The sequence below is a fragment of the Cannabis sativa genome, chromosome 5 (genome assembly GCF_029168945.1).
Source record: "Cannabis sativa cultivar Pink pepper isolate KNU-18-1 chromosome 5, ASM2916894v1, whole genome shotgun sequence".
Taxonomy (NCBI): domain Eukaryota; kingdom Viridiplantae; phylum Streptophyta; class Magnoliopsida; order Rosales; family Cannabaceae; genus Cannabis; species Cannabis sativa.
In genome coordinates, this window is record NC_083605.1 from 15,194,357 (window position 1) to 15,266,445 (window position 72,089).

The following is a 72,089-nucleotide window of genomic DNA, read 5'->3' on the forward strand; positions in this document are numbered from 1 at the left end:
TTGCTGGGCATAGCTTTACCTTAATGGTCGAAGGAGCCTGTGGGGGTGGACTTGGTCTCGCTGATATTATCACTGATTTGTGTGAGGCATATGGGGTACCACAATACTCCTATGATACTAAGGTTGAACCACAACGCATGATTGACATGGGAACGGTGTTTAGATTTAAAGCACCACATCAACATGGTCAACCACCAGCTCCACCACAGCAAGAAGGCCAAAATCCTCCTGAACGGAAAGAGGAGCATGTTGAAGAAGTACCACAACGTGTCGCTGGCCCTCTTGACCCAACCATGCAGTACACGCATGACCAACTGAATTTTCCTATTTAGTAGAACAATCACATGCAGAATTATATGGCGCAGAGGAGTGTATTTGACGAAAACCAAGTGCAACAGTTGAATTCGCTAATCACAAGGATGAATGTTGGGATTGAGGAGCCTAATTACTTGTCGAATCCACCCTGTTTTTATCCTTATGACCAGCCACGTCCACCAAACCCCTTCTGATAAGGGTTCAAGTAAGTCTCTCTCTCTTAGAATATTATCTCACATTGGGGACAATGTGCATCTTTAGTTTGGGGGGAGGGATTTAAATTTTTCAGTTTAAGTTTCTGTTTAGTTTAGTTTAGTTTTTGCTTTAAGTTTCTTGTGTTGATAATTAAGCTGAAATATTGATTGAACTGTTGTTGTTTATTTGTGCAATGGATTGAAATTTTAACCGTGTGCTTGATTCATAAATTCTTTGAATTGAATTAGATGCTTTGTAAATTTTTTTTCATATAGATGTGAAGCATTGATCTTTGGATTGTAACGCCCTAAATAATTAGTTACGCTACCCAAGATACTCAAGAAAACCTAATCCCGTAAACGGGATTACTAATAAAATTAGCGCAGAAATTATACTTTAATAACAAACAGAATGAAAATAAACTTGTAATAATTTAAACTTTACAAACTAAAAGTTACAAAAGTTGGGATCCCAAAGATATTTACAAAACACTATTGCAATTTCTTTTCCATCGGCTGACCTAAGCGATGAAACAGAGTTTAAAAATACATCACTGGTAGACCCCAACCCGCTTGGTCTAGTGTGGCCGGAACATGTGCATTCACCGTTCAGCTCCCATACTCATGGGTGATCAGAAATAGCTTTACCATTTCCTTCACAGTAGAGCAACCGTGAGCCAAGCCCAGCAAGACAGTACAAAATAATGTTAAACATATTTATTACATTATATAACCAGTAATTCAATTCACATATTCATGTATGCCACAAACCTTCATGTTACACTCACATGCCTATTTATGTCTACGTAGCGTAGACCTACATGTTGCACTCACATGTCTAATTACAATAAGGCCTTAGAACGGTTCCTCTCAAGTTTGTTCACCGAGTCCAACTTGGTTATGCCTTGAACACATAACCGTAAATCTCAATACACTCATATACTTAGCATGGCATAGCATTTACACAACATATATCACTAGGATAATAACCCTAGGCTATTAAACCGCTCATGTTAAGGTAATAACCCTAATCCCAGTTACTGATTACTCACATATACCATTTCCAATATAAGCGCCACCGTGCATAACTTTACGTTCTAACTACTGTGTTACCTGATGTCCAACAATAGTAGAAATTCCAAATCCCTGGGTGCTCCTGACCAAGTGCCGGTAATCCTAGTCACAATACCGGGATTTTACACAACATGGGTTAACCCCTGATTTCACTTTCATAAAATATTCACATGGCCTTTAAAATTCAGATAATCACATAGAGCTCGAAAAGAGCTCTCCAAAGATATAAAGAACGTCCCAAACGGAGTCCCGAGTCAAAAGTTATGGCAAAAACAAAAACACACAAAAAAAGAATAACAAACTGCTATTATCATGGTCGCGACCAAACCTATGATAGTCGCGACCACTGGGCTTAAAAACCCAGAAAACTCAGTTTTCAGCGACGAAAATTATGCCCAAAATACATCCAAACACAAACCAAAACTTAGAACCATCAAATAGGTTTTCAATCATTAAACAAAGAGTCTAAAACACCATTTCATGCATTAAACATCAACAACAAACTCTCAAAATCAGATTGCTCAAAAATCACAAAATCATGCTTTACACCAACAAGAAATCAAGCTCTAAAACTTGAGCTTCAAACCACTCAACTCCAATAATTATCCAGCAGTTAAATACCAAATATGACATGAATTCTAACCTAGAAAATTCCCCAAAAATCTTAGTCCAAACTTATCAACATAGTACACAACAATATTATGAAATCCACACTCAAATCTATTAACATTAACTCAAATTCTCATAAACATGAAAATTCAAGAACACCACACCCTTGTCATGCTCTTTTCAGAATTAATTTCAGTAATAAACAAAGATTAAAACCATAGAAAGTAACCTCAAAACTCAATCCAAGAGCAAGTTCAAGATTCTACAATAACAAAGTTGCAAAGCAAGTCAAGATTCAAGCTTTTCAACCAAAATCAAACTACAATTTCAAAGAGGGCTAGAGAGAGAGAGAGGGGTCAGGTATGAGGGGAAGAAAAGCGAGAAATCCTTTTTCATTTCCTTAAAATTCAATTTTTATCAAAGTAAATCAATATAGGTCAAAAGACCATTTTGCCCCTACGGCTATAAAGCATGCATATTCACTCACAAGGGCAAAAATGACATTTCACATATAAAAAACCCAATTAATTTTTTCAGATTTCTCAACGATAAATAAAATGCCAACAATTCAACTCAAATTTGAATTTCGGGTTCGGCCCGAAATACCCGGTTGTGACTATACCGCGCCAACCTGTTAGAACACACTTGAAAAAGACAACACAGGCATACTATATAGTAATATAGTCCCATAAGCACATTAATAAATTAATTCCACTATTTTACCCTTCCCGGGTCAAAATTACTAAAATGCACCTGGCTCACCCAACGGGGTCTTAACATATCATAAATCATATAAATTCACATATAATAAATTATATAATAATATAATTTCTCAATAATACATGGATAGTATCACTTTTATTCTACTTAGGTTTGTGAAATGTTTGCTTGACATGGAATAGAACTTGTCTGACTTACTCTCTTGAGGAGAAATCCTTGATGATTGTTGCTTGGAAAATGATTTACCCAATTTTCTTTGGACCGATTGAGCCTTTCAAGCTTACCTGTAAAATTCTGTCCTTAGTATACCCAAAGTTGAGCTTTAGCCTATTTAAAAATTTTAACCACTTAATTGAGCCTAATGTGTTGTTTGTAATTACTTTCATTCCCAAGGTACGTTATTATTGTTGGGTTTTATGCCCTAAATAAAACTCATTTCAATATAATCAGATTTACTTATTAATATAGATCAGAAATAACATTTAATGTTGCATGGTTCACATGATTTATTTCATGATTATATGTACATAATGTATAAATTCATCTGAAACCCTTTCCACATAATTGATCCTGTTTATTGTGTCGTCAACACATTGGAAAGTAAACATGACTATGTGAATAAAGTTTCCTAGATTTATCAGACATAGGGTTTTACTGATATGATAATCTACAACAGAGTTTACTTGCATTTAGAGAAGTGCTATGTTCTTTCCAGAGCATTGGTTAAAGTAAAGCTCAGGTTGGATGCATGGAGTATGCATCGGAAGGGACCGATATTGAACTTTGACTTAGATTTAATTAAACTTACCGTAAAATCTATTCAAGTCAATATCGCCAAGTTGATCCTAGATCAAATGTTCTTAATCCTGTTATGATTAGGCTCAACCTTGAAAGGCTATTCGTGTTCTTTGATTTGTTAGTTAAGCCTACTTTTAGGTCAGGGTGATACGTACATTTTGGGAACACGATAGTGCAATTGAGTGGGAGCGCTAGCATAAACATGGAATCTATAGCTTCTATCTGGCGAATAGTAAGCAAAGGATGATCTCATTCGAGCTTGACCAAACGAACATAAATGGTGGAGTACTCATTTCACATAAGCTGAAATATCATTTATACGGGGTCAAGTGTTTTAAGGATAAAATACATTGTAGGGTGTAACGGTAATCTAATCCCTTTACAGTGTAGATCATTCATATAGAGGATCATTGATCACATTAGGATTATAACAATGGATAACTAATGATGCGTCTATATGGTGGAACATATAGAGCATTCTATATACTGAGAGTACAATTCTAAGTTCTATGCGTGGATTCAACGAAGAATTAATAAGTTAGTGAATTTTAGTAATAAATTCTTGATCTACTTATTGAAAGCTCGGTTATATAGACCCATGGTCCCCGAACTAGTTGAGATAATATTGCTTGTAAGACTCATATAATTGGTTTTGATTAATCAATTATAATTCTCAAATTAGACTATGTCTATTTGTGAAATTTTCACTAAGTAAGGGCGAAATTGTAAAGAAAGATTTTTAGGGGCATATTTGTTAATTATGATACTTTGTATGGTTCAATTAATAAATATGATAAATGACAATATTATTTAATAATTATTTATAGTTATTAAATAGTTATAATTGGCATTTAAATGGTTGAATTAGAAAATTGGCGTTTTTGAGAAAATTAGATGCAGTTGAGATAAAACTGCAAAATTGCAAAAAGTGAGGCCCAAATCCACTAAGCATGGCCGACCACTTTTGTAGGCAATTTAAACTGATATTTTCATTATTTTAATTCCAAATAATTCAAACCTAACCCTAGTGGAATGCTATAAATAGATAGTGAAGGCTTCAGGAAAAATACACTTCTGATTCAGAAAAAACTGAGCCTCTCTCTCTCCCTATCTTTAGCTGCCACTTCCCTCTTCTTTTCTTCTTCAATATTTCGAAATTCTTAGTGTCAGAATAGTGCCCACACACAGCAAGTGATACCTCAATCATAGTGAGGAAGATCGTGAAGAAAGACTTTCAGCAAGAAGGAGTTTCAGCACTAAAGAATCAGAGAAAGAGATCTAGGTTCAGATATTGATAATGCTCTGCTACAGAAAGGAATCAAGGGCTAGATATCTGAACGGAAGGATTCATATTATTCTGCTGCACCCAATGTAAGATTTCCTAAACTTTATACGTGTTTATTTCATCGTTTTAGAAAGTTCATATTTAGGGTGTTAATCAACATACTTGTGAGTAGATCTAAGATCCTGGTAAAATAAATTCCAACAATTATGCCATATGCTTTTAATTAAGTTTGGGGGGAATGAAGTTTTTTGAGTGGATAATATTTTGGAAGTAAGAGATTGAAAAATTATTATGGGATGTGTCTTACCATGTATAGAAAAAAAAAGAAGAAAAAAACAAAGTAATGAATTTGATAATTCTTCTTGAAAAAAAAAAACGAAAAAAGAAAATAGGAAAAAAAACAAAGAAAAGGAACAATGGTTGTAGGCACATAAATAAATAAATAAATAAAGAAGTTGAAATCTCTTACTAGTTTCCTTGGAATACAAAATATGGATAGTTGTGGGTGTTTGTTTGGTATGTTCTGCTTATGGTATAATGTAGCCTAAATGACTTTTCATCTACCCCTTTTTACCAAAGCCGTCTCATTTCAACCGAAAAAGACCTTTTGATTCCGACCAAGGGTTGTTGACATTAGTTGAGAGAGGTATGTCATACAAGCATATTGAACACTGTTTGGCGGAATGTTGGAAAGAGTAGATTGGTTGTGATATGAGTTTCCAAAAAGGTATTTTGTATCTATATGTATTAATTGCTTCTAACTTGTGCATCCAAGTTAATTCTTAGAGTGATTGAATTTAAATTCTGGTTAATCAATTGGTTGAAGTTGCACAGGTGGTAGTGGTAGTTCAATTATTTGGAGGCTCAGTTATCGGTTGCATTATTTTGTTTTTATTTCAGTTTTAGTTTTACTCGAGGGCGAGTAAAGATTCAGTTTGGGGAAATTTGTTAGGCTATTTTTAGCCTATGTTTCGGGTCACAATTAGAGTCGTTTTTCGATGTTTTAGGACAGAATTACACTTATTTTCTATGTTTTTTAGGTTTCACGAAGCTGTGGATGCTCAGGGCTTCAAAAGTGTAACAAAAGACGAGTTGAGTGAAGAAAAATGCAAATGGTTCACTTCTGGCCGCAGCGGATTTATTTACGGCCGCGACCAAGATTTGGCAGAGAGGTTACTTTCGAGCTAAGGTCAGAAGTCGCGACGAGCTACTCCACTGCCGCAACCAAGTCAGCACTCGCCACGGCGAGGAAAGCCATTGCCGCGGCAAGATTCTGTCAAGTTGAGCCCAAATTTGTCTTTTGAATCCTGAAATGAAGAATAAAAGAAGACTGCGAGGAGAAGACAAGGGGAGGCGATTTATAGACCTAGAACACAGCCAAGAGCGGCGCGAGGAGCAAAGTGGCAATCCAGATTCATTCCACCAATAGTTTCTTTCTTCCTTCATTTTTAATTTCCTTATGTCGAATTCGATTTTTTAAATGGTTATTGATTTGAACATGAACTAAACTCCCAATTAGGGAAGATGATGAATGTTGTTTAAATTTTTTCCTAGTTAATGTTAATTGCCATTCCTTTCATTCTGATTGTGAAATTATCCTTATTTGTGTTATTTCCATATTTAAGCTTGATCACCTTTTACATGTTCTACGATCTCAATTCGAAATCTGAAAAGTGAGAATTGAGAATGCTAAAATTTGGATAATCTAGGTTTATGTGAAACGAAAGTATTTGCATGACCTATGTGACAATTTTGATTATTACTTAATGCTGATTTCAAGTGATTCTAATTAAGAGATTAATTAGAGAGCATGCATGTGATTTAAAACTTAGATGATCTTAAAAGAGCTAAGTTAATTTGTATAATCTGTTATTCACAACAGGAAATGGGATAGCAATTAGGCGTTAACAATTGGGTAAACATGTCAACAGGATTCTTTTCCCTATCTTCTCATTTTGATAAACTTCTATGTATCTACTTAAGCTTCTTGAATTTTTATTCTGTTTGTAATCTTGAAAAATATTGGTTTGCCAAATAGAATCATAAATTTACTCTAGTGGTATTCAATCAAATTCCCTGTGGTTCGACCTCACCTCCGTGAGTTTACTACTTGATTACGTGCACTTGCGTATTATTCACAATTTTCGTAACACTTAGTATACTTGTTTATGAATGCCTATTAGATAACACATCAGTATTGGCGGTATTAGTGTACATAAAGTTGCACTGAATATCGACGAATATATGTTTGGCAAAGTACCAATTGATGCTATAACATTGGTACGACTAGAGTACCGAGTATAGACTGATATTATGGTCAATAGTACTGTCGTTCATATGTTCTAGACTCAGTACATGTGGGACGTAGGTGTAAAAACTGCTTAGCTTTAATTTGGAAATTAGCAGATAATTAGAGTTTAATTATGGAAATTATTTATTAATTTGGAATTATTAATTTACGATGATTTATTTGAATTCATAATGCATTCTATATGTCATATATAGAAATTTCATAATTTTGCATGTTTTGTGCTCGGCAATATTAGAACGTGGTGTTTGGCTATAAGAATCACATCTTAGTATTTTAGTATAGCGGGGCGATATAGTTAGACATTGAGAATGTCGGGATTGGTTGGGATTTTAGAATTTCCCAAAATACCCCTTAGTGACCTTTAGTGGTTTTTAGTATGAAAGGGTAAAATGGTCATTTTGCTTACCAAGTTGTGTTTTGTCTTTTTGTTGGATAAGTAATTTGATTTTTTATGATTTGTTGGCTGAGTTATTTTGATAAAATTAAGCTATAATCCCATTTATTCAAGAAAATAAGAAAATTGTCAAAAGTTACATTTTCTCTCTCAAACTCTCTCTCATTTTCAAAACCCATAGAACCAGTTAGGCTTGGGTTTTCTTCAGCAATTCTAGGTGATTTCCAGCTAGTTTCAAGTGAATCCAAGCCAAGGTATAGTTCTTGCAACCTTCTCTTTGTTTTCTTGAAGTGTAAGGAAAGGAATTTATGCATGTTTTTGCGATTTTAGTTGTTGTTCTTGCTAGTGGTGTTTAATTGTGTTCTCTGTAGTTAAATTATGTTTGGTTATGTTGAATTGAGCTTGTTTTAGTGGTTGTTGATTAGTTTAACCAAGTTTTGAGTTTTAGAACTCAAACTTGGAGCTTTAATGACATTTCTTATTTTTGAGGTTGGGTACTGGTTTTGTTTCTTGGAAAATGATCTTTAGGATGTGTAGAACAGGTCTGGAAGGTTTCATGTGGTTTGGGGTTATTTTGGTTGAGATTTGGAATTGTTGGTAATTCCTGCACTGGACCAGAATTCAGGTTCAGGGAGACCTTTAGGAACCGAAATTCCGGTTGGTCCCCAGCAAACCCCACAGAACCAGAATTCCAGTTGGGGAATCGGTCTACCGGTTTGGGCAGTTTTGGGAACCTTTGTTTTTCCCATTTTTGAGATGTTTAGGGTATTTCCATGTTATCCACGATAGCGGAACTTTTATGATTGATGTGATTTAAGAGCCTGTAATTCGCCGAGCAGTTGTTCCACTCAGTTTGGCCGCCACACCTGAATTCGAAATCAAGGTAAGATTAGTACAATGTTATGTATATATTTATGCATGTTTAGCGTGCATGTTAGTTACCGTCAGAATAGGCAAATCTATAGCCCTCAAATTAGCATATCAGGGCATCGGTGAGGTGTACATATAGATGCACCGAGATGCCAACAGATGTATGTTAGGCTGTCAGATAGTATGGATTAACTGCTACCACATCAGTACGATTAGAGTACTGAGTATAGGCTGGATTTGCGGTTAGTCATACTTTGTCAATATCGATCCTGATTCAGTTACGGTTATGGTTAGGTGTATGGGCGCCTGATTATAACCCGGGATATTAGTATGTTTGTATGTTATGCTTTTCTTACTGAGTCTGTCGACTCACAATGCTATTGGTATGTGTAGGTAAGGGCAAGGCTAAAGCTGAGGAGCCGTGAGAGCGAGCAAATGAAGATTGTACATGTCGGGGCGGTTAGGCTTGGAGCGTACGATCCTCCGGACATCAGGGCTTTTACTGTTTAGTCACTAGGCGATAAATATTTTGTAAATGAATAGTAAACTTTTGTAACTGTATTTTGTAAACGGGATCCCAGAATTTTATAAGTGTAATATGTTATGTTTTAATTAAATAAGCAAAGTTTTAATTATTCACGATTTCCATTAACCTCGTTGATTAGCAACGAGCTGCACAGTATGTTAAATATCACGCTAACACGCTTATGATAGTTAGGGTGTTACAGTAGGATAGGGTTATAATTTGGTGTTTGGGCGCCAAGTTATACTCCAGTTTTTGTTTATGTTATGATTATACTTTTCTTACCGAGTCTTTCCACTCACAGTTATTGTTTGCATGTGAAGGTAAAGGCAAGGCTAAATATGACCAACAGTGAGTTCGAGCTATGAGGGTTGTACATATCGGGACTATTAGACCTAGATTATTCGATGTAAAGACCACTTAATTTTAATTTGGAATTAGTAGACAATTAGGGCTTAATTATGAGTTTGGATTATTAATTATGATTTATTAATATATAGAGATATATTTGAATTTTGGATGTATTATTTATGCTATATATGAAATTTTATGTTTTTCATGTTTTGTGCCCGACAATAATGGAACACGGCATTTGGCCAATATAATTATATTTTAGTATTTCAGTAATAGCGGGGCAATGTAGCTAGACAGTGAAAATTTCGGGATTATCCAATGTTTTGGAAATGTCCAAATTACCTTTAAGTGTCATTGTGACTAATGGTGTGTGCAAGGGGTAAAGGGGTCTTTTGGCACTTGGGTTTTGTCCTTTTGTGGGACTAATTTATGAGTTATATTCTGATGTTATTTAGTTATTTTAAGTTAGAAAATACATAAAATATATTCATTTCATCCTAAAGAGAAGAAAAATCAAGAAGGCACTCTCTTTCTTAAAACTCTCTCTCTCTCTCTCTCTCTCTCTCTCTCTCTCTCTCTCTCTCTCTCTCTCTCTCTCTCTCTCTCTCTCTCTCTCTCCCTAGAACCAACTAGGCTTTGTGGTTCAATTTAAGGATTTCTAGCAAAATTTTAGTGTATCAATTTAAGGTAAACCCCTTAGCACCTTCCTTTTTAGATTTTTTATGTTCTAAGTAGGTTTTATTGCATGGATTTTTGTATTAAGCTTCTGTGGTGTTAGAAAGTGTTTGGTTTTGTATGATGAAGTTATTTTATAGTTGTTTATGTTGAATTGAGCTAGATTTAAGGTTTGTGTTGATGTTTGGGCAAGGCATAAGTTTATGATCATGAACTCAAGCTTTTCTCTTTAATGGTGTATTTTTATTATGGTTGTGTTGGTGGGTTTTATTACTTGGATTATGTGCATTATGGTGTAATTTGGTACTCTAAAGGGTTTGGTAGCTTTTGGGGTCGAATTGAGGTTTTTGTGGGGTTTTAGGGTGTTTCCTAAACTAAATCGGTCATCCGATTTAGTGGGACTTGTAGGAACTGGAATTCCTCTTGGTCCCTAGGAACCCCACAGAACTGGTCTTCCGGTTGGGGGACTAGTCTGACGGTTGGAGAAGTTTTGGGAACTCTAGTTTTTCAAGTTTTTGCAATATTTAGGGTATTGCCATGTTATCCATCGATAGGGAAACTTTTAGTTTTAATTTTTAGGTCCCCAAAAAGTTATTTAGCATGTCACTCATCAGGTTTTCAAATATATGTGATTTAAGGGCCTGTAAATCGTCGAGTAGTAGTTCCACTCAGGTTGGCCAACACACTTGAATTTCAAAGGGAGGTAAGATTAGTGTAATGATATGCATGTGTATTTACATGTTTAGCATGCATTTTTATAGTGCATGTTAGATTAGATTGATAGCAGTATCAGTATATGTAGAGTTATACTGGATACCGATATGTGTATGTTTGGCTCCAGCACGAGATCGATGCTATCACATCGGTATGACTAGAGTATGACTAGAGTATCGAGTATAGGCTTATATCATGGTCGATAGTATTGTCGTAGGAACGTTCTAAATTTAGTACCGTGTTGGACTCAGGGATAGGGTTATGGTTAGGTGTATGGGTGCCTAATTATAACCCAGGTTATAGTTCTGTTATTGTTTATGTTTTTCTTACTTAGTCTGTCGACTCACATATATTGTTTGCATGTGTAGGTAAGGGCAAGGATAAAGTTGAGCAGCCATGAGAGCGAGCGGGTAGAGATTGTACATGACAAGACGGTTAGGCCTGGAGAGTACAGTCTTTGGGACAACTGGTTGTATTTTGTATAGTTGTTGGGCGACAACTTTTGTAGTAAAACTTTGTAATAGTTGTAAGTATTGTATACTCGGGATCCCGATTATATATGTTATTTTGGTATTTGTAAGTATTTAGATAAATTTTAATTAATCAAATTTTTCAATAAACTTGTTGATTAGCAACGAGCTGCACAACTAAGTTAAAATCACGATAACACACCTAAACTAGTAGGGCGTTACAATAGATCTTCGGGATAGCAGGTTATATTTTGTTAGTCATTAACGACAGCTTTTGTAGTTAATATTTTGTAGTATTGTTGTAACTTTTAAAGATGAGATCCCAGATTATATAAAGTTATTTATTTAAAGTTTAAAGGTTAATTATGAAATTTTTTAATTAAACATATTTTTCTATAAACCCATTGATTAGCAACAGATTGTATAATTAGTATTTAAATCACGAGAACATGCATAATCTAGTAGGGTGTTACAAAGAAATTGATAGTAGAGAAAATAGGAATTGATTTTCTCTCTCTCTCTCTCTCTCTCTCTCTTGTCTCACACACCCACATCTATTAAGGTGCGTGTGAGATTAAAACCCTAACTCAATTACAGTATCTCATGAGTTGAGTACATACTGTAATACCTAAATTTGTTCATCCAAATTAAGATCCAATAGCACACTCTATTCTTGAGTGTTGAGGCTTGCTTGGAAGATCAATGTGTGGATTCTTCAACAAAGTTCTTGAATTAGATGATCGATAATTATACAAAAGAAGCAAGGATACCCTATTAGGCTTAAAGAGGTATAATCTTTCTTTCATTAGTTTAGATTTAATCTATACATATACATATTATGTTGAGATCCTTGGGCTTATGGTTCATATTAGATAAAAATTATTTTTTTTTATCAAATTCTACTTCCGCTTGTTATAACTTGGATATGGACCATAAAAATCAACACATATGGCGTCGATTATTTTCTAATAACTCGTGCCATAGGGGTTTATATAAGCCTAAGCCAGCTCCCATGACTTCAGTTATTGTGAAATAACCAATAATGAATGTCAATTTCCAACCTAAAATTGATAAATAACCATATGGAAACTCTTTTTATTTTTCAACAAAAATAACATCCTCTAAAGTCCTTTCTTCTAGTAGTGGAAGTAGGACGAGTTTTTTGGAACTATAATTCTTTCTCGTATCTCTACTCGACACTTATTAGCGTCGGGTCTGGACAAGCAGGAGGAGGCATCATCTTGGTGTCTTTGGACGACCTCATCTTTTAATCCTTAGAAGGAAATTGGCCACCAGGAGCGAAAATCTTTCTTTTTGTAATATAAGGTAAGGTTGTAGATGACATAGCTTCATAGACAAAAGGAAGGTCAGAAAATAAATTATCAAAACCACAAGTTAAAAGAGTAAAAATTGTAAGAGTTATAGTAATACTATCTACGCCATCATCCACCTAAGGACTGTCCTCATACAACATCATTGTTGGCTCATCGACAGAAGTCACCTCCATCGACTCATCACTATTTGCTCTTTGTTAGAAGACACATCCATCAAGTTTATGAAATTGTTTGCAAAATCAGTTAACTTGTTTCTATATTCGATTAACCGGTTGTTTAAGACCAGTTCCAAAACCCAAATGTTTAACCGATTATGGCTTTTGTTTATCAGCTAAGGTGGTGTAGAATTGGGGCAACAATTTATAGATTTGATCGACCGGTTGGTTAGTCCTGAGGATAGCCTAATTTTTATATTTTGTTGGTATTTAGGGTATTTTCACTCTATTGATCGATTAGAAAACCCCAGATTACATATTTAAGATTTAAGAAATTTTTTAGATAGACACTTAGCAGTTTATTGTTGATGTGACTTAGAACTTCCAATCATTAAACATAATTCCATTTAGGTTTGCTGCACACATAATTCTGGATACCAAGTAAGAAAAGTATTCAAATGCACATATGAACATATTTAGTTATACATATATGATATTGCCATATAGCGAGCAAATATGTGTGCACAAAGAGTTACAAAGATATTGATATCTAGGATGTTAAGCAATATTGAATAGTGTAAGATAAAGCTACCAACATCAGTACTACTAGAGTACTAAGATTAGATTGGTATTATGGCTAATCATGCTATATGTACGAACATTCAGAGCTCAGTTGACACTTTAGATGCAATTAGTAGACTTGTGGTAACTATGTATGGATGCTCAGGTACAAGTCAAATATTATCAATGTATTATGCATGCTTTTTTTACAGAGTCTGTCGACTCACAGTACTTCACAATGTGTAGGTTGTGGATAACAAAATTAATTAGTGGTGACTCGAGGGTTCCAATGAAGATTGTACATATTTGACGGCCTAGACTTAGAGGGCTAAGAGCTATGGGAGATTAGCTGCCGCAACTTATAATTTTTTGTTAGATTACTCATTTAGATTATTATAGCATATATATATATATGTATTTTTATTTGTAATTAGAACTAGAAACCCAATTCGTAAACCTTTAAACATAGTTTATTTTAATAAATTTTTAATTATTACAAATTCTTCCTTAATTATACTATTATTGTAAAACCCTTTAATTAAAAAAGGTTAGTACAATGATTAAAAAACACGTAACGTGTCTTAAATATATTTTACTGTAATAAATATTTTTAATATGTTTACTATTCCCTGAATAAATAGTCAACTTTACCTAATTTTTTGGATTGAGAAAAAGATTTTTTTTTTATGAATTATTTGTTATATTTTCAATTAAAAGCCTAGTAAAAAAAATTGAATCTCTTACGTTAAGTAAAAATAAGATATGTAAGATATAGATTATTTTTGAAAAAAATTAGGGGTACTTTATTAAAATCTAAAACACTATAAAAGGTGACATATAATTATTGGTGTATTTATTATTTTTATCTTTACATAACACTGGAGAAAAGAAAATAGAATACCGAAAAAACAAAAAGAAAAAAAATTATAAACATTCAAATAGAAGATGAAAACTCACATTTATTATATACTAGGAAAAATAGCCGCGGGTTGCGCGGACTTCCTAATTATTGAATTATATATTTTTTTAAATTTTTATTAGTTTATTTATATAAAAAATAATAATATTGCAGTTTCTTACATTTCAAAAAAAAAAAAAAAAATTAAATACAAACAATCTAATATATATTGAGAGATTTATAAATACATAAACATTCATTTTAAAGTGTAAACAAAACTCTTTTAATTTTATATGAATGACTAATTCTTTTCAAATATATTATTTTGGAAAGAAAAATAAAATAAGTTGCAATCAAATAACTAAAGCAAGGTAGATTTTTTTTAATAATATATTTAATAACATACTAGTAATTAATAAAAATAGTTAATCCTCATTGAAAAGGTACATCTTTTTAGAAAAATAATATTATTTCTAACAACAACAAAAAAAATGTTAAATTTTCTTTAGGTTTCTAAAGTTATTTAATTGTGTTTTAGTTGTTGTCTATAAATTTTATTTTGAGAATTATATAATCACTTGCTTTATTTGTATATTTAAGTGGTATACATTTTGTAGTTAATGCTAAATTATACAACAAAACTAATGCGGAGTAAAGTTATTTTATAAAAAGAAATAATACTATCCAATAAAATTTAAGTAAATTAATTAACAAAACAAAGGTACTATAACTAACCCCACATTATCATAGAATATTGTAATAATAAATATATTCATATATAATTTTAATCTAACTGATTAATAGAATAATTTTAACACTTTTCTTGATTCTTTTTGTATCATTTGTAGACTTGTTGTCATGAAAACTCTCTATTATATTAGTATGATAAATATAATAGTGGTATTGTTAATGTAATTTCATATATATTGATAATTTTTAGATGCATAATGTATTTATAAATAAGTGTGCATATATTAGTCACTAATATAATTTATTATTCTAAAGGATTAGATTAGATGTTAGTTACCCAGCAAAAAAAAATAGAGTCTAAAGACTACAAAAAAAATACAAAGAACATTGCATATCAGAGGCACAAAGCTTGACAATTCAAACTGAACGTTATAGAAAAATTATAGCTATTGTGAGAAATTAAAGCAGTCGTAGCTAACATATATAAACTCAGTGCACATGAGACACTGAAGAGCATAGACAAAAGAAAGGAAGGTAGTTGTTTGATGGTGTGGAAAAGTTCTCTAAAACATTCAAACAATCACATCCACTCAATAAGTCTCTTCAAGTCTACTTTACAATTACTATTAACCAGAAAGTGTTCATGCGGGAAAGCATGAGGAAACTTGAAGCAAAATGGACATGAACTTCACATATATAGAGTCACTTCACTCCATAAAATGCTAAGCCTAAACTAAAATAATATTTGTAAGAGAAACTTAGAATTGATTTCAAAACGACCAAAAATGTATCTATTCATTTCATGTTTACAGTCTAAATGACCTTTTTTATATGTACATATGTGTTCACCATAATAATTATTTATTAATTGTAAAAAAAAATGTGAAAAGGTATGATGTATAATAACGTTTCAAATATAACGTTGAAGGCTTAACATAGACTTTTTTTTTTTTTTTTTCCTGTTTTTATATATACTAGATGTGAGTTAATAAATATTAGTTTTATATAAGTTCTAGTAGTTTTTGTTTAAGAATTCAGTAATTAAGCAACGACAACAACAATGGTAAATAGATCTATTTAAGTTTTTTATATTTGTAAAGATTATAAATTTAAACTTTTAATTTTCTTGATTTGAGATTTTGAATTGTTCGATTTATTTGTTTATGAATTTATTGAAATACTTGAACTTACTTGTCTTGAAATCGTTTTGGAATGTATATATATATATATCATGAATATTTATTTGAACTTACTTGTCTTGAAATCGTTTTTGTTCTGTTTATATTCAAGAATTATATCATGTATATATAATTATAATTATACATATAACTTATATGAAGTTACTTGTTTTGAAATCGTTTTTGGATGTTTTTCTCGGCGACTGTAAAGAATTCTTCGAGCTCTAACTCCGTCGACATTTCACTACTATAAAAACCCCCTTTAGAGGCAGTTTTTAAGCCCTTTCAGCGTCGGTTTTCGCAAAATTCGCTACCGACGCTGATCAGGGCGACGCTAAAGGGTTTATATGAACCGACGCCATATGTACCCCTATGGCGTCGGTTATTATTAAATAACCGACGCCATAGGGGTACATATGGCGTCGGTTTTTATAAAATAACCGACTCCATAGGGGTTTCCTAAAATTTTTTTCAGCTTTAATTAATATATATATTTTTTTTTTACATTTATTAAAAATCTAAATTTATTTTTGTATTATTAATTAAATTAAATTAAAGCATAAATAAAATTAAATTAAAAAGTTAAATAAATACAAATTTACATTGCTCTAAGTGTTTGTATATTAGGTATTTTTTTTATTAATATTTTATATTTTATAATATGTGTTTGTATTCTAGTATTTTAGTATCATTTTTATAATTTTTTAAGTTATGTTTTATATAATAATTAGTATATTGAATAATAAAATAATGTGTAATATTTTAATTTTCATGTAATTTAATATTTTTATACATTTAAATTTTATAACATGGGTTTGTATTTTTCTAGTATATTATTATTATTTTTATAATTTTTTAAGTTATGTTTTGTATAATAATTAGTTTATTGAATAATAAAATAATGTGTAATATTTTAATTTTTATGTAATTTAATATTTTTATACTTTTAAATTTTATAATATGGGTTTGTATTTTTCTAGTATATTATTATTATTTTTATAATTTTTTAAGTTATGTTTTGTATAATAATTAGTATATTGAATAATAAAATAATGTGTAATATTTTAATTTTAATGTAATTTAATATTTTTATATATTTAAATTTTATAATGTGGGTTTGTATTTTTCTAGTATATTATTATTATTTTTATAATTTTTTAAGTTATGTTTTGTATAATAATTAGTTTATTGAATAATAAAATAATGTGTAATATTTTAATTTTTATTACTTTAATACTTTTATACATTTAAATTTTATAATATGGGTTGTATTTTTCTAGTATATTATTATTATTTTTATAATTTTTTAAGTTATGTTTTGTATAATAATTAGTATATTGAATAATAAAATAATGTGTAATATTTTAATTTTAATGTAATTTAGATTTTTATACATTTAAATTTTATAATATGGGTTTGTATTTTTCTAGTATATTATTATTATTTTTATAATTTTAAGGATTATCTATCCTTAAGACTGAACAATATCTATCATATGTATTAATATTATTCGAAAATTACTCTAAGTATTTAAGGATTATCTAAATATATATAAAAAATATTCTTATAAAAGTAAGTTAAGGAAAACATACCTTATACCAAAAATTATGTACTTGACTTCCGATAAAGTCACTTCCGATAAAATCCTAACAACCAAGTTTAAGAGAAACTAAAATCAAATATTATCCTAATTCTACCAAAATTTCGGCAGCATAACGACTATAATTGAACGTTTCCAAAAAATTAAAACCTATTAATAACATTTTCCTAACACCATTAATAAACAAAATTTGAGAACCTTTCAAATATGAACTTTGGCATTGATAATCTTGCTACTAACACGAACATGTTTTGAGTCAAATATAAAGACCTACTAAGTATAATAAATGCATAGACACATCAATTAGATTATACAAGACAAGTGCCTAAAGTAACAAACAAAACAAATGTCACCTAATTTCACGAACATGTTTTGAGTCAAATATAAAGACCTACTAACACGAACATGTTTTGAGTCAAATATGAATGTGTTATGTCACCTAATTTCTTACAACTAGCGAGTAATAACCTAGTTATTTATGTTATGTACTTTTCCTTTAACATTTATGTTTTTTATAATAAAATTTGATCCAAATTCTACCAAAATTTTGGCAGCATAACGGCTGTAATTGAACGTTCCCAAAATTTTTAAAAGTGCCTAAAGTAACAAACAAAACAAATATAACAATACAGAACAAAGAAACTAACATAAACAATACAAAATTTATCCACCCATCCGACCGCAGTACATGTATTCGCAGAACCTACTTCACTACGGATGAATATTTAAGATATTCAAACTCAACTAAGCATGCATTGATAATTAATTATACTAACAAAAGGTTAGCGAATGGATATACCTATTGCAAATCCGATCAACACCAAAATATGTCGACCCTCAAATATTACCACACAACCTATAACATAATGCAATATACAACTAATTTAAAATTTTAATTATTAAATTACTTACTAATTATTAAACAAAGTAGCAAGTTACTAGCTAGTTACTAGCTAATTTCCATAGTTAATTTTTCTAAAAATAACATATAAATATATATATATATACATATATAATCAATTATATATTCACACTACCATTATTTTAAAAACTTTATCTCTAAACTAATTAAATTTCTACTACCTCTCATTCTCATTCACAACAAATATGTATACAATACAAATACACAAAATACACAAATAATATATACACACAAGATATATATAAACACATATTCAATAATAAAACACAAAATATATACATATATATTATATATCAAGTTAATAAATATTTACCTTATAAACGCAATCGGCGATAAAATGCTACAAAAATCCCACCACCTCTAGAACACACACAATATAATATTAATAAAATAAAAAAAATCTAAAAAAATTTACAAAAACGAAATAATACCAATGTACATAAATAAAATATATAGAAAGCATATTTATACCTTAATGGATGTTGAGACTCAACGTTTTCTCCGCTAAAATCGGTGGCCGGAGTTATACCCACCACCTTCTTTATAATAGGTTCGGTTTGGTATAGAGGGGGAAAAAACTAAACTTTTTTACAGTATGGGTTTAGGTATAGAAAATAGAAGATTTTAAGACAAAATTGGGGTAAAATGGTTAAGAAATGAGGGAGAATGAGGTTGTTTTAGTGGTGGTTGGCGAGAGTTTTTTCGTGGGTTTGGGGCTGCTATGGGTGGCTGTTCTTGGTGTTCAGCAAGGTGTGAAATGAGGAAGTGAGGAAGACGAAGCAGAAAGGGTCTGATATATATAACCCTATGGCGTCGGTTATTAGGTATTAACCGACGCCATAGGTGCCACGTGTCGAATAAAGGTGGCACCTATGGCGTCGGTTAATACCTAATAACCGACGCCATAGGGTTATATAAAAAAACCCTGATTTTCCCCAACCCCAACCGACGGCATAGATATATATACATTCTATACCTACGGTTTTTACCAAAAAACCGCCTCTAAATGTCAATGCAGATATTTTCACCCCTTTAGCTTCCCTTTTTATAAATTGGGTTGAAAAAAGGGAAGCTAAAGGCTTACATTGTAGTAGTGTTTTCTGATCTCCCACCACTGATTTACGGCTAGAATATCCACAACAGACTCGTTGAATCTACGTCGTCAGATAATTCTTCTTGAAACTTATTACTGGATGGAGTCATCTCTCTCCTGAGCATTTAAATAAAAACTGAAATTGACTGCGTGTATATATAGATATTTAAAATGTATATTTACACATGTATGTAATTGTGTGTGTGTGAGAAACTGAAAATTTGAGCTCTAATTTTGAAATTTGAATTTTGAGGAATTTAAAAAGTTGAGTGTATGTATTTCATTGATCGTAAACCAAAGCGAGAGAATTGGATTTGATAATTTGGGATATACGGTTTGTTAGAGAGATATGTGGGTAAGATGATTTTTTTTAATTTAAAAAAAGATTGTTTAATTTTTTGGGTTTAATTATTGGATTTATTTGTTAACTGGAGATCAAACCTATTAGCATCGTTAAATTTAACAAAATATTCTTTTATTTTTAAGGTATATTCTGTTAAACCAAGAAATGCCGTTAGATAGGCACCTTTAATATATATATAAAGATATATAGAGGCATAAATTATATATTAATGTATTTGTATTTTTGTATAAAGTTAGCATATGCAACCTAATCAACAACACAAAACTATAACTGAAATAAATTAATGATATAGATTATCTTTTATTAATTAAGAATACCATAAGTCTTGAAATTTTTACATGAAAAATTCATTTTACACAATTTATTACAAAAATACTCCTACACGCCTATATCAACTTTTTTACTTACCATGTTTGTTTTATTACAAAAATACCAGTTAGTCATCATTTCATGCACATACACGTGTGCTATCCCCATCACTCATCAATCAACTCCCACTCTCTTCCCTCTCTTTTTTCATTTTCTTTCAATTTCATTTTCGATTTTTTCGCTCTGTTTCTAACTTGATTTGAATACAAGTAACCTCCCTTCATAAGATTAACCACCCATTATTGATCACGTTTTTCCCTCTTCTTTTTTGTTCATCCACGAAATTTCAACTCCCTCTAAGCCCACGATTTATCAACTGTTATTCCCTCTCTGTTTCATTTTTTTTCAAATTTATTTATAAGATGGCAATCACTCGTTCATCATCATCCCCTTCTCCAATTCTCAAACAAAAATCGAAAATGGGCAAGAAAACTTTGGCCAACAAATCCAAGGGTAAACGCTCGATCCTTGAAGACTATGATTCTGATTTTGATGCTCCACTGCCCAAGCGTGGGAGACCCCATTCTTCGAAGAAAACGAAGCTCAACGTGGAGGAGCACACAGTTCCAGAAATTTATGGGAAAAAAACTCTTGCATCTGCTGAAGATCGAACTCAGGTTGGTTTTTAGTTTCATTATCGTTTCCCCCTTTTCCTACATTTACACTTTCCCCAGATTTTGGCGTTTTTTTGCTCATTCTGCTTTGTGTAATTTTAGGGTTTCATTTTCACATTTCGTTTTATGTTTTTAAATTTTTTAGTTATTTATTGTTGGTTTTGAACATTTCATTTGGTTCTTCTCTGGGTGTTGTTCTTTAATTTGGTTTTGTTTTCTTTATTTTCAGTGTTTTTTTGTGCTTCTAGGTTCTGTGTTTTGTTTTCGTTTTTAGTGTTTTTAATCAGTCGTTTGTAGTTTCTTATAAGTTTTTTTATAGCTTAATAATGGTATGTTAGAGGTGTTTTCGATTTTCATTAGGTTTAGTTGTTTGCTGTTATATTTTAGGTTTCAAAACGATTTTCAAATCTTTGCTCTTTATTTTTGTATAGTTGTATCTGTTTTGTAGTTTGTTCGTTGTTTGTATATAGTTTTATTGTTCTTTTCATACTGTATTTTTCACTATTAAAAATTTATTGTGTTGTTATGTTTGATGTGTTTTTCGATTTCCTTTAGGGTTAGTTGTTTACTGTTTTTTTTTACGTTTCAAAACGATTTCAGGTCTTTGCTGTTTATTTTTGTGTAGTTGTATCTGATTGGTAGTTTGTTTGTAGTTTGTTTATAGTTGTATTACAGTTTTCATACTGTTTTATTCACGATTAATAATTTATTGTGGCCATTTTCGTTATGTTGCAGGTTTGGGACTACAAATTTAGTCCTTCTGATTTTTATAGATCTAAGTGTGTATGCACCAGTGTTTTTTCCGTGATAGATAATATTAAGAACACTTTATCTGTTAATTTGCTTTCTATATTTCGTCAAACTCAGTTTGGGCATTTTCTGGATATGCCTGAGTTTGTTTTTCATCCGCAAGTCGTACATAGTTTATTACTAAGGGAAGTTTTCCAGCCCAATCCTAAAGAGTTTTGGGCTAAGGTTGCTGGTCGTTGCATACGATTTAGTGCCGAGGAATTTTACTTGATTTCTGGATTAGATTGTTTCGGTGATTGCAACAAGTTGTTGTTTTCACAGGAAACAAATCAATTGGTAGAAACATGTTTCCGTGGTGTAAAAACTATTGACCACAAAGCCATCGAGGATGCTTTTTTGGGCAGTCGGTGGGGTTTGGATGAGTCTCTTGGTTTGAAAATGGATGTTTTGTATTTCATTCAGTGTTTTCTTCTTAGCAATACTCCTGATAAAAAAGTGTCTAAGTTTGATCTAGATGTAGTGGATAGCGGTCGGTGTGACGAGTATTGTTGGGGTAGGGAATCATTTGAATTGACAATTGACTCATTCAAAGGTAGGATCCAGCATGGGATTATTATGAAAAATAGGAAGGCAAAGAAGGGAGGCCAATATGATGGCTGGTATAGGGCTTTGGGATGTCCTTGGGTTTTTACGGTTTGGTTTTATGAATGTTGTCCTGCAATGGTGAACTCTTTCTGTAAGAGAGTTTCATCTTCTATTCCAAGGATTCTGAACTGGAGCAACACCATCGTCACCAAAAATCCAACTCTTCGAGACTTGAAGGGCAACATTTTTGATTTACCTTTGGACAAGGTAATTTACAGTTTCTTTACTGTTTCTTTTCAGTTTTATTTATGTTGTTAATTTTTAGTTTTTCCAATTGTTTTAATTTTTTTCATATTATGTTTGATTATGCTGTTCAGTTGAAGATCAAAAACATGCGTCCTACTGATGAAGAGAGGCAGCAGCTTCAACTTGACGGTTTATTTCTCGATGAATCTATTGATGACCGTGGTGTAGCGAAGAAATCCTTTGAGGGTGGGTCATCTTCGAATCAATCATCATTGGCCGAGGACTTCATATCCTTGAGGTGTTTTGTGGATCTTAATTTCAACTCCGTAATGACTGTAATTAAGGATATCCAGGAGAAGGTTAATGTCATTCATCGTCGTCCTTCTGATGAGGTATTTATTCATATTTTATTGTTTAGGTTTTTTTATATTTTTTTTAAGTTTCTTTACTGTTTTATTTAAGTTTCATTTATGTTGGTTGACGCAGGTAAAGTCATCGGATGAATTAGTAACTCAAGATTTTGATGATGCTGATGATGATGATGATGATGATGATGATGATGATGATGATGCTGAGGATGATGAGAAGCAACTGCCTGATCCAGAAAATATTGATTTCGACTCCGACGATGGTGGTGAGTTGGTTAAAGTTGGCGGTGATGCTGATGATGCTGACAAGGTTGTTACTGATGTTCCCCCTGCTGATGTGAATCCATCTGAGGCTGTTGCAGGGAGTGATAAAAATGTTAAGGATGTTGAGAAGCCAAAGGGCGATGAGTTTCAATTGAAGGGGGACGATTTCTTTGATGGGTTAAGCCAGCTTGAAATAGATGATGATCAAGTTGTGTTGGCTGGCTTGGAGGCTGTTGGTAAAATCCATGTAAGTGTATTCTCAATTGTTTGCAAGAAAATAAGGTTTCTTTTTGGTTGCTCAATAGTTTCTAGTTTGTTTTGCAACTGTTTTAATGCATTCTTTCTTTTTTAGGTCCCCGCACCCAATCCAGATGTTGTTGGTCAAAAGTCAGATGCCCTTCATACTGATGAAGAAACTGAGGACACTGTCTCTGATACACCTCTGTTGGATAAGAGGAAGCGTGCTCCGGCCTTGAAATCTCCTTTTGTTGATTTCGGGTCTGCTGATGTGGGGAGCACTCCAATGGAGCTTATGTCCTCAGGTTCTCAATCAGCTGGCGATGATAGGGATTTCAAAATGGTGACTTATGTGAAGGGCCTTTATGCTCTTAATGATGCGTTTGCTGATCCCGTATCTCCCGAGATTGAGGCAAAATTTGACGCTTGGATTGGTGAACGATTGCTTAAACATCCTAGGTGACTGTTTTTATTAAATCTGTTTTTGTACTATGTTTTATTTTTCAGTTTTATTCTGGTTTTAATGCTATTTTTTTGCTGTTTCTTTGTTGTTTTAGGCATTATAATTGTTATGAAGATGGCGCAAAGAAATTTACCCCGGGTTTTAGGCTAGGTGTTGATTATGTTGAGGATAAAACTTGGTTTTATTATTTGGCTACATGCGACATGTTTATGAACGACTCGGTAAAGTTTCCAATTTCTATTGTAGTTATGATAGTTTGTTTTCAGTTGCTTTATAAATGTTTTTAAGTTTTGATACTGTATTACAGTTTTTTAACAATTGTTCAACCTTTTCATTTGTGTTTCTGTGTTGTTTTTTTTTCTCAGCATATGAACACCATATTCTATTACCTTCAGAAAAAAGGTAAATATTCTTCCGCTGTGACGTTGAATTTTGCAACTACTGATTGTCTCTTTGATGATTCCATCCAAGCTTTGTACCACAAATATAACAAGGCCAAGTCAATGAAGACTAAGATGTCACACATTCACGCTGCCCACCCAATAGCGCATTACAGCCGAGGTATGCGCATTCCCTGTTCCAAGCCTTGGTATGAAGCCGATCATGTGTTATTCATCATCAATCTCAGAAGGGAAAGTCATTGGGTGTTTAGTCGTCTTGACTTCAATGAAGGGATTCTGTTTCTGTATAATTCTTTGAGGACTGCGAAAATGAATGCTGCTGCTAGGAATGCCATGAAGGCTTATTCTGTTTTGCTGCCTTTGTTTTTCGATTTACTTTGTTTCTGGAAGAATAGGTCACAAGCTCCTGCCTCAGGTTCTGACCCTACAGCTCCCTTAAGAATCATGGAGATTAGTGGTCTGCCGTCTCAGCAGAAAAAGTGAGTGTTTCTTTTAAGTTTATTTTATGTTGTTTTTTAGTTTCTAAACTGTTTACTTTTCTTCTGTTTTTATAGTGATTGCGGAACATATGTTGCTGCATTTGCCGAATTCTTTATCCACGGAAAGGATGTCCCTGCGGACTTTGACATCGAAGTTTATCGTACCCGGCTTGCTGCACTTTTCTTCTCATATGGCCAAAGGAAAATTGATGAAAGCATTGATAGCGAGGATGAGAAGCAAAGCAAGTCTTCTAAGGCTTCTAAATTGAAAAAATAGGATCTTTTAATTTTGTGACTCTTTTCTGTTATTTGTTGAATCTATTATCAGACAATAGTTAGTGTTATTGGTTGAATGTAGGTATTATATTTGATTTTATACTATGTACCTGGTTTAAAACTTTTAGGATATTTGACATTTACTCCTTATAATATGTTTATTGTATAGGTTTGTATTTCCCAAAGTTGTTTGTTTTTTTAATTGTTCAAGTTTTTATATACGGTCGCACAACTATGGAGAAACTATTAACCAACTGAATACAAACAATGTTTTTATATTTCTAAATTGTGCTATGAATGTATTTTTATTCTTTATATTCCATTACTCCTTTTTCCTTTATTTTAGATATGTTTTATCAATTCTTGCCTGATTGCTTTTAAAACTGTAAAGAAGAAGTCATTCCGGTACTTAATATTTATAAAGTGTCACAACTGTAACAAAACTATTTTGCAACTATTAAAAAACTGTTTCAAATTTCATAAAAATGAGATCCCATGTATTTAGAACATCACAGATCAACCTGTTTGAATTTGCACACAGAATTAAACAATTCAAATATTTCATATGTATCTATTTTATTGTTTGATTGTTGTATGTCTTTCGATTGTGTCCGTGTTGACCACATTTGCTGCACCTGTTATGTTTTTCTGTATCCCATTCAGATAAAAACCTTCGTTTCCTTGGTCTTCCAGATCTTATTTTTTGGTTTGGTGGCAGAACAATGATATCTTTTATGTTTTGTGGTACATCCCATATTGTGTGATTGTGTACCGGATATGTTGAGCCGCTGTATGTTTCAAGCCATGTTCTCGTGGTGTAATAACCTGAACAGTAGTTGTAAACATTCAAGTTCATCTCTTTTATAACAGCAAGTGCATGAGCACACGGTAACTCGTCAAGTTGGAATCTGTTGCAACTGCATGTTTTCTCCTTGAGGTTGATGACCCATGATCTGGTTAGTTCAACGACTTCAAACATGGTCTCGTTTATTGGTTTTACCTGCGGATTAAGTAAATTTATAAAACTGTTAATATGTATAACAACGGAAAACAAACTATTAAGAAACTATAATGCAACTAAAATATTAAACATTTCATTACATTTTTTGTCAATGAGTCCACAAAGTTGTCGACTAATTTCTTCTCTGCTGTAGGTGTTAAAAATGTTGTTGTTTTCTGTGCTTTTTCCCTGTTTGTGTATGTCCATTGTTGCATCAATGCTCTCAATGACTCCATCAGTGTTGTGATTGGTAGCTCTCTAGCTGCCAAGTTTGCTGCATTTAGAGATTCAGCAATGTTTGAAGTCATAGTTGAATACCTGTTGTTTTTGCAGTGGTATCTTGACCATTTGTGGTATCCAACTTGTTGTAAATATGGTCTTACACGGATGTCCAAGCTGTCCAACTCGCACATATGGTATTCAAATTTCCTCTCTGTGTATGCTCTGGCTGCAGCGAAGAATGGTTTATCCAGCTTGCTTGCATTCTTCTTGAAGGTGGCTTTTAGGTTGCTTAACAGGTGGTATACACAATAGCAATGTGTGATTTCTGGAAATACTTGACAAGCTGCCTTACTTATGCTCTCATGTCTATCTGAGATCAAGCACTGTTCCTCTCTAATCCCATATGTTTCTCTTATTTTTGTGAAAAACCATTGCCATGAGTTGTTGTTTTCTGAATCCACAACAGAAAAAGCTAGTGGAAAAATGTGCCCATTTGCATCTTGTGTACAAGTAGAGAGCAATGTACCTCCGTATGTTGATTTAAGGAAAGTTCCGTCAACAACTATTATAGGTTTGCATTTCTTCCATCCTTTTATTGATGCATCCAGTGCGACAAACAAGTACTTGAAGCTGTTGTCATCCTTTCTTTGCATGTGCACTATTCTTCCGGGATTAGTTTTTTGCAACATGTGCGAAAAACTGGGCAGCAGCCTGTATGATTCGTTGGCTTTTCCTCGTAATTCTTCTTGCGCGTGCTCTTTGATTCTCCATGCTTTCGTGTAGTTCATTCTCACCCCATACTTGTGTTTCATTTCTCCTCTGATGTCTTGGGGCGTTTGAGTTGTTTTTATGTTGGTAAACCGTGGCTTGATGTAGTTTCCAATCAATTTCGTTGTAGCTTGTCTCTTGTCGGCAAATCTGATGTTTAGATCACAAGTGTGTATCACCTTTCTGTCGTACTTTTGAATGATGAATGACTTTGTTGGCCCGTTTCTGGATGCTGTTAGTGCCCACTTGCATTTTGGATCCAAACAACAAGTCTTGTATGTTCTTGCACATGATTTTTTAACTCTGAATTGGAAGTTGTTCCTAATTGCATAGAAACCAAGCACACTCTGCAATGTTTCTTTGTCTTTGTATATTTGTGCTTCTTCTATTTCAGGATGTTGCGGATCTGTGATTAGTAGTTCGTCATAATCTGTGATTTCTGGTTCCTTTTTTCTGTTGTTTTCCAGTTGCTCAACCATCTCCTCTGCCACAAGTTTTGCATAGTCCATGAAGTCAAAACTTTCTCCCCCAAATTCCGGTACTGTAGCTTCAATTGTATGTTGTTGATTTGTTGAGTCTTCTGTTGTTGCTGCATTGTATTCGATTGGTTGGAAGGCGCTTATATGTGTAATTAATGAATTGTCATTTCCCAAGAATGATGGATCGATGGTTGTTGTTGGGTTGTGGATGACATTCACACACATTGGGTATGTTGTGAAGTCGGGGTCCTTCAGTTTGAGTTGTATGTAGAAATGCAGGCTTTAATCATCCTTTATCCTCAATGGTTGGTATCCTTCCTTCACTTGATATTTCAGTTGCAAAACAGTGTTATCTTGGTTGCACTCCAGGACATCTTTGAGTTTCTGTTGCAAATCTTCATAGTTACAATTGGCTGAAATGTAATGTCCACTGGCTTCATAATTTCATAATTCATTCGATCATCAAATTGTCCATTGTAGAAGACTAGGAATGGAATGTCTTTCCTTTCCTGTGTTTTTGCAATGGTTATTAATCCGAGGCAACGAATTTTAAAACTGGTTTGATTCTGTTATGAAATAGAGTACAAACTTACTTCTATCTCTGTCCCTTTGTTCAAGCATTGTATTTCCTGTCCTGATTCCTAATTTTGCCATTTTTTTGTTGTAAATAAACTACAAAGAAACGAGAATAAAACTATTAAGAAACTTCATTTAAATTTAGGGAAACTAACCATTTCTCAAACTGTTCTGTCCTCTATCTTTTCCAAAATAAATTCCTGCAAAAAACGTAATGAAACTATTATTAAATGATTATGCAACTGTAAATCAACGTAAAAACCACAATTCTATCCCCAAAATTACATAGTTCTTACTCATTGTCATTTTTCATCATGTTTATTCGAATCAGATCGATTTTCAACTATTATAAAACTAATTTGCTACCATTTACATAAATCTTACCTTGTATATATGCTAGCTCTTGGTACTCGTCAATTGACACTTCTTCATGATTTCTAAACCATTTTAAAACGACAATGCAACTGTAAGACAACGCAAAAAAAATAAAAAAACCTTATTAGTATCACGTGGTTCCTTAATTAGAATCAGTTCTTGTTTTTTGTTTTTACAATCTGAATTTCCTGTTGTAAACCAGTAAATCAACCAGAATGCAACTGTAAATGACGTGTATCATTGTTGAAAAAAAAATTCACTTCATACCTTTTTTTGGATTTGAGGGGGAGCTCCAGATCTGTTCAATACAGATTTACATTGCTTCAATCTGAATTTTCGACGCTCGTTTGAGTGATATTGCATTATAAAAAACCGAAATCAAATGTTTAATTTCAGTTTCTCCACGGTTTTCCTGGTCTTTTTTTTTTAAAATTTCTATTTAGATTCTTGGATTTGTTCGTTTCCTATTGAAATTCGACGGAATTTATGGTTGTTCTACGTTCGATCTGGTTTCATTCTGGTTGCGTAGCCGACTGCATCGATGGAGGTTCCTTCATCCTCTCCGTTTGTGACGTGCGGCTGAACACTACTACAAAATTGGGCTTTAGAGGCGGTTTTTAAGGGCTTTTAGCGTCGGTATTGGCAAAATTCGCTACCGACGCTGTTCCGGGTGACGCTAAAGGGTTAAAAACAACTGACGCCATAAGACCCCTATGGCGTCGGTTGTTTCATAATAACCGACGCCATAGGGGTCCTATGGCGTCGGTTGTTTCATATAACCGAAGCCATAGGGTCTTCCTATGGTTTTTTTTCAGCTTCTAATTTTGTATTTTAGCATAATTTATATATATATTATTTTATTATTAATATAATAAAATTAAGTATAAATTATATATAATAACCATAAATACAAATTAAATTGAAAAGTTGAATAAATAAACATGTACATTACTCTAAGTGTTTGTATATTAGCTATCTTTTTATTAATATTTTATATTATGTGTTTGTATTTTTGTAGTATATTAGTATATTTTCATAATTTTTTTAATATATTAGTATCATTTTTGTAGTGTATTGTATTTTTGTAGATAAAGGGTTAAAATTTGCATGAAATTTTTTAAAAACTTTGAACATTATTAATAACTTTTGATCCGGTTGTCCGCTTGAGGCGATTTTTTTTTTTGAACTTGGGTATTTTTTGTGTTTTATTTTGCTATTTTACTTAACATAAACTAATAGAATTCTTATTTTAAGTATTAGAATCAATGTTTATAATGTATTTGTTAATTCTATTGTGTTTTGGTATATTGGTAAAAACTTATCAATCAATCCTTTTGGTCACAAGTTCAAATCCCAATATAGACCTTTTTTGTATTTTTTTTATAGCTTACTATATCTATCCTTAGCACTCAACAATATATATCCTATGTATTACATCAATATTATTCTAAAATTACTCTAAGCATTTAAAGATTATCTAAATATATATGAAAAATATTCTTATAAAAGTAGGTTAACAAAAGCATACCTTATACCAAAAATTATGTACTTGTCTTCCGATAAAGTCACTTCCGATAAAATCCTAACAACCAAGTTTAAGAGAAATTAAATTCAAATATTATTCTAATTTTACTGAAATTTCGGCAGCATAACGACTATAATTGAACGTTTCCGAAAAATAAACAATATGAAATAATCACAACAACATTAAGCAATATAAAAATTTACCACCCATTCGACTGCAGTACATGTATTCACAGAACCTACTTCACTAAGGATGAATATTGAAGATATTCAAACTCATCTAACATGCATATTATTTCACCCATCGATCCGGCACATTACAAAATATTACAGAACCTACTTCAGTACGGATGAATATTTAAGATATTCAAACTCTACTAAGCATTCATAATTAATTTATAATAAAATTTAGTGAGTGTATACCTCGAGCTAACTAGAAACCGATCAATACCAAATAAGTCAGATCCTTGCAAATTGACCTCACAACCTACAACATAAAGAAATACTACAAAATTCCAAATTTTTTTATTTAGCTACTTACTAGTTATATAATTTATGAGTATTTAGTTACTAACTAGTTAATTTATTACTAACTAGTTAAAAATACATGAATAGAATGAAAATTAGTAACTTGCTAAGTAGTTGTAATTAACTATCTACTAGCTACTAAAAAAAATAAAAACACATGAATAAAATTGAAAATAGAAAAAAATTGATACAAAATAGAGTTAATTTTTAAACTTTTGTTTCTAAACTAATTTTTTAGAAAACAATTTCTAAACTTTTATTTTAATACTCTCTTATCTCATTCCCATTCACAATATTAAACAAAACTATTTGTTTAAAATACTCAATATATACATATACAATATATAAAATACTCTCCTATTTATCTCATTTCTCATTCACAATATATACACACACAATACATATTCAATACAACACAAAATACATACATATATACTCTCCTATATCACATTTTTCATTCACAATATATATACACACAATACATTTCTCATTCACAATATATACACACAATACATATTTAATAATATAGAAAAACCCTAAAAAAATTTATAAAATATAAAATAAAGCAATGTACAGTACTAAAATTAGTAGAAATTAGATTTACACCTTAATAGACGTTGAAATACAATGTTTTCTCCACTAAAAACGGTGGCCGGAGGTATAACCACCACCACCACTACCTCTACCTTCGGTTTACCCTAAAAAATGAGGAAAAATGTGATCTTTTCAGGTATATAGTTTTAGGTATGAAAAATAGAAGATTTAGAAACAAAAATGAGCTAAAATGGTGAAAAAATGGTGAAATGGGGGTGGTTGTTCGTGGTGGTTGGCGGAGAGGGTTTGGGGTTCTCTGGTTTCGGGGTTTCTGGGTTGGCTGGTCGAATGAGGAAGATGATGGGCTGGGCTAGGGTTATAACCCTTTAGGCATCGGTTTTTTTAGAAGTAACCGACGCCATAGGGGGGACACCCTATGGCGTCGGTTATTTCCAAAAAACCGACGCCATAGGTAGTGTCAAAATCCCTTCCAAAAAATTCTAACCCTATGACGTCGGTTCTTTAATATTTGCTGAAAAAAAGTGCCTCTAAAAGCTTGGTTTGTAGTAGTGGAAGGTAAGGTCAAGTGGTATTTTTGTAATATATTCAATGTGGGCTGTACAAATGTTGATTGGGTCGGCCCACAGTATTGTTGTAATATTTTACCCTTTTTGGAATTTTCCTGTTTTTTTCCCTTTATTTATCTATATATCAATATCAATCAATATCTATATATATTTATAATTCTATTATTAGAGTAGATGAGGTTGCGCTCTAATCTTTCTCTTTTCTACTTTATCTATTTTTTTTTTTCATTTTTCAAATTTTTATTCACTTTTATTCTTTTAAATTATTAATAATCTACTAATAATATAGTAAAAAAAAACGTATTATTCAATATATAATACCAATTAATTAATAGAATTATAAATATATAGAATTATAAAGTAGAAAAGAGAAAGATTAGAGCGCAACCTCATCTACTCAAATAATAGAATTATAAATATATATAGATATTGATTGATATTGATATATAGATAAATAAATCATATATATATAATTGTTTTAATAAATAATAAAAGTTGAAAAAAGAAACAATAGAAAGGGTAAAAGAAGAAGAAAAAAATATTATTATTAATTAAAAGAGAAAGATCTAAAAAATATATATTGTTGAATAATAATAATTAAATGTATTATAAATGATGTGAATGATAATAATAATAATAATAATAAAATGTATTATAAATGATGTGAATAATAATAATAGTAAGTGTTATAAATGATGTAAGTTATACAAATGAGGAGACGCTGTAATTTAATGATCTTATACAAAAAATATGTGGTTTGTATAATTAAAATGATTGAAATAAAACAAAAAAAAATAATTGAATTAGAAAAAATAAGAGAAGAAAGATTAGGAAGAAAAGATCATTTAGGATGCCACGTGGAATCTTACTTAAACTTTCCTTTATATATATATATATATATTGATATATTGATTAGTAAATAATATATATGTATATTTTTTTAAAAAAAAATCAACAAACAAACAAAACAAATAAAATAAGCAAGTAAATAAGAGAAAAAGTAATATAAAAAAACAAAAAGCAGTGTTAGAAAATTAGTAGAATGAAAACCGTATATCGTATATAAGTATATGTTCAAAACCAGTGTATTTGAATAAATAAAAGTAGTATTCTAAATATAATAAAGCAAAGTCATTGTAAATAAAATCTACAAAACTTTTTAAATTGTAAACATCTTTTTCAGTTCATTTGCAAATAATTCATAAACCAATTAATGAAATTTAATTAGGTTATCTAGAAATATTACTTAACAACTGAATATATTCAGCCTTATATTTCTATATATTCATAAATTAAACAAAGAAATTTAGGTAAACTAGAAATGTTACTTATCAATATATGTAGTATGCTTAATTAAAATATTAGATGTAATATTAGCCCCTTTTTGTCTCACCAAACACTCAACACATCCCATATGTAATATTCCAATAAAATTGTTTATGTTTATTTTATAGAACAAATCAAATTTGATTACCTACATTATTAACAAAAAAAAAAAAAATTGATTACAACTCAACACTTTGGATGATGCAACCATTGCGAGAGAGACCCTCCAACACCGCATCCCATAACATTTTATTTCCGATATAAAAATAAAATTTTAATATCAATATCTAACAATGAAATTTTTAAAAAGAAACAATAAATATAAATAAATATATAGGACTTTTTGAATAAACTTTGTAAATGTTTTGTCCTTTTTTAGTTTTGAGGGAATTTTTATTTTTATAATTTTCAAGGTACAAGTTTATAAAAATATGATTTTTTTTTTCGAAAAAAATATTTTATGAAAAAAATTTAAAAATAAAATAATTAAATAACATAAAAAAAAAAAACAGTATAAGAAAGTTACCTTTTACGGTTATTTATTACCCTTTTGATTACAATATTTTTAAAAAAAAATTAACTCAATTATGCAACAATATATACTTTTTTTTTTTTAGAATAATCAATGCTATTATAAATGGAAATCATTTACAACAACAGTGAAAATAGGATAGGGAATTTCTCCTACCCAAGACATGTCTTCATCTAACCCTAAAGCCAATTAAGCTAAACCATGTGCTGCTTGATTAGCAGATCTTTTAACATGGGAAACTAAAACATCAGGGAAAAAAGATAAGAGACAACGGACATCAAAAATAAGATCTGAAAAACAAGATAGATCAACTGAATTAGAATTCAGTGCTGCAGAGACCCTCAATGCATCAGTCTCAATATGCGTTATTGGAAGTTGTAACTGTAAAGCCCAATTGAGAGCATGGAAAAGAGATTTTGCTTTCATTTCATCCGATCGAAAACTTCCTTGAACAATTTTTGAGAGGGCATCAACGACCATGCCATTGTGATCACGAAGAACAACCCCAATGCCCAATTTTTTATTCTCTGAAATTGTTGCAGCATCTACATTTAATTTAAACCCATTAATGCGAGGTGGAGACCAAGGATTCTCGTGCTGCAATCTGGTATTGCAAACTGGTTGACTATCCCTATGCTGAGGCATAGCAGCAGCAGTGGTACTTGTTTTGGCACGGATATAATCTTGGTGAAACCCAGTAACATAAGCTATGATTGATGAGTTCAGTCTTGCTTTTCCACCATGAAAAATTTTGTTTCGATCTGTCCATATTCCCCACATCAAACAAATAACTAACTCGAAATCTGCTTGATTGTAAACAGAAGACAAATATTGCAGATAATCTCCATTGTGCATATGTCGAGCTTGATTAAAATCCAGGGAGAACTTCGATTCCTGCCAAATACCTCTAGCATGCTTACATCTGAAAAGGTCATGTCATATTGATTCCCAACTACAAGTACATAGTGAACATGCTGCAAAATCAATAATTTTTGTCTTGAAAAGTGCAGCTGCAACTGGTAACACATTGTGAAGAACTTTCCAAGCAAAAATCCTTATTTTCGATGGCAAATTCAAGTTCTAAAAGAATTTCCACCAGCCACGGTTAGGGTCAGAAGTAGATGAGGAATGTTGCTCCTCCAATGTAGTGGCTAGATAAAAACCAGATTTGACATTGTATATCCCAAAGGAAGAGTGATGCCATATAATTCGATCTTGAGCAGCAAAAAAACTTAAGGGAATTGTTAAAATCTTATCAACATCAATTGGCTGAAAATAAGTACTTAATAAGCCAATATTCCATTCCCTTTGATCTATGATAAATGTGGAAACCGACATGCTAGTTAGAACATTAAAACTTACTGGTTTGAAATTAGTGTGGCTGGGGATCCAAGGATCAATGTCACAAGCAATGTTAAGACCATTACCAATCTTATATCTCATACCTTTAACCAGTAGGTCTCTACCCCAACAAATACTTTGCCATGTATATGAAGGAGAGTGACCAATGTTTGCATCCAAGAAAGAAGTGGTTGAAAAGTATCTATGCTTAAGTAGGCGGCTCAACAAAGAATTAGGCATATCAAAAATTCTCCAAGCTTGTTTTGCCAAGAGAGCTTGGTTGAAGTGGACAAAAGATCTAAATCCCATTCCCCCTTCATGTTTAGATTTGCACAAAGTTTTCCACCTTTTCCAGTGAATTTTAGTGCCATTTTGATTCGTACCCCACCAAAAGTTAGCCATTATACTTTCCAATTGGTTGCGAAATTTCTTTGTAAGTTTAAAGCAACTCATGGCATAGGTAGGAATTGATTGAACCACCGCTTTGAGTAAGACTTCTTTCCCCCCTGTTGAAAAAATTTGTTCATTCCAGCATGTAGAAGTTTCCAAACTTTTTCTTTGATATGGCTGAACAACTCTTGCTTATCTCTACCCGAGTAAGAAGGCAACCCCAAATACCGTTCATGACATTCAGTAATGGGCATTTGTAATATTTGAGCAAAGAAATTCTGGGCAGCAGCTGATGTGTTTAGAGAGAAGGACATCACTGATTTGTTGTTATTTAGAGCTTGACCCGAAGCCTTATGATAAGTATTAAGTATTCTTTTAATTGCCATAGCCGATTGATCTGTAGCTCTCCAAAACAACAAACTATCATCAGTGAAAAGTAGATGTGAAACCGATGGTGCGTTCCGAGTTAAGCAGTCCTTCCAAGTTCCCTGCAGCTTCTTCATGTTGCAATAGTCTTGAAAACCCCTCGAAACAAATAAGGAATAAGTAAGGAGAGAGTGGATCTCCTTGACGTAGTCCACGATGAGGTTGTACCTGGCCAACAACTTCCCCATTTAGTGAAAAGGAAAAAGAGCTGGTGGTAATGCATTTCATGATTAGAGCCACCCATTGTGAGTCAAAACCCATTTTTAGGATCACAGCTTCAAGAAACTACCATTCAACCCTGTCGAAGGCTTTGTTCATATCCAATTTGACTTCTGAAATACCAACTCTACCTTGAGTCTTATGCCTAAGGTGATGGATAAGCTCAAAGGCAACGAGTATGTTATCAGTGATGAGTCTGTTGGATAGGAAAGCAGATTGGGTTTCAGAAATGACAAATGGTCAGACTTTTTGAAATATGAGAACAATGGCCTTGGAGATATGCTTGTAAATAACATTGCACAAACTTATTGGTCGGCAATCACTCATAGCAGAAGGATTAGAAACCTTAGGTATCAAAGTGATAATGGACTTGTTAAGTTGAGACATATCATTTCCATCATTAAGGACACCAAGCACAAGTTGTGTTACAGAAGTGCCAACTATATTCCAATAATGTTGGTAGAACATGGCAAACATTCCATCACTACCAGGGCTGTTATCTGGACTCATAGATTGGAGGGCAGCCACCACTTCTGCAGCAGTAAAAGGTTCAATGAGAGATTGATTCATTGATGAAGTAATTGTTGATGGGATAGCATTTAACACATCTTGAAGAGAATCTTGCTGGACTCCGTTCGTAGCAAATAAACTAGCATAATAAGAACAGATAACTTGAGTCATATCCTCTTTGTTGTCTATCGTGATTCCTTGATCATTCGTTAAAAACCTGATGGTATTTTTAGCTTTCCTTGAAGAGGCATGAGCATGGAAAAACTTGGTATTTTGATCTCCACATTACAACCAATTCACTCTCAAACGTTGATGCCGATATTCCTCTTCTTGCGCAAGAAACTCATCAAGTATGGCTTCAGATTTTTTGAGTTGAAGCACATTAGATGGATATTGGTCTACTGCATTATTTAGGATAATAACAGTTTTCTGCATATGAGAAAGGTCCTTTTTCATCTTCCCAAATTTTTTAGAGTGCCATTTTTGTAATGCATTAGTACAGGAGGACAAACTGTGCAAACAAACTCCAACATCCCCTGAAGCATCCGAGAGCCAATTGGTTCGAATAATAGCAGCAACCTCTTCTTCTTTTAACCACATTTTTTCAAATCTGAATCTTGTTATCCTTTCTGGTACTTCCTGATTAGAGTTGAGAATCAGCACATTTACGACAATGGCACTATGATCTGAAGAGAAAAAAAATCCAAATGTGATGTTTGTAAAGTTTGGAAAATAGAGTTCCACAAGTCATTAGTGAAACACCAATTTAGTCGCTCCTTAATAATGTCTACCTGGTGCCGTCCCTTAGTCCAAGTAAAAGGGTCACCCTTAAAAGGCAATTCATTCAGGTTGCAAGTGTCCAAGACTGATCTAAACTCATCCATTTGGGATTCACTTCGTAAGTTCCCTCCTTTGTTGTTATGGCTATAAAGGATTTCATTAAAATCCCCAATAACCATCCAAGGTAGCATGGGAGCAACATCTTTCAGCCTCTTGAGTATTGTCTAGGTATGCAATCGATTTGGAGGTGAAGGAGCACCATAGAAAGCCGTGAATATACAAACATCTATTAAAAAATATTATAATATTAAATATAAGTTTTTTTAGGTATATACCGAATTGTAATTGACATCCTCACCAAATAAAGTTTAATTTAAAAAAATTAACTGAAACAATAAAGAATCTTAATAACAAACTAAATAAAATTTATTTCAAAAAAAAATAATATAATAGAAATAACAAAAAATATCAACAACAAACCAAATATTATATTTAAATATATAATTATTATTAAAAATAATAATTATTATGCCTCAAAGAAATGATGAAATGGAAAGAAAAATAACAAACCATTACCTTAATATTTTAAACGCCAAACAAGTTTAATAACATCTATTAAATATTAGTATAGATCTAATTTTAAATATATAGTTTTATCTACATTTTTAGTAGTGGACACGTGAAATTCAGGTTAGCATTCAAATCCCATCAGTGGGTCCCCCAAACAAGATAAAGTGGGCCAAGCCTATTTGAACAGGTCCTTCCATTGATAGCTCATGTCTGGAAGAAGGTCCAGTATCATGAGGTCGAAAGGGTAACACAACGTTTTGCTAGAAAAATGGTCTGGTTTCCCTTTCTAATCATATGCATAAATAAAGAAATAATGGTTTGCCAGACCTCGACAAAAGATCGTATCAAGCTAAATGAGAAAACTTCTTAAAGCAGATATCAAACAATTAATTCACAGTTTTTTACCCACAATTATAGTACACGCTGTTGAGTAAATCTAACCAAATATGATCTGCCTAGTCAGCATATCCTCTCATTCATGGGCCAAACTTCTCGAGATAGCTTAAATGTGTTATTCATTGTAAACTCCCCAATAAAAGAAATAGGAAAACTAAATATAATTCTCAAACTACTATAAATACTCAGTGAATCCTATAGATTAAGAGTTGTACTCTCTTGCAATATTTGTTCAAGCAAACTTGAGAACTTACATTCATTATATTCCCAAAGGCTTTTCAAGCTAAAGAATTACCAAATAACATTGACTCGTGGACTAAGGCTAGTTAACGTTCCAACCACGTAAAAATTATTTGTGTCTTTCTTACTTTTTTTCTTTTAATTGTTTATTTTTCCAGTTCTAATTTTTCATAATTAGTTTTCTAAAAGTCTCAGTAAATATTTTGGTGCTTTCATTGAGAGCTGAAGGAAGCAGTGATACCATCTAGAGATTGTTCTCAAGTAATCATGTCACTCATCCAAATCAATTTTGGTCTTTGTTATACTATTCCTAGCACAAAACCAAGGGACACCAATGACCCACACGAGGCAATGAGTCGCCAAATAGGTTAACATGATGTAGATTAGAATCAAGACGATCTAGTAATCGAAGATGCAAAGTTTGGATAAAGTAGTTCTGGCGACATTGAAGACAACTCTCAGGACTCACCTGAGGATATGCCTAAAGACTGTTGAGTTTTTGTGCCCTAAATAAAATCCATTTCAATATACTCAGATTTAATTAATAAAGATCAAAAATCATTTTATGTTACATGGTTCACATGATTTATTTCATGATTATAAATTCTATTAGGTCTAGAACATACGTATTTATTCATGATTATAGTGTTGTCAGCATAGTGGAATATATTCATGATTATATGTTCAAAAGTTTAATTCCCTAATTTGTCAGTTCAATCGGTTTAGACTGGCATGAAAATCAGCGATAGGTATACTGACACCTTGGATAAGTGTTATGTCCTCTCCAGGGTATTGGCAAAGTTTACTAGTATCAGATGTATGGAGTATACATTGGAAAGGACCGATATTGAACTTGGATTAGATATGATAAATTTACCGTAATATCTATTCAATTCAATATCACCTAGTTGATCCTAGATCAAATGATCTTAATCCTGACATGGTTAGGTTGGATCTCAAGAGTATTATTCATGTTCTTTGATTTGTTGGTTAAGCCTACTTTTTGGTCAGGGTGATACGTACATTTTGGGAACATGGTTGTAACACCCTAACTAGCATAGGCATGTTATCGTGATTTTTAACGCACTGTGCAGCTCGTTGCTAATCAACGAGGTTATTGGAAAAACATGAATATTTAAAATTTTACTTTTTAATTAAAAACATAACGTATTATACTTATAAAATTATGGGATCCCATTTTTAAAATACAATTACAAAAGTTTACTATGCATTTACAAAAGATTTGTCACCTAGCGACTAAACAACAGAAGCCCTGATGTCCCGAGGATCATACGCCCCAGGCCTAACCACCTCGACATGTACAATCTTCACATGCTCGCTCTCACGGCTCCTCAGCTTTAGCCTTGCCCTTACCTACACATAACAATAGCACTTTGAGTCAACAGACTCAGTAAGAAAAGCATAACATATAACATACAAATACCCGCGTTATAACCTGGCACCCATACACATTATTATAACCCAAATCCCCGTGTCCCATACGGTACTGAGTCTAGAACGGTCGTACAACGGTACTATTGACCATAATATTAGCCTATACTCAGTACGCTAGTCATACTCTAGACGTACCGATGTGATACTGTCAAATAGTACGATACTATCGACCATAATATCAGCCTATACTCGGTACGCTAGTCATACTCTAGTCGTATCGATGTGATACTGTCGAATAGTACAAAAACCAACATACATATCTAACGTAATCTAACAGGCGTACTAACATGCACGATAAACATGTAAATACATATGCATACTGTTATACTAATCTTACCTCGATTGCGAGTTCAGGTGTGCCGGCCAACCTGAGTGGAACAACTGCTTGGCGAATTACAGGCTCCTAACTCACATCAATCATAACATAGGTGAGTGACACGCTAAATCACTTTTCGGGGTCTTAAACTTGAAACTAAAAGTTTTCCTATCGATAAATAACATGGAAATACCCTAAACGACACAAAAATAGGAAAAACTACGGTTCCCGAAATTGCCCAACCGGAATTCCGATTCCTACAGGCCCCTCTGAACCGGAATTCCGGTTCAGTGCAGGAAAGGCTAAAACATTCTATAACTGAACCAAATCAACCCCAATTCGAACCAAACTTTCCAGACATGCTAGAAAGACCATAAAGAACATAACCCAAGCAATAGAGCAACTACAGAACCTCAAAATAAATTTTCCCCATGTGAGAGCAAAGCTTGAGCTCTTAAGCTCAAACCTTGAATAAGCCACTTGAACAGCCACCAAAACACTAGAATCTAACTTATATAATCTCAAATTAACTTCAGCAACAAACTTAAAAAACAACAGCAACCACAGAACTTAAACTTACGATTTCATGCAAAAATCACAACTTAAAGCTCTTTAAACCAAAGGAAGAGAAGCTAGAAACCTTACCATGACTTGAGGACACTAAAAGCTTGCTAAAATCTCCTTGAATTACGGAAGAACAATCCCAAACCCTAGCTGTTCTAGGGAGCGAGAGAGAGAGAGAGAGAGAATTCGAGAGCCCTTCCATACTACTAGCCATTAAAAGTCACTAAGGGGTAATTTGGGAAATTCTAAATTCACGACTTTTCTCGACATCCCAATGTCTAACTATATTGCCTCGCTAAACTAAAATGCTAAGATGTGATTCAACTAAGCCGTACACCGCATTCCAATGTTGTCGGACACTAAACATGCAAAAATATGAAATTTGTATATATGACATATAAAATGAATTTTGAATTCAAATAAATCATCATAAATTAGTAATTTAGAGTTAATAACTAATTTTCATAATTAAACCCTAATTACCTGCTAATTTCCAAATTTAAGCTAAGCAGTGTTTACAATCATCCCCCCTTAAAAGGATTTCGTCCACGAAATCTAACCTGAATAACTCTGGATATTGGGCTCTCATGTCTGATTCTAACTCCCAGGTGGCTTCCTCCACCTTGCTGTTTCTCTTGAGTACTTTGACCATAGCGATGGTCTTACTCTGAAGGTCTTTATCCTTTCTATCAAAGATATTAACTGGCTGTTCTTCATAAGACATATCTGGTTGCAGGTCAAGATTCTCATGACTAAGTATATGAGCAGGGTCTGAAACGTATTTTCTCAGCATAGAGACATGAAATACGTTGTGAACTACCGAAAGAGCTAGAGGCAAAGCTAATCGATACGCCACTTGTCCAACCTTCTCGAGAATCTCGAAAGGTCATGTAAAACTAGGGCATAACTTGCCTCTTTTCCCGAAACGTTTAATCCCCTTCATCAGAGATACTTGTAAAATCACGTGATCCCCTACTTGGAACTCAACATCTCTGCGTTTTGGATCTCCATAGCTCTTTTGTCTACTTTGAGAGGCAATCATTCTAGCTTTATTTTCTCTATTGCCTCATTGGTCCGCTGCACTGATTTTGGACTTAAGTATTTCTTCTCCCCTGTCTCATCCTAGTGGATGGGAGATCTACACTTTCTTCCATATAACAGTTCATAGTGAACCATCCCTATTGTACTCTGATAGCTGTTGTTGTACGAGAATTCTATTAACTGTAGATACTTACTCAAGGAGCCTTCGAAATCCATAACACAGGCTCGTAACATATCTTCCAATATCTGAATCGTCCATTCAGACTTTCCATCTATCTGAGGATGGAATGTTGTACTAAATTTCAGTTTCATACCCATAGCCCGTTGCAAACTCTGCCAAAACTTGGAGGTAAACTTTGGATCCCTATCTAAAACTATGTACAAATCTGCTAGATGATCAACTGAATAGGTTGTTTTAACTGGTACAAAATGAGCAGACTTTGTGAATCGATCTACCACAACCCAAATAGAATCAAACAGACCCGTGGTTCTAGGTAACCCAACCACAAAGTCCATCGTGATGTCCTCCCACTTCCACTCAGGTAAAGTTAAAGGCTGCAACAACCCTGCCGGTCTCTGATGTTCAGCCTTGATCTGCTGACAGGTTAGGCATCTCGATACGAAGTCTACCACATTCTTCTTCATTCCGCTCCAATAGTAGTAAGGTTTAAGATCCTGATACATCTTGGTAGTGCTGGGATGTAGGGATTATGGAGTGGTATGAGCCTCCTCGAGAATTTTGTTTCTAAGTTCCACACTATTTGGAACACAAACCCTGACTTTAAACAATAACATCCACCGTCTGACACTGTAAAATCTATGGCTTAACAAGCTAAAACCTCTTCTCTGACCTTTACTAACTCTAGATCAGTCATCTGAGCGACTTTAATTCGTTCTAACAGATCAGATGCAGCGTCAAGTTGTGAAGTTTGCCTACAACAAACTCAATATTAGATATGACCATGTCCTCCGCTAACTGAGGTGAAATCTGAATCATACTAGCTACCTGCCCGAGACCCTTCCTGCTCAGGGCATCGGCCACTACATTGGCCTTTCCAGGGTGATAAAGGATCTCACAATCGTAATCCTTTACCAACTCCAACCAACGCCTCTATCTCATATTCAAATCTTTCTGAGTAAAGAAATATTTGAGACTTTTATGGTCGGTATAAATTTCACATATTTCTCCATAGAGATAATGCCGCCAAATTTTTAAAGCAAACACTACCGCAGCCAATTCTAGATCATGAGTCGGATATCTCTGCTCATAATCTTTCAACTGACGGGAGGCATAAGCGATAACCTGATCGGCTTGCATCAGCACGCATCCTAGACCCTGTCTGGATGCATCACAAAAAAAATACGAACTTTTCTTTGTCGGAAGGCAAAGCTAACACTGGAGTTGTAATTAACCTCTGCTTCAACTCCTGAAAACTGTTGGAATTTATTTTACCAGGATCTTAGATCTACTCACAAGTATGTTTAGTAACATCCTAAATAAGAACTTTCTAAAACGATAAATTAAACACATATAAAGTTTAAGAAACCTTACATTGGGTGCAGCGGAATAATATGACTCCTTCCGTTCAGATATCTAGCCCTTGATTCCTTTCTGTAGCAGAGCATTATCAATATCTGAACCTGGATCTCTTTCTCTGAATCTTTGATCCTGAAACTCCTTTGCTGATGATCTTTCTTCACGATCTTCCTCACTATGATTGAGGTATCACTTGATGTGTGTGGGCACTACTCAAATCACTAAGGATTTCGAAATATTGAAGAAGAAGAGAGAGAGTGGTCAGCTAAAGATAGGGAGAGAGAAGGCTCAGTTTTTCTGAATAGAAAAAGTCAGAAGAAAAGTCTTATTTTTCTGAAGCCTTCACTATCTATTTATAGCATTCCACTAGGGTTAGATTTGAATTATATGGCATTAAAATAATGAAAAAATCAACTTAAAATAGCTACAAAGGTGGCCGGCCAAGCATTAGTGGATTGGGCCTTGGGTTTTGCAATTTTGCAATTTTAACACCTTTTGTATCTGATTTTCTCAAAAATGCCAATTTCCTAATTCAATCATTTAAATGCCAATTCTAACTATTTAATAACTATAAATAATTATTAAATAATATTGTCATTTATCATATTTATTAATTGAACCATACAAAGTATCATAATTAACAAATATGCCCCTATAAACTCTTTCTTTACAATTTCGCCCTTACTTAGTGAAAATTTCACAAATAGACATAGTCTAATTTGTGAATTATAATTGATTAATCAAAACCAATTACATGAGTCTTACAAGCAATATTATCTCAACTAGTGGGGGGACCATGGGTCTATATAACCGAGCTTCCAATAAGTAGATCAAGAATTTAGCACTAAAATTCACTAACTTATTAATTCTTCGTTGAATCCACGCATAGAACTTAGAATTGCACTCTCAGTATATAGAATGCTCTATATGTTCCACCATATAGACACATCAATAGTTATCCATTGTTATAATCCTAATGTGATCAATGATCCTCTATATGAATGATCTACACTGTAAAGGGATTAAATTACCGTTACACCCTACAATGTATTTATTCCTTAAAACACTTGACCCCGTATAAATGATATTTCAGCTTATGTGAAATGAGTACTCCACCATTTATGTTCGTTTGGTCAAGCTCGAAGGAGATCATCCTTTGCTTACTATTCGCCAGATAGAAGCTATAGATTCCATGTTTATGCTAGCACTCCCACTCAATTGCACTACCGTGTTCCCAAAATGTACGTATCACCCTGACCTAAAAGTAGGCTTAACTAACAAATCAAAGAACACGAATAGCCTCTCGAGATTGAGCCTAATCATATCAGGATTAAGATCATTTGATCTAGGATCAACTAGGCGATATTGACTTGAATAGATATTACGGTAAGTTTAATAAATCTAAGTCAAAGTTCAATATCGGTCCCTTCCGATGCATACTCCATGCATCCAACCTGAGCTTTACTTTAACCAATGCTCTGGAAGGAACATAGCACTTCTCCAAATGCAAGTAAACTCTGTTGTAGATTATCATATCAGTAAAACCCTATGTCTGATAAATCTAGGAAACTTTATTCACATAGTCATGTTTACTTTCCAATGTGTTGACGGCACAATAAACAGGATCAAGTATGTGAAAAGGGTTTCAGATGAATTTATACACTATGTACATATAATCATGAAATAAATCATGTGAACCATGCAACATTAGATGTTATTTCTGATCTATATTAATAAGTAAATCTGATTATATTGAAATGAGTTTTATTTAGGGCATAAAACCCAACAAACTCCCACTTGCACTAATATAAAACAAAAAGTGCGTTTCAAATAATCTCAACACCTTGATATACAAATCAAGTGTAGTAGTAGTAAACTCCTCGTAATAGGATCTGAAAGGTTGAATTAACCACAACCTTTTCTCCACTATTACTCTTCCTTTAATCACAAAATCATTGATAATGTGAAATTCCTCTCTATATGTCTACTCTCTTGGGATACTGGATTCTATACCTTTGGCAACTACTTTTGGTTAATCAGGAAATTAACACTAGTAGTTTAAGGCAATTTGGAATGGTGCCAAAGATGTATAGAACTTTCCTTAGACTGAATAAGTACCTTTCCTGCAGATTTAACGTTCAGTCTCTCTCTGGTAGACCTAGAGACTTCAGATAGGTTTTTACACTTCTCCAAAATCACTATTCCATCCCCAGAGTAATCACCATCTTATCAGAAATATTTACTAGCACATAGGCAAATTTCGAAATCTGATATGGTGTAGTCTAAGAGTTTTAAACACACCCTTATAGACTAACATATAGTTCCTCTTCTTTATCTTAAGATTTACTTGATGATCTTCCAATGTTCTTCTCCTGGATTAATCTGATACTTACTCATTACTCCCACTCAACAGCAGGTGTCTGGTCTAAGGCATACAAAAGCATATCTAAGACCTCTCACTGTTGATTTAAGAAATTCTTTCATGGCTTTATCTTTTCTGGAATAGTTGAGACTTTTCCTTAGATAAATAAAATCTATACCTAAGAAGTTGTGAAGCTTCTATAGATTGCCATTAGAAAGAAAATGCTTCAGCATCTTACTAAAGTAAGTTGCTTGCATTAGAGTAAGTAATTACCAGGTATACCACAAGCCATAGGTTTAGATAAACTCAAACCTATAATACTAGGAACAGGAAGTTTTGTTAAGTCCATTGAATGGACTTATAAACGAAAATTTCCTTTTATGTCCTTGTAATAGAAAACTTTAGGTTACTCCATGTGAATGGATTAAACCATAGTTCTATTGGCTTTCTTCTTAGTTTCTTATCTTGACAATCCATTACTTGTTTAAACTCACAATGGATTTCAATCACTAGTATCTCCCAAGTCATAAGAAAGTGAGTTCCTAGAAACTCTCCCACTACGACAAGGTACCGTGAATTATGTCGAAGAAAACTAAATGGTATTAATCTCTTCGGTTGTGACAAGACAACAGAGACAGTGGGATCATCATATGTTATATAAGATGATAGAACACTTTTGGAATCAAGAAAAATATCTCCTTTATTTGCTACTTATTTTTCAGACTTAGTCATTATCTTAGAAAAGTAGTATTTGTTTGAACAAACACTTTCTTATCTATTGACAATGGGATGGTCCACCCCTAATCACTTAGAATAGCTAAGAAACCATGGTTAACAGTTCTAGCTTTTCTTAAGATTTTGATTAGGTCATCCATGAATCTAGTAATGATTTACATTAAGTATACAACCATTACATCATTATGAAATTGTATTACCATAGAAGGAATTAGGCAACGACTAGTAACTAATCATCAACATGCAACTCGAAATTTCTGGGGAGGTAAGTTTGGATATAATTCAAAAATCAATTTAATGATCTTTGAACTGCATATCTATTAACTATTTCTCCACCCCTATCAGTTCGCAAGATCTTTAACCACTTACCTTAATGGTTTTAACCATTGCTAGAAATTAATGAAATTTTTCAAACATTTCAAATTTCTTGCTAAAAGGTATAATCTAGAGTTATCGTTTGAAGAATACAACGAAAAACTCATATCCACCCCTGAATGTACATCCATCTGCGAATGAGATGAACTACTTTCAGTGGATATAGGCATATTAACTCTTTGCAGAGATGGATCTTGTCAAATTCACTATGAACAAGATACAAATGCCATAGATTAAAAAAAAATGGTAGTGTCTTTTGATGACATAGGTTTATAAAAGAATTCGTAGATTAGTGCAAGTGGATCCTGGTCACAGAATACCTAACTCATATTCCATACAGTTTGAATCCATTAATAAAAGATGGATATTAAACACTTGAGAAAGTGTAACTGTATTGTATCTAGAATTAGAAATATAAGAAAATTTCTGTTTGGATTCTAAAATTAAAGTCAAAGACTTAAATTCAACCAAATATAATGAGTAATTCTTTCTTGGACCACCACTACTAATACAAACTCTAAGTCAGATTTGCCCATACAAGTAGGAGATTTCTAAGATTGAGGATTTATATCGATTGGGAATAGAATTTTGGGATTATAATCATATGCGTCATATAAAATGACATGAAATGATTTATAGACCATTCATCCAATGATATGTTTTTTTAAAGCTAATTCGAAATGAATAAGCTAAGAGGAATTAGGATAATTTCGTTTATAAATAAGAATCCAACGATGCTTCGATTAGCGAAAGACAAAGTAATCTTATTTATGTAATCTTCTTTTTCATATTGTAAAAATACTAGTCTAAGGTGTCATCAATTGATGAACAGCTAGATGTTGCATATACAATATTTATCTTTCGAGATCTAACACTATTATGAATGTCTAATGGTGAAAATCCACTAGGGATTTATCTCATTAGATAAACAAGCCAAGTTAGATCAACAATGAAGATTCGAAATTAAACTACAACTTAATAACAGAAAATAACATGGTTCAATATAAATTCATACACAATTCAGAAATTATAAACATATAGCAAGTAGGAATGACAAGTGAAAATACTAAAACTTACAATCCTAAATAATTTCCAAGGTTTTCAACAAACTGATATCAGTGTCCCGTTTAGGCGAGAGTCAAAGCTACCATTCATTGAATAGAGTTGTCAGCTCGTCTAAAATGTTAAACATTCTAGCAACCTTTTATTCGATCAAGATTGGAATTCAGCGTTGTCCCGTTTAGGCGAGAGTCAAGGCAATTCTATCTTATGAGCTTCCACCATTGTTTCATAATTTGCAAGTCAAGTATGGTCGCCACCATTAGGGTGATCCATACCATACAAAACACTTACAAACTACTTATCATGCGAGGTTAAACGGTGCGAAATTGCTAATGAACGTTCCTCCATTAGGGAGGATTACTCACTAAAACAAACGCGGTGTAAAACCCACAATGGAGATCGAATATCTTAATAATAAAGCTCATTATTTAAAAAGAGTTGTATTTTCTTTGATTCTCTTTATTTATTCTATTTATTTTAAATATATATTTATTTAATTAAAATTTTCAATTTAGAATGAAAAAATTCTAAATATAAATTTTAATTTAATATTTATAAATTTTACTTAGATGGATATGAAAATAACATGAATTATTTCCATCTTAGTAATAATTTCCAATAAATATTTAGAAAAAATATTTAAGTTGTTACAAAATTAATTTAAATTAATTTACAACTCAAATTTAATTTTCTATCAATATATGTTGCATTTCGAAAAATTAAAGTATTTAAGAATACAATTTTCAAAAAAATAAATCCTGGAAAAATCATTCTAATTTAATGTTGGCCCAAAATTAATTGATAAAATTAATTTACAACAAAAAATATAATTTTCCTATTTAATTAAATATATAAGAAAAATTTCAAATATTTAAGTATGATGATGAAAATCAACTTAAATATTAATTTTCTATTTAATTAAATACACTAGAAAAATACTTCAAGCAAAAATATCATCTATCTAGATTTTCCTTTGACTAATTAATTCAATTTCTAATAATATACTTTAATTCAATTTATTTTAAATTAATCAATAAATGAAAAAATCATTGATTTAAGTTGATCCAAGAATTAATTAAAATAAATAATTAATTTACAACTTAATCTATTTTTCAAAATAAAATTCAAAATTCTAGCATTTAAGAAATGCAATTTCGAAAATTGATTAATAAAATAAAGAAAAAATATATATTGAAAATTATTTAAATTTAGTTGAAAAAATAAATTTCAACTAAAAATAATTTTCTATTTAATTAAATGTCATGAAAAAGAAATATTTAAGTATGATGATAAAAATCAACTTAGATATTTAATTTTCAAATTAATTAAATGTATTAAATTCAAGAAATAAATAATTAAGTGTAGAGAAGGCTTAATTATTAATCTCTAGTTTAATACTAGGAAAAAATAAATTGTACCAAAATTAATTATTTAAATAATTAATTTCACAATATATAATATTTTCCTATTTAATATTAGAAATAATAAGTAGTCTAGAAATAACTATCTAGAAAATATCTTATTTGACTAAGTATCTTTTCTACAAAATTTGAAAAAATATCTAATTTAAGTTGTATTAGAAAAAATCTAGAACTTAAATATTTTTCAAATTTAAATTTAATTAAATATCAAAAATTAAGTTGTAACCACTTAATTTGAAAATATTCCATTTTAAGTTAATATTCGAAAAGATATTAACTTAAAAAATATCTAAAGAATCTTAATAACCAATGCCTAAAATTCCTCAACTTAATTTTGAAATTTGAAATTCAAAAGATATTCAGATTTAAGTTAGTTAGTTGTAGATAACTAAATATCAACTTAAATAGGAATATTTAATGAAAAATTTAAATTAAGCTCAAGAAAGAATCTAGATGGTTATAATTCTATATTTAATTAAATACAAGAAAATACATATAGTTTAGCTTAGAATAAAAAATTCTTTAAACTATAATTTTCTTAAATTAATTTCAAAATAAATGAAATTAATTATGTTACTAATCAATTTTATTAGGTTAAACTAGTTTAATTAACCTAGTACAGTCATTCAAATCACGCAAATGGGCCTTCACAATTGGGGTGGTTTGTGTGAGGGGGTGCTGGGTTCAGTATGTCGTACCCACTTCTATGGCTCCCAACTCTCACACAGGGCCCAAAAGAGAGGAATTTAACCTTAATAAGAACAACTGTTATTAATTGAATAGGCCCAAAAACTAAATGGGCATAAATAAATTCTATCAATAACTATGACAATTTATTTTAGCAACATTAACCTATATGCATCTATAATAAAATTAAACACATAGGCTCACACAGGCACACTTTGGATGGGTCCTATCATGTTGCTAGGTCATACACAGATGAAAGAAGATTGAAAATTATACCTGTTACAAATTATTATCTTGACCAAGGGAGCCATCAGATCATTAGATCTGACAAAAGGTAACCATGGCTATTTGCAATCAAGTAATAATAGGTTTTAAAAAACTTACATACAAGCTAAAACCACATACTCCTGCAACAAGGTTAGTTGGATAGTTGGATGTAGGATTTATTTAATTTTAAATTAAATATTTAATTTCGAAAATAATTAATTAAATAAATAAAAAAAATTTCGAAATTTTTTTTTTAAAAAAAATTTGAAAAATTCGAAATTTTAAATAAAAATTTAAAATTAAACCTACAATTTTTGAAAAATTAGGTTTCAACCAACCTAAATATCATTTCAAAAATTTGCTAACTACTTTTAAATTTTAAATGTTATTTTATAAATAAAAATTAGAAAAGATAAATAAATATCTTTTTCAAATTTTAAATGTAATTTAAATAAATAAAATAACAAAATTTAAAAAATTAGCAAAATATCTTATATCTATTTAAAATTACATGATTATAAATATCTTATTTTAAATTTAAATAAGGTCAAAATATCTAAAAAGATTTAATTTAAAAAAAATCTTAAAAGATAAGATATAATTAAAAATATCTTAAAATATCTTAAAAGATAAGATATTTTAAAAATATCTTAAAAGATTTTATAAATATCTTATAAAATCTGACCTTAAATTTTAAAAAAATAAGATATAATCAAATTTAAAAATAAGATAGATATTTAAGCAAGAAGATAAATACTAATTCTATTCGAATTCAAATTACACTAATATCTTGAATTAAATTAAAAAAATTATTAAATTAATTCAAAATGATAATTAGAATTGAATTAGGAATAGTAATAGTATATATACAAAACCATACAAAAAATTGGAAGTTAATTACATGAAAAAGCATGAAAAATCGAAGAAAAAAGAAAAAATTCGAAACTGTACGGACAGTTCTGCGATCGCAGGAAAATATCAGCACAACCCCGATTTTTTTAAATCTTCAAAAAATCATAACTAATTCAAATAAAATCCAAATTGAGTTCTGTAAAAGGCTAACTTGCTTAATTTTTTACATACTATCCAATAAAAATAATTCCAGAAACGAAATCACAATTATTTTTCACGAAAATTTCACAAACATCAATCAATCATCAAATAACACTCAATACAACATGATACCATCCAAAGAACATACAAAGAATCGTTTTAAAGTCCAAATTTCTTGCAAGTAAATCAATTAACCTGGCTCTGATACCAGTTGTTGGAATTTATTTTACCAGGATCTTAGATCTACTCACAAGTATGTTTATTAACATCCTAAATAAGAACTTTCTAAAACGATAAATTAAACACATATAAAGTTTAAGAAACGTTACATTGGGTGCAGCGGAATAATATGACTCCTTCCGTTCAGATATCTAGCCCTTGATTCCTTTCTGTAGCAGAGCATTATCAATATCTGAACCTGGATCTCTTTCTCTGAATCTTTGATGCTGAAACTCCTTTGCTGATGATCTTTCTTCACGATCTTCCTCACTATGATTGAGGTATCACTTGATGTGTGTGGGCACTACTCCAATCACTAAGGATTTCGAAATATTGAAGAAGAAGAAGAGAGAGAGTGGTCAGCTAAAGATAGGGAGAGAGAAGGCTCAATTTTTCTGAATAGAAAAAGTTAGAAGAAAAGTCTTATTTTTCTGAAGCCTTCACTATCTATTTATAGCATTCCACTAGGGTTAGATTTGAATTATATGGCATTAAAATAATAAAAAAATCAACTTAAAATAGCTACAAAGGTGGCCGGCCAAGCATTAGTGGATTGGACCTTGGGTTTTGCAATTTTGCAATTTTAACACCTTTTGTATCTGATTTTCTCAAAAATGCCAATTTCCTAATTCAATCATTTAAATGCCAATTCTAACTATTTAATAACTATAAATAATTATTAAATAATATTGTCATTTATCATATTTATTAATTGAACCATACAAAGTATCATAATTAACAAATATGACCCTATAAACTCTTTCTTTACAATTTCGCCCTTACTTAGTGAAAATTTCACAAATAGACATAGTCTTGAATTATAATTGATTAATCAAAACCAATTACATGAGTCTTACAAGCAATATTATCTCAACTAGTGGGGGGACCATGGGTCTATATAACCGAGCTTCCAATAAGTAGATCAAGAATTTAGCACTAAAATTCACTAACTTATTAATTCTTCGTTGAATCCACGCATAGAACTTAGAATTGCACTCTCAGTATATAGAATGCTCTATATGTTCCACCATATAGACACATCAATAGTTATCCATTGTTATAATCCTAATGTGATCAATGATCCTCTATATGAATGATCTACACTGTAAAGGGATTAAATTACCGTTACACCCTACAATGTATTTATTCCTTAAAACACTTGACCCCGTATAAATGATATTTCAGCTTATGTGAAATGAGTACTCCACCATTTATGTTCGTTTGGTCAAGCTCGAAGGAGATCATCCTTTGCTTACTATTCGTCAGATAGAAGCTATAGATTCCATGTTTATGCTAGCGCTCCCACTCAATTGCACTACCGTGTTCCCAAAATGTACGTATCACCCTGACCTAAAAGTAGGCTTAACTAACAAATCAAAGAACACGAATAGCCTCTCGAGATTGAGCCTAATCATATCAGGATTAAGATCATTTGATCTAGGATCAACTAGGCGATATTGACTTGAAAAGATATTACGGTAAGTTTAATAAATCTAAGTCAAAGTTCAATATCGGTCCCTTCCGATGCATACTCCATGCATCCAACATGAGCTTTACTTTAACCAATGCTCTGGAAAGAACATAGCACTTCTCCAAATGCAAGTAAACTCTGTTGTAGATTATCATATCAGTAAAACCCTATGTCTGATAAATCTAGGAAACTTTATTCACATAGTCATGTTTACTTTCCAATGTGTTGACGGCACAATAAACAGGATCAAGTATGTGAAAAGGGTTTCAGATGAATTTATACATTATGTACATATAATCATGAAATAAATCATGTGAACCATGCAACATTAGATGTTATTTCTGATCTATATTAATAAGTAAATCTGATTATATTGAAATGAGTTTTATTTAGGGCATAAAACCAAACAAAAACTAGCTTCACACTTGTCTGACCATACAAAACGCTGATTCTTTTTAGTAAGTTCGGTTAAGGGTGTTGAAATTTTAGAAAACCATTCTACAAACTGACGATAATAACCAACCAGACCAAAGAAACTTCTAACTTCTATCACTGTTTTTGGTCTTGGCCAATCTCTGTCGGATTCTATCTTTCCTGGATCCACCTTGATCCCATCTTTGCTAACAATATGCCCTAGAAAGGACACCTGAAATACCCAAAATTCACACTTCATGAATTTGGCATAAAGCTTGTGTTCCCGGAACTGTTACAGAACCATGCGGAGATGTAACTCATGCTCCTCTTTTGATTTAGAGCACACAAAGATGTCGTCGATAAATAGAATCACACAGATATCAAGGAAATCTTTGAATACCCTATACATCAGATCCATGAATGCCGCAGGAGCATTGGTTAGTCCAAATGACATAACCAGAAATTCATAATGTCCATACCTAGTACGGAAAGTCGTCTTTGAAATGTCTTCCTCTCGGATTCTCAACTGATGATAGCCCGACCTGAGATCAATCTTTGAAAAGACCGTCTTCCCCTGAAGTTGATCAAAAAGATCATCGATCCTAGGTTACGGATATTTATTCTTGACTGTTATCTTATTCAACTCCCGATAGTCAATGCACATTCATAGAGACCCGTCTTTCTTTTTGACAAACAATACCGGAGCTCCCCAAGGTGACACACTAGGCCGAGTAAACCCTATGTCAAGCAACCCCTAAAGTTGAATTTTCAATTCTTTAAGTTCAGTTGGAGCCATTCGATAACGGGCTTTAGAAACTGGTTTTACTCCAGGTGCCAAATAAATTATAAAATCAATTTCCCGTTGAGGTGGTAAACCCAGAAGTTCATCAGGAAAACATCTAAAAATTCTCGAACCACCTTGATTTCTTCTGGCTGGATAGAGTCAAGCCGAGTGGTATCCAATACCATGGTCAAAAACCCTAGACATCCATCACACAACAATTCTTTGGCTGATAAGATCGAAATCACCGGAATCTGGGATCCCTGAACCAAACTGACAAAAACAAACGGTTCTTCACCTTCTGGTTGGAAGATTACCGTCTTCCTCTTACAGTCAATACTGGCTGAATATTTGGACAAGAAATCCATTCCCAGTATGATATCAAAATCTGCTAAGCTCATTTCTATTAGGTCAGCACTTAATTCCCTATCGTCAATTCTGATCGGCATAGACCTAATCCACCTTTTGGAGATAACTAACTCTCCGCCAGGTAATAGGGTTCCAAACCCTGATTCATAATTATCGTGAGGTCTATCCAATTTACTAAAGATTCTGGCTGCCACATAAGAATTAGTGGCCCTAAAGTCAAACAGCACAGAGAAATAAGAGTTATTGACCGAGAGCTGACCTGTCACCACTGAAGGGCTGGCTTCTACATCAGCCTGAGTTATGGCAAACACCCGTGCCAGAGTGGGTTTCGCTGGAGTCTTCGGTGCCTCAAATTTGAGTTGGGGACAGTCTCTTTTTTAAGGCCCTAGCATGCCACACTTAAAGCACCCTTGTCCTTTACACTCCTCGAGATGGTGTCTTTTACAGCTGGGACACTCTGGGTAAGTGTATCGAGTTTTGGTGCTACTCTGGCGATTGCTTCGACACTGGTTCCCCAGAAACTTCTTGTTTTAACCCGAGCCACTGGTTGCAGTGGATGCCTTTCTTTTCTGGTCCATGGCCGAACCACTACCTCCCCTGCTAAAACCTGATGCAGGAAGGGTAAGAGCCTTGCCAACAACTGGAGTCCCAACAGACTCTGTCATGCATCCAGCTGCGCCCTCAGCTCGCAGTGCCTTATCCACCATTTCAGCATAGGTGGTTCTATTGTCAGTAGTAATCATCAAATCATGTCTAATCTTCGCATTTAACCCATCCAGGTATTTTTCTTTCTTGATGAATTCAGTTGGCACTATACCCGAGGCCAACCTCGCCAAGTGATCAAACTGGGTCGTATACTGAGTAACACTCATGTTTTCTTTCTGAGTGAAATGGGTAAATTCTTTTCTCTTGGCACTTCTGACTTCCTCATTGTAGACTTGGCATTGAATAACTACTAGAATTTCTCCTAGGTCATTGTAGTAAAGTCATGTATCATGGACACCATGTCCCACCAAACTAAAGCATCTTCTTGAAATTGAAAAGTGGCACAGACCACTCTATCATTACCCGTGACACCCATAAAATTCAAGATCCTGGTAATCACAGTTAGCCATTGCTCGGCTTTCATAACATCAAGGCCTCCCCGAAAAACTGGAGGTGCCTATTTACAGAACCTTTCATACAAGGGTTCCAACCGGTTCATTGCAACAACAAGTTCGGCCTGCACAGCAGGGGCAGGAGCTACTGGTATTTGTGGAACAAGGACCGCGGGAGCACCCTGCTGTCCTAACTGCCGAATCTCTTCAACTTTATAAATAATCATGGCTTACATTTCCGTAAACATATTTTCCCAATCTTAGGTAGCCTGGGCAACCTGCGGCCAGTAAGCATCAACCCGACGTCATGCCCTGCCTCTAAGGCCTCTGCTCCGGCCACAAATGTTTGGGGGAGTCTGAACTTCTTGATCGCCACAGGATCCAACCAAGTTACCCTAACTTTTGGTGTTTCATCCGGCATTCAGACTACTAGAACGACCTTCGTAACCAAGAGCTAGTTTGGTCTGATCGCGATCAAGAATAACTTACTAATGCCGCTTATTTGGAAATTAGAAACATGCGCCTATTCTACTATCAGGCTACTAACATGCTTCCTAACAAGCTTTTCTTATATCATACTACAAAAATAAACTACTAAAGCAATAAAAGCTTACTAAACCGTGGAATGAGCAAACTACTGATGATGATTGTACATGTCGTGACGATCTTCGGAAAACAACCTGGCGGCTCTGATACCAAATTGTAACACCCTAACTAGCATAGGCATGTTATCGTGATTTTTAACGTAGTGTGTAGCTCGTTGCTAATAAACGAGGTTATTGGAAAAAAGTGAATCGTTAAAATTTACTTTTTAATTTAAAACATAACGTATTATACTTATAAAATTCTGGGATCCCGTTTTCAAAATAATATTACAAAAGTTTACAATTCATTTACAAAAGAATTGTCGCCCAGCGAGTAAACAACAGAAGCCCTGATCGTACGCTCCAGGCCTAAGCGCCTCGACATGTACAATCTTCACCTGCTCGCTCTCACGGCTCCTCAACTTTAGCCTTGCCCTTACCTACACATAGCAATAGCACTGTGAGTCAACAAACTCAGTAAGAAAAGCATAACATACAACATACAAATACCCAGGTTATAACCTGCCGCTCATACACCTGATTATAACCCTAATCCCCGTGTTCCACACGGTACTGAGTTTAAAACATTCGTACGACGGTACTATTGACCATAATATCAGCCTATACTCGGTACGCTAGTCATACTCTAGACGTACAGATGTTATACTGTCAAATAGTACGGTATTATCAACCATAATATCAGCCTATACTCGGAACGCTAGTCATACTCTAGTCGTATCGATGTGATACTGTCGAATAAAACAAAAGCCAACATACAAATCTAATGTAATCTAACAGGCTTACTAACATGCACGCTAAACATGTAAATACATATACATACTGATATACTAATCTTACCTCGATTCCAAATTCAGGTGTGCCGGTCAATCTGAGTGGAACAACTGCTCGGCGAATTACAGGCTCCTAAATCACATCAATCATAACATAGTTGTGTGGTACGCTAAATCACTTTCCGGGGTCTTAAACTTGAAACTAAAAGTTTCCCTATCGATAAATAACATGGCAATACCCTAAACAACACAAAAATGGGAAAAACTAGGGTACCCAAAATTGCCCCAACCGGTAGACCGATTCCCCAACCAAAATTCTAGTTCTGGGGGAATTCCTGGGAGCCACCGGAATTCGGGTTGCTACAGGCTTATCTAAACTGGAATTCCAGTTCAGTGCAGGAAAGGCTGAAAAATTCTATAACTGAACCAAATCAACCCCAATTCGAACAAAACTTTCCAGAGCTGCTATAAAGACCATAAAGAACATAACCCAAGCAATAGAACAACTAGAGAACCTCAAAATCAATTTTCACCATGTGAGAGCAAAGCTTGAGCTCTTAAGCTCAAACCTTGAATAAATCACATGAACAACCACCGAAACACTACAATCTAACTTAGATAATGTCAAATTAACTTCAGAAACAAACTTAGACAACAACAGCAACCACAGAACTTAAACTTACAATTTCATGCAAAAATCACAACTTAAAGCTCTTTAAACCAAAGGAAGAGAAGCTAGAAACCTTACCATGACTTAAGTACACTAAAAGCTTGCTAAAATCTCCTTGAATTACCGAAGAACAATCCCTAACCCTAGCTGTTCTAGGGAGCTGAGAGGGAGAGAAAGAGAATTGGAGAGAGAAAAGTGGTTTCTTTCTCTTTTCTTTGATTTTTGATATAAAATGAAATAGAAGGTTTGAATTTAACTAATTAAATCAAACCTAATATCAGAATATTAAACTCAATCAAAATCCACTAAAGGACAAAAATCTCATGAGGCAAAAAGACCATAATGCCCTTCCATACTACTAGCCACTAAAAGTCACTAAGCGGTAATTTGGAAAATTCTAAATTCTCAACTATTCTCGACATTCCCAATTTCTAACTATATCGTCCCACTAAACTAAAATACTAAGATGTGATTCAACTAAGTCGTACACCGCGTTCCAATGTTGCCGGACACTGAACATGCAAAAATATGAAAGTTCTATATATGACATATAAAATGCATACTGAATTCAAATAAATTAACATAAATTAATACTCTAGAATTAATAACTAATTTTCATAATTAAACCCTAATTATCTTCTAATTTCCAAATTTAAGCTAAGCGGTCTTTACAGTGGTAGTACAATTGAGTGGGAGCGCTAAACATAGATATGGAATCTAAAGCTTCTATAGGTATTTAGAAGTGAAACGATGATTTCCTTTTAGCTTGCTAAATAGAGATAAATGATTGAGATCTCATTTTAGTAATTATATTATTTCACTAAAATATCATTTATAGGTTTGTAAAGTGTTTTAAGGATAAAATACATTGAAAGGCTGTAACGGTTTTTATCCCTATGCAATGTAGATCATCTATAGAGGATCATTGATTATTGGGCTTATAACAATGGATAATTAATAGCGTATCTATATCGTGGAACATATAGAGCGTTCTATATGACTGAGTGTGTGATTCCGAGTTCTATGAGTGGATGCAACAAGGAATCAATAAGTCAGTGAATTTACCTGGTGAATTCTAGGTCTGCTATTGGAAGCTCGGTTATATAGGGCCATGGTCCCCATACTACTTGAGATAAACTGCTTGTAAGACTCAGTTAATTGATTTTAATTAATCAATTATAATTCTAAAATTACACTACGTCTAGTTTATGAACTTTCACTATGTTATGGCTTGATTGTGAAGAAATAGTGTTTTGGGATTTATTTATTAATTGAGAGACTTTATGGAGTCTAATTAATATAATGAAAATTTTATTTGATAATTATTTTAATTATTAAATAAATAGTTTTGACATTTATAGGTTTGAATTGGAAAATATGGTATTATTGAGAAGAAGAATAAGTGGTGGAAATAAAGTGGCGAAATTGTAACTAGAGATTGGTCCACTATCTTGTACGGCCAAGGTTGAATTTTTGCCCAATATTTTATTCTTTTTTAGTCCATATAATTCAACCCTAACCCTATTGAAGAATAGTATAGCTATGGTGTCATTGTCCAACTAATGTCTCCAAAGCTAAAAACCTAGATGAGACCTCTTCCTTCTTCTTTCTTCTTCAATTCGAAACACTAAGCCTTTCTTCACACTAAATAATTTCAGCCATTAGTGATAGAGTGAGTCCCCACACACATCAAGTGGTATCTCAATCATAGTGTGTAAGACTGTAAAGAATCCAATCAATAAGAAGGAGAATCGGGCTCAAGAAGGAGAGAAAGAGATCCAGGTTGAGATCTTGATAATGCTCTCATACCACTTTGTTGGAAACCTTGAAAATTATTTAAGATGTGCCTATTTTTGTATTTTCACATGTCTTTGTTATTTGCTAAATGCTTGATAATTTCTAAATTGTGTGTGAATTTATATTGAACCATGTTATTTTCTGTTATTAATTGTATTTTAATTTCGAATCTTCATTGTTTGTCTAACTAAGCTTGTTGTTTTTAATGGGACAAATCCTAATGAATTGTCATCCATTAGACTAACATAATAGTGTTAGATCTCGATAGATAAATATTTGTAAATACAACATCTAGCTGTTCATGAATAGATGACACCTTAGAAAAGTATTTACAATATGAAACAAAAAGACTATACAAATAAGAATAACTTTGACTCTCTCCTACTGGGACATCGTTGGATTCTTATTTTAAACTCGAAATTATCCTTTACTTATTCCCCTTAGCTTATTCATTTCGAATTTGCTTACATAGTATATCATTGGATGAATGGTTTATAAATCATCTCCTTATAATTTCATTCCTATTTTTTTTTTCTTTTAAGAAATTAATGGCGCATATGATTATATTCCCGACATTCTATCCCGAAATGATATAAATCCTCAATCTTAGAATCTCCTACTTATATATGCTTACTTCAGGCAAATTAAACTTAGAGTTAGATTAGTAGTGGTGGTCGAAGCAAGAAGAATACTCATGTATATTTGGTATAAATTTAAGTCTTTGACTTTAAATTTTAGATTTTATATACAAATTTTATATTTCTATTTCCAGAATACAATACAGTTCAATTTTAACATGTGTTTAATATCCATTTTCTGTCAATGGATTCAAACTGTATGTTAAAGTACGGAATATGAGTTTAGAAATCTATGAACAGGATCCACTTGCACTATTCTAAGAACTTTTTTAATGTAACTAGACCTAAGTCATTGAAAGACCACAATCACATATTTTATAAATCTATGGCATTTGTATCTTGTTCATAGTGGCTTTAACAAGATCCTTCTCTGCAAAGAGTCAATATACCTATATCCACTGAAAGTAAGTTCATCTCATTCGAAGATGGAGGTACATTCATGGGTGGATATGAGTTTTGGTTATATTCTTAAGACAATCACTCTAGATTTTACCTTATGCACAAGAAATTTGAAATATTTAATAAATTTTATGAATTTCTAGCAATGGTGAAAACCATTAAGGTAAGTGGTGAAAGATCTTGCGAACTGATAGGGGTGGAGAAATATTTGGTAGATATGCAATTCAAAGATCATTAAGTTAATTTTTTTTGAATTATATCCAAACTTACCTCCCCAAAAATTTGATTTGCATATTGATCATAGTATAATTTCTATAATTAGTTACTTGTTGTTGCCTAAGTCCTTCTAGAGATATACCCCAGTGATAGGATAATTTCAGAATGATAGAATTGTTGTGTACTTAATGTAAACCATTACTAGACTCAGGGATGACCTAATCGTAATCTTAAGAAAAGCTAGAACTGTTAACTAAGATTTGCATGTTTATTAGCTATTCTAAGTGATTAGGGGTGGACCATCCCATAGTCATAAGATAAGAAAGTATTTTTTTTTTTTACAAATACTACTTTTCTAAGAAAATGACTATGTCTGAAAACAAAGTACCAAATAAAGGAGATATTTTTCTTGATTCCAAAAGTGATCAATCATCTTGTTCTATATAAGATTGTCCAACTGCCTCTGTTGTCCTGACACAACCGAAGAGGACAATACCATTTAGTATTCTTAGACAAAATTCACGGTACCTTGTCGTAGTGGGAGAATTTCAAGGAACTCACCCTGTTATGACTTGGAAGACACCGTTGATTAAAATCCATTGTTAGTTTAAACAAGTAATGGATTGTCAGAATAAGAAACTAAGAAGCAAAGCCAAGAGAACTATGGTTAAAACCATTCATGTGGAACAACCAAAAGTTTTCTATTACAAGGACAAGAAAGGAAATTTCGTTAGTAAGTCTATTCAATGGACTTAACAAAAATTCCTGTTCCTAGTATTATAGGTTTGAGTTTATCTAAACCTATGGCTTGTGGTATACCTGGTTAATTACTTACTCTAGTGCTAGCAACTTACTTTAGTAAGATGCTGGAGCATTTTTCTAATGGCAATCTATAGAAGCTTCTCGACTTCTAGACATAGATTTTATTTATCTAAGGAAAAGTCTTAACTATTCCAGAAAAGATAAATCCATGAAGGAATTCCTTGAATCAACAGTAAGAGGTCTCATATGTGTTGTAGTATGCCTTAGACCAGACACCTGTTGTTGAGTCGGAGTAATGAGTAGTTATCAGATTAATCCCGGCAGGGAACATTGGAAGATAATCAAGTAAATCTAAAGATAAATAAGAGGAACTATATGTTAGTCGATAAGGGTGTATTTAATACTCTTAGACTACACCAAATCAAATTTCTAGACTTGCCTTAGGGCTAGAAAGTCTTCTGATGACATGGTGATTAATCTGGGGTTGGAGTAGTGATTTTAGAGAAGTGTAAAAACCTATCTAAAGTCTCTAAGTGTACCAGAGAGACTGAATGTTAAAGTTGCAGGAAAGATACTTATTTAGTCTAAGGAAAGTTCTATAAATTTTTTGCATTGTTCCAACATTTATTAACTACTAGTGTTACTTCCTGACTAACGCAAAAGTAGTTGCCAAAAAGTAAAGAATCCAGTATCCCTATAAGAGTAGACAGATAGAGAGGAATTTCACAATATCAAGGATATTGTGATTAAGAAAATGTAATGGTGGAGAAAAAGGTTGTATCAGAAACAACCTGTCAGATCCTATTACGGAGAGAATACTACAAACTACACATGATTTGGATATCAAGGTGTTGAGATTATTTGAAATGCACTTTTTGTTTTATATTAGTGCAAGTGGGAGTTTGTTGGGTTTTTGTGCCCTAAATAATACCCATTTCAATATAATCAGATTTAATTAATAAAGATCGGTAATCATTTTATGTTGCATGGTTCACATGATTTATTTCATGATTATAAATTCTATTAGGTCTAGAACATATGTATTTGTTCATGATTATAGTGTTGTCAGCACAGTGGCATATAATCATGATTAAATGTTCAAAAGTTTAATTCCCTGATTTGTCAGTTCACTGGGTTTAGACTGGCATGAAAATCAACGATAGGTATACTTACACATTGGATAAGTGTTATGTCATTTCCAGGGCATTGGCAAAGTTTACCAGCATCGGTGTATGGAGTATACATTGGAAGGGACTGATATTGAACTTTGATTAGATACGATAAAGTTACCGTAATTTCTATTCAATTAAATATCACCTAGTTGATCCTAGATCAAATGATCTTAATCCTGACATGGTTAGGTTCGATCTCAAGAGTGTTATTCATGTTCTTTGATTTGTTAGTTAAGCCTACTTTTTGGTCAAGGTGATACATACATTTTGGGAACATGGTAGTACAATTTAGTGGGAGTGCTAAACATAGATACGGAATCTATAGCTTCTATACGTATTTAGACGTGAAACGATGATTTCCTTTGAGCTTGTTAAATAGAGATAAATGATTGAGATCTCCTTTTAGTGATTATATTATTTCACTAAAATATCATTTATAGGTGGCCAAGTGTTTTAAGGATAAAATACATTGAAAGGGTGTAACAGTAATTTTATCCCTATGCAATGTAGATCATCTATAGAGGATCATTGATTATTGGGATTATAACAATGGATAATTAATAGCGTATCTATATCTTGGAACATATAGAGCGTTCTATATGACTGAGAGTGTGATTCCGAGTTCTATGAGTGGATGCAACAAGGAATTAATAAGTCAGTGAATTTACCTGGTGAATTATGGGTCTTCTTATTGGAAGCTCGGTTATATAGGCCCATGGTCCCCATACTAGTTGAGACAAACTGCTTGTAAGACTCAGTTAATTGATTTTAATTAATCAATTATAATTCTAAAATTAGACTATGTCTAGTTTATGAACTTTCACTATGTTATGGCTTGATTGTGAAGAAATAGTGTTTTGGGGTTTATTTGTTAATTTAGAGGCTTTATGGAGTCTAATTAATAAATATTATAAATGACAATTTTATTTGATAATTATTTTAATTATTAAATCAATTATTTTGGCATTTATAGGTTTGAATTGGAAAATATGGTATTATTGAAAAGAAGAATAAGTGGTTGAAATAAAGTGGCGAAATTGTAACTAGAGATTGGTCCACTATCTTCTACGGCCAAGGTTGAATTTTTGCCCAATATTTTATTTTTTTTAATTAATATAATTCAACCCTAACCCTATTGAAGAATAGTATAAAAGGAAGGTTATGCTCTCATTATCCAACTAATGTCTCCAAAGCTAAAAACCTAGATGAGACCTCTTCCTTCTTCTTTCTTCTTCAATTCGAAACACTAAGCCTTTCTTCACACTAAATAATTTCAGCCATTAGTGATAGAGTGAGTGCCCACACACATCAAGTGGTATCTCAATCATAGTGTGTAAGACTGTAAAGAATCCAATCAACAAGAAAGAGAATCGGGCTCAAGAAGGAGAGAAATAGATCCAGGTTCAGATCTTGATAATGCTCTGCTACAGAAAGGAATCAAGGGCTAGAGATTTGAACGAAAGGAGTTATTTTATTCTGCTGCACCCAATGTAAGGTTTTCTTAAATCCTTATGTGTTTATTTCATTATTTTATAAATTCATATGAGGATGTTAATGAAACATACATGTTAGTAAATCTATATCCTGGTAAAATAATTCCAACAAAGACGACCCTCAAAACAAAGCCACTAATGATAATGCTTGAGAAAAGAATCAACTTGATGAGTCAGACCCCGTGGTCATTATGGCTAAACAACTTTGATTTACAGAAAGTAGATTGACTTGTCAAGATCAATTCAACGAGTTGCTGCTCACAAAGATAACCAGAATAGAGGTCATGATGACCTTCCCTGGCCAAAGGAACTCATGGCGTACAAGCTTCTCCAACAACTGATGCCCCTAAGAGAGCAAATCTAAAAGATCCTAGAACCTCATGCGTTCACAAAGATAAAGGGAAAGGGATAGCTATCAAAAATCCAAAGAAGACTCCTTCCCCCAAGCAACATAAAAAGTCTAAAGCTATCGACCAAACTCAAAAGAAGAAGAAATGAAACTATGCTTCAAGACATGGTGACGATGTTGGGTTTTATGCCCTAAATAAAACTCATTTCAATATAATCAGATTTACTTATTAATATAGATCAGAAATAACATTTAATGTTGCATGGTTCACATGATTTATTTCATGATTATATGTACATAATGTATGAATTCATCTGAAACCCTTTTCACATACTTGATCCTGTTTATTGTGCTGTCAACACATTGGAAAGTAAACATGACTATGTGAATAAATTTTCCTAGATTTATCAGACATAGGGTTTTACTGATATGATAATCTACAACAAAGTTTACTTGCATTTGGAGAAATGCTATGTTCTTTCTAGAGCATTCGTTAAAGTAAAGCTCAGGTTGGATGCATGGAGTATGCATCGGAAGGCACCGATATTGAACTTTGACTTAGATTTATTAAACTTACCGTAATATCTATTCAAGTCAATATCGCCTAGTTGATCCTAGATCAAATGATCTTAATCCTGTTATGATTAGGCTCAATCTCAGGAGGCTATTCGTGTTCTTTGATTTGTTAGTTAAGCCTACTTTTAGGTCAGGGTGATACGTACATTTTGGGAACACGGTATTGAGTGGGAGCGCTATCATAAACATGGAATCTATAGCTTCTATCTGGCGAATAGTAAGTAAAGGATGATCTCCTTGGAGCTTGACCAAACGAAAATAAATGGTGGAGATCTCATTTCACATAAGCTGAAATATCATTTATACGGGGTTAAGTGTTTTAAGGACAAAATACATTGTAAGGTGTAACGGTAATCTAATCCCTTTACAGTGTAGATCATTCATATAGAGGATCATTGATCAAATTAGGATTATAACAATGGATAACTAATGATGTGTCTATATGGTGGAACATATAGAGCATTCTATATACTGAGAGTGCAATTCTAAGTTCTATGCGTGGATTCAACGAAGAATTAATAAGTTAGTGAATTTTAGTAATAAATTCTTGATCTACTTATTGGAAGCTCGGTTATATAGACCCATGGTCCCCGCACTAGTTGAGATAATATTGCTTGTAAGACTCATATAATTTGTTTTGATTAATGAATTATAATTCTCAAATTAGACTATGTCTATTTGTGAATTTTTCACTAAGTAAGGGCGAAATTGTAAAGAAAGAGTTTATAGGAGCACATTTGTTAATTATGATACTTTGTATGGTTCAATTAATAAATATGATAAATGACAATATTATTTAATAATTATTTATAGTTATTAAATAGTCAGAAAAGATAAAACTGCAAAATTGTAAAAAGTGAGGCCCAAATCCACTAAGCATGGCCGGCCACTTTTGTAGGGAATTTAAACTGATATTTTCATTATTTTAATGCCAAATAATTCAAACCTAACCCTAGTGGAATGCTATAAATAGATAGTGAAGGCTTCAGGAAATTTACACTAAATTTCTACACTTCTGATTCAGAAAAAACTGAGCCTTCTCTCTCCCTATCTTTGGCCGACCCTTCTCTTTCTCCTTCCCTCTTGAATTTCGAAATCCTTAGTGTGAGAATAGTGCCCACACACAGCAAGTGATACCTCAATTATAGTGACGAAGATCGTGAAGAAAGACTTTCAACAAGAAGGAGTTTTAGAACTAAAGAATCAGAGAAAGAGATCCAGGTTCAGATATTGATAATGCTCTGCTACAGAAAGGAATCAAGGGCTAGATATCTGAACGGAAGGAGACATTTAATTCCGCTGCACCCAATGTAAGGTTTCCTAAACTTTATATGTGTTTATTTCATCGTTTTAGAAAGTTCATATTTAGGGTGTTAATCAATATACTTGTGAGTAGATGTAAGATCCTGGTAAAATAAATTCCAAAAACTGGCCTCAGAGCCATGGTAATTGATTTGCTTGCAAGAAATTTGGACTTTAAAACGATTGTTTGATGTTTTGGATGGTATCATGTTGTATTGAGTGTTATTTGATGATTGATTGATGTTTGTGAATTTTTGTGAAAAATCATTGAATATATGTTTCTGGAATTATTTTTATTGGATAGTATGGAAAAAATTAAGCAAGTTACTTTTTTACAGAACTCAATTTCGATTTAATTTGAATTAGTTATGATTTTTGAAGTTTCGAAAAAATCGGGTTGTGTCGCTGCACCACCTGCGCGCGCGGAAATCATGCTGATTTCCTCCTGCGCCGAGTTTGCACGCCCAAACAGCCCCAGCACGCGCGCAGACTGGTATGCACAGCATCCCGTCCGTACAACTTGCAATTTTTTTTCGTTTTTCTTCGTTTTTTCATTCTTTTTCATGGAATTAACTTCCGATTTTTTGTGTAGTTCTGTATTTATACTATTACTATTCCTAATTCAACTCTAATTATCGTAATGAATTAATTTAATATTTTTTAAATTTAATTCATGATATTAGTGTAATTTGAATTTAAAAATAGTTAGTATCTATCTTTTTTTGCTTAATTATCTATCTTATTTTTAAATTTGATTATATCTTATCTTATTTTTAAATTTATGGTCAGATTTTAAATTTTTTAAATTAAATCTTTTTTTAAATAATTTGACCTTATTTAAATTTAATATAAGATAACTATAATCATGTAATTTTAAATAGATGTAAGATATTTTGCTAACTTTTAAATTTTGTTATTTTATTTATTTAAATTACATTTAAAATTTGAAAAAGATATTCATTTATCATTTTTAATTTTTTATTTAATTTTTATTTATAAAATAACATTTCATTTTTAAAAGTAGTTAGAAAATTTTGAAATGATATTTAGGTTGGTTCAAACCTATTTTTCAAAATTGTAGGTTTAATTTTAAATTTAATTTTTTTAAAAAAAATTTCGAAAATAATTTTTTTTTAATTAATTTTTTTTTTCGAAATTATGTATTTAAAATTAAATAAATCCTACATCCAACTATCCAGCTAACCTTGTTGCAGGAGTATGTGTTTTAGCTTGTTTGTAAGTTTTTAAAACCTATTATTGCTTGATTGCAAATAGCCATGGTTAACTTGTTGAGAGATCCAATGATCTGATTTTAACTCATGGCTCCCTTGGTCAAGTAAATAATTTGTAACAGGTAATTTTCACAATCTTCTTTCATCTGTGTATGACCTAGCAACATGATAGGATCCATCCAAATTGTGTGCCTGTGTGAGCCTATGTGTTTAATTTCATTATAGATGCATATAGATTGTTGTTGCTAAATAAAATATCATAGTTTTTGATAGATTTTATTTAGGCCCATTTAGTTTTTGGGCCTATTCAATTAATAACAGTTGTTCAGTTTAAGGTTAAATTCCTCTCTTTTGGGCCTTGTATGAGAGTTGGGAGCCATAGTAGTGGGTACGACATACTGAACCCAGCACCCCCTCACATGAACTACCCCAATTGTGAAGGCCCATTTGCTTGATTTGAATAACTGTACTAGGTTAATTAAACTAGTTTAACCTAATAAAATTGATTAGCAAAATAATTAATTTCATTTATTTTGAAATTAATTTAAGAAAATTATAGTTTAAAGAATTTTTTATTCTAAGCTAAACAATATGTATTTTCTTGTATTTAATTAAATATAGAATTATAACCATCTAGATTCTTTCTGAAGCTTAATTTAAATTTTTCATTAAATATTCCTATTTAAGGTTATATTTAGTTATCTACAACTAAGCAACTTAAATCTGAATATCTTTTGGATTTCAAATTTCAAAATTAAGTTGAGGAATTTTAGGCATTGGATATTAAGATTCTTTAAGATATTTTTTTTAAGTTAATATCTTTTCAGATATTAACTTAAAATGAAATATTTTTAAATTAAGTGGTTACAACATAATTTTTGATATTTAATTAAATTTAAATTTGAAAATATTTAAGTTCTAGATTTTTTCTAATACAACTTAAATTAGATATTTTTTCAAATTTTGTGGAAAAGATACTTAGTCAAATAAGATATTTTCTAGATAATTATTTCTAGACTACTTATTATTTCTAATATTAAATAGGAAAATATTATACATTGTGAAATTAATTATTTAAATAAATAATTTTGGTACAATTTATTTTAAGTATATTTTTTCCTAGTATTAAACTAGAGATTAATAATTAAGCCTTCTCTACACTTAATTATTTATTTCTTGAATTTAATACATTTAATTAATTTGAAAATTAAATATCTAAGTTGATTTTCATCATGATACTTAAATATTTCTTTTTCATGACACTTAATTAAATAGAAAATTATTTTTAGTTGAAATCTATTTTTTCAACTAAATTTAAATAATTTTCAATGTATATTTTTTCTTTATTTTATTAATCAATTTTTGAAATTGCATTTCATAATGCAAGATGATTTTGAATTTATCTTGAAAAATAGATTAAGTTGTAAATTAATTATTTATTTTAGTTAATTCTTGGATCAACTTAAATCAATGATTTTTTCATTTATTGATTAATTTAAAATAAATTGAATTAAAGTATATTATTAGAAATTGAATTAATTAGTCAAAGAAAAATCTAGATAGATGACATTTTTGCTTGAAGTATTTTTCTAGTGTATTTAATTAAATAGAAAATTAATATTTAAGTTGATTTTCATCATCATACTTAAATATTTAAAATTTTTCTTATATATTTAATTAAATAGGAAAATTATATTTTTTGCTCTAAACTAATTTTATTAATTAATTTTGGGCCAACATTAAATTAGAATAATTTTTCCAAGATTAATTTTTTATTTTAACATGCATTTTCGAAAATTGTGTCCTTGAATACTTTAATTTTTCGAAATGTAATATATATTCATAGAAAATTAAATTTGAGTTGTAAATTAATTTAAATTAATTTTGTAACAACTTAAATTGAATATTTTTCTAAATATTTATTGGAAATTATTACTAAGATGGAAATAATTCATGTTATTTTCATATCCATCTAAGTAAAATTTATAAATATTAAATTAAAATGTATATTTAGAATTTTTCATTCTAAATTTAAAATTTTAATTAAATAAATATATATTTAAAATAAATAGATTAAATAAAGAGAATCAAAGAAAATACAACTCTCTTTAAATAATGAGCTTTATTATTATTAAGATATTCGATCTCCATTGTTGGTTTTACATCGCGTTTGTTTTAGTGAGTAATCCTCCCTAATGGAGGAACGTTCATTAGCAATTTCGCACCGTTTAATCTCGAAAGATAAGTAGTTTGTAAGTGTTTTATATGGTATGGATCACCCTAATGGTGGCGACCATATTTGACTTGCAAATTGCGAAACAATAGTGGAAGCTCATAAGATAGAATTGCCTTGACTCTCGCCTAAACGGGACAACGCTGAATTCCAATCTTGATCAAATAAAAGGTTGCTAGAATATTTAACATTTTAGATGAGCTGACAACTCTATTCAATGGATGGTAGCTTTGACTCTCGCCTAAACGGGACACTGATATCAGTTTGTTGAAAACCTTGGAAATTATTTAGAATTGTATGTTTTAGTATTTTCACTTGTCATTCCTACTTGCTATATGTTTAATAATTTTTGAATTGTGTATGAATTTATATTAAACCATGTTATTTTCTGTTATTAAGTTGTAGTTTAATTTCGAATCTTCATTGTTGGTCTAACTTGGTTTGTTTATCTAATGAGATAAATCCCTAATGGATTTTCACCATTAGACATACATAATAGTGTTAGATCTCGAAAGACAAATATTGTATATGCGACATCTAGCTATTCATCAATTAATGACACCTTAGACTAGTATTTTTACGATATGAAACAAGAAGATTATATAAATAAGATTACTTTGACTTTCGCTAATCGAAGCATCGTTGGATTCTTATTTAAACAACGAAATTATCCTAATTCCTCTTTGCTTATTTATTTCGAATTAGCTCAATAACATATCATTGGATGAATGGTCTATAAATCATTTCATGTCATTCTATATTTTCTCTTAACAAAATTAAATGACGCATATGATTATAATCCCGAAATTCTATTCCCAATTGATATAAATCCTCAATCTTAGAAATCTCCTACTTTATGGGAAAATTTGACTTAGAGTTAAATTAGTAGTGGTGGTCCAAGAAAGAATTACTCATTATATTTGGTTGAATTTAAGTCTTTGACTTTAATTTTAGAATCCAAACAGAAATTTTCTTATATTTCTATTTCCAGGAAGCAATACAGTTACACTTTCCAAGTGTTTAATAACCATTTTCTATCAATGGATTCAAACTGTATGGAATATGAGTTTGGTATTCTGTGACCAGGATCCACTTGCACTATTCTAAGAACTCTTTGATGTAACTATACCTAAGTCATCAAAAGACTCAACCACATTTTTCATTAATCTATGGCATTTGTATCTAGTTCATAGTGGATTTGACAAGATCAATCTCTGCAAAGAGTTAATATGCCTATATCCACTGAAAGTAGTTCATCTCATTCGCAGATGGATGTACATTCAGGGGTGGATATGAGTTTTTTCGTTGTATTCTTAAAAACGATAACTCTAGATTATACCTTTTAGCAAGAAATTTGAAATGTTTAAAAATTTCATTAATTTCTAGCAATGGTTAAAACCATTAAGGTAAGTGGTTAAAGATCTTGCAAACTGATAGGGGTGGAGAACTAGTTAGTAGATATGCAGTTCAAAGATCATTAAATTGATTTTTGAATTATATCCAAACTTACCTCCCCAGAAATTTCGAGTTGCATATTGATGATTAGTTACTAGTCGTTGCCTAATTCCTTCTATGGTAATACAATTTCAGAATGATGTAATGGTTGTATACTTAATGTAAATCATTACTAGATTCATGGATGACCTAATCAAAATCTTAAGAAAAGCAAGAACTGTTAACCATGGTTTGTTAGCTATTCTAAGTGATTAGGGGTGGACCATCCCATTGTCAATAGATAAGAAAGTGTTTGTTCAAACAAATACAACTTTTCTAAGAAAATGACTAAGTCTGAAAATCAAGTAGCAAATAAAGGAGATATTTTTCTTGATTCCAAAAGTGTTCTATCATCTTATATGACATATGATGATCCCACTGCCTCTGTTGTCTTGTCACAACCAAAGAGGTTAATACCATTTATTTTCTTAGACATAATTCACGGTACCTTGTCGTAGTGGGAGAGTTTCTAGGAACTCACCTTCTTATGACTTGGGAGACACTAGTGTTTTAAAATCCATTGTGAGTTTAAACAAGTAATGGATTGTCAAGACAAGAAACTAAGAAGAGAAGCCAATAGAACTGTGGTTTAATCCATTCACATGGAGCAACCTAGACTTTCTATTACAAGGACATAAAAGGAAATTTTAGTTAATAAGTCTATTCTATCGACTTTACA

The 72,089-nt window shown here is 32.2% G+C and overlaps 1 long non-coding RNA gene across 1 annotated transcript; it reads right to left on the reverse strand.

Moving 5' to 3' along the window:
• Nucleotides 1-29,616: 29,616 nt before the first annotated feature.
• Nucleotides 29,617-31,451, reverse strand: LOC115717313 (uncharacterized). The gene is made up of 3 exons (XR_004011731.2): nucleotides 31,232-31,451; nucleotides 30,521-30,584; nucleotides 29,617-30,155 (listed from the first exon to the last, which is right to left on the reverse strand). It is a non-coding gene; the product is annotated as an uncharacterized LOC115717313 (long non-coding RNA).
• Between the last annotated feature and the right edge of the window lie 40,638 nt (nucleotides 31,452-72,089).